The sequence below is a fragment of the Hevea brasiliensis genome, chromosome 2 (genome assembly GCF_030052815.1).
Source record: "Hevea brasiliensis isolate MT/VB/25A 57/8 chromosome 2, ASM3005281v1, whole genome shotgun sequence".
NCBI lineage: Eukaryota > Viridiplantae > Streptophyta > Magnoliopsida > Malpighiales > Euphorbiaceae > Hevea > Hevea brasiliensis.
The window spans coordinates 17,630,174-17,702,262 of record NC_079494.1 but is presented as its reverse complement, the minus strand read 5'-3'; the positions used below and the strand labels follow the sequence as shown (position 1 = coordinate 17,702,262).

At 31.5% G+C, this 72,089-nt stretch overlaps 3 protein-coding genes, 2 long non-coding RNA genes, 1 other non-coding gene and 2 pseudogenes across 6 annotated transcripts; 5 read left to right on the top strand and 3 right to left on the bottom strand.

Moving 5' to 3' along the window:
* Positions 1–12,360: 12,360 nt before the first annotated feature.
* LOC131170520 (uncharacterized) lies at positions 12,361–13,463 on the top strand. The gene is made up of 4 exons (XR_009141276.1): positions 12,361–12,478; positions 12,886–12,996; positions 13,093–13,203; positions 13,328–13,463. It is a non-coding gene; the product is annotated as an uncharacterized LOC131170520 (long non-coding RNA).
* Positions 13,464–31,819: 18,356 nt separating this feature from the next.
* On the top strand, positions 31,820–32,946 carry LOC110654163 (pentatricopeptide repeat-containing protein At3g24000, mitochondrial-like; annotated as a pseudogene).
* Positions 32,947–33,345: 399 nt separating this feature from the next.
* On the bottom strand, positions 33,346–38,708 carry LOC110654181 (CBL-interacting serine/threonine-protein kinase 8). The gene is made up of 14 exons (XM_021810086.2): positions 38,040–38,708; positions 37,711–37,773; positions 37,532–37,603; positions 37,324–37,431; positions 37,166–37,240; positions 37,000–37,053; positions 36,788–36,913; positions 35,994–36,083; positions 35,447–35,569; positions 34,598–34,717; positions 34,205–34,321; positions 33,924–33,980; positions 33,756–33,830; positions 33,346–33,608 (listed from the first exon to the last, which is right to left on the bottom strand). The coding sequence occupies exons 1-14, from the start codon at positions 38,196–38,198 to the stop codon at positions 33,507–33,509; spliced, it is 1,341 nt and encodes a 446-aa protein (XP_021665778.2). The 5' UTR covers positions 38,199–38,708; the 3' UTR covers positions 33,346–33,506.
* A 1,526-nt stretch (positions 38,709–40,234) lies between these two features.
* On the bottom strand, positions 40,235–40,307 carry TRNAA-AGC (transfer RNA alanine (anticodon AGC)). Its single transcript has one exon. It is a non-coding gene; the product is annotated as a tRNA-Ala (tRNA).
* Positions 40,308–41,426: 1,119 nt separating this feature from the next.
* On the top strand, positions 41,427–43,739 carry LOC110654162 (glycine-rich domain-containing protein 1-like; annotated as a pseudogene).
* Positions 43,740–43,975: 236 nt separating this feature from the next.
* Positions 43,976–44,995, top strand: LOC131168941 (glycine-rich domain-containing protein 2-like). Its single transcript, XM_058143070.1, has 3 exons — positions 43,976–44,167; positions 44,315–44,488; positions 44,570–44,995. The coding sequence occupies exons 1-3, from the start codon at positions 43,976–43,978 to the stop codon at positions 44,993–44,995; spliced, it is 792 nt and encodes a 263-aa protein (XP_057999053.1).
* Positions 44,996–45,475: 480 nt separating this feature from the next.
* On the bottom strand, positions 45,476–47,249 carry LOC110654180 (uncharacterized). The gene has a single exon (XM_021810083.2). It carries the CDS (start codon positions 47,089–47,091, stop codon positions 45,715–45,717), a length of 1,377 nt encoding a protein of 458 aa, XP_021665775.2. The 5' UTR covers positions 47,092–47,249; the 3' UTR covers positions 45,476–45,714.
* A 2,551-nt stretch (positions 47,250–49,800) lies between these two features.
* Positions 49,801–50,847, top strand: LOC131170519 (uncharacterized). The gene is made up of 2 exons (XR_009141275.1): positions 49,801–50,056; positions 50,637–50,847. It is a non-coding gene; the product is annotated as an uncharacterized LOC131170519 (long non-coding RNA).
* Positions 50,848–72,089: the final 21,242 nt, after the last annotated feature.

Here is a 72,089-nt window from a genome sequence, read left to right as displayed (position 1 = left end):
CTTTGGCGAAACCCTTTCGCTACTAGCCTTGCTTTATAGGTCTCTACCTTTCCATCAAAATCAATTTTCTTCTTGAAAACCCATTTGTTCCCTATAAATACAATATCTTCAGGTGGTTCAACAAGATCCCAAACTTGATTCTTATACATGGAATCAATCTTGGATTTCATAGCATCAATCCATTTTGAAGAGTCTATATCTGATATAGCTTCTTCATAGGTAACTGGATCATCTCTATGATCTACTTCTTCATGAGTAGACAACTCTTGTTCTTCTTCATGAAGGAAACCATATCTCACTGGTGGGTGAGATACCCTAATTGTTCTACAAAGAACAATTGCAGATGTTTCAGTAATAGGTGTAGGTTGCCTAGATGGATCTCTATCCATCTGATCGGTTGGTTGGTCAGAATTCTCCAATTCCAACTCTATTTGCCTTTCTTTGCCTCCTTCTTGAACAAACTATTGTTCAAGAAATGTGGCATCTCTACTCACCACAACCTTTTGTGATGTAGGAAAATAAAAATAATATCTAAAACTATCTTTTAGATATCCAACAAATCGACCCTTTTCTGATCTGGTCTCCAATTTATCAGTGTTCAGCTTTTTGATATAAGCTGGACAACCCCAAATCTTAACATGCTTAAGACTTGGTTTTCTTCCATGTCATATCTCATAAGGTGTGGAAGATACTAATTTTGATGGAATCCTATTCAGAATATACAAAGCTGATTCTAATGCAAATCCCCAAAAGGAGATTGGCATATCAGTATAGCTCATCATACTACGTACCGTATCCAATAGGGTACGATTTCTCCTTTCAGATACACCATTCAGCTGTGGTGTTCCTGGAGGAGTCAACTGAGAAATAATGTCATGCTCTCTCAAGTATTCATCAAATTCAGTACTCAAGTATTCATCTCCACGATCTGATCTAAGAGATTTAATACTCTTTCCTGTTTGATTTTCTACTTCAAATTTAAATTCTTTGAACTTTTTAAAGGATTCATGTTTGTATTTCATCAAATACAAATACCCAAACCTTGATTTATTATCAGTAAAGGTAATAAAGTAATGAACATCACCTCTAGCCATTTCTCTAAATGGACCACATACATCACTATGTATTAACTCCAAAATATTTTCAGCTCTTAGTCCTGGTCCAACAAGGGTGATCTAGTCATTTTTCCCTAAAGGCAAGACCACAAGTTAGAGTAGGCTCAGAGCCCAATAAGGATAAAATCCCCATTTTCTCTAATTTTGCAATCCTATTTTCTCCAACATGACCTAATCTTAAGTGTCAAATATATTTTGAACTTGAGTTGATTTTCATCATGGCATTGCATTCTTTTATATTGCTATACTCTGAGCAGTGCAAACACTTTCCTGCTGGCAGTGGAAACACTTTCTTTTGCCTTTATCAGCTTTGATCTTTGTTTTTGTGTTTGGCTATCTTCTTGGAAGATCCTGGAACTTGAGATTTCTTTTTCTAATTGCCCTTTTTCTTATTGGACTTTCCAGTAGAAAAAGATGTAATCAAAGCTACCTCTTTTCCTTTATTGCCCGTCATATTCTTTTGGGCAATAACCAGCATGTTGAGTAGACTAGCTAAGATGCATTCCTGTTTAGTCATTTGGAAATTTGTCACAAAATTCCCAAAAGACTCAGGAAGGGACTGAAGGATCAAATCCATTTGCAGTTGGAAATCCATGTTAAAGTCAAGATGTTCCAGCTGCTCAATCAGCTGAATCATCTTGTGGACATGATCCCCAACATTCTGTCCCTCAGACATCCTCATGTGGAACAGCTGTCTAGATATCTCATTCTTAGCATTCCTACTGTGCTCACCATACAACTCTTGCAGGTGAAGGAGGATCTCACTCGCATTCTGCATGTTCTCATGCTGCTTCTGTAACTCATTACTCATGAAAGCAAGCATGTAACATTTTAGCTCTCATATCATGCTCCTTCCACTTGTCCAAAGTTTTATGTTCCTCTTGAGTGGCCTCTGGAGGTAAGGGACCAGGAACATTTGAGTCTAGAACATATCCTATATGTTCAAGGTTCAAGACAAGTTTCAAATTTCTTAGCCAATCAGATAAATTAGGTCCTGTCAACCTATTGCGATCAAGTATGCTTGCAAGGATAATGGATGGTGGTGGTTGTTCTGTGCTCATTATTATCAAAAAATTAACTACATAAAATAATCAGATTAATTAGTAGATGTATTATGTAATTAACCAAAATGATTATGGTCTTTTAATCAAATTGGTCCTCCCACTAACTTAGCGAATCCTACACTTCCAAAGTAGAAAACGGAAATCCTAGTTGGATGGATTTCTAGTGGGTGATTGAATTCTTATAATCCTATTGATCATCCTCAGGCACATCCATTATTAGAATAACAATAAATTATAACTGAGCAACTCCTTGCCCATCACATCTCATGTGAGGTTCAATCCTTTACCTAGCTCCTAATGCTCAAAATCTTAGGCACATCCATTATTGACTTATCTTGCATTAGTTAAGTTGATCCCATTGAGCTAGTAAATATGCAAATAATTTTAATGTCCTCAGGCACATCCATTATTGGCCACAAAACCATTTACATATTTACAATATCTCATGCTTAACAATTATTCTTAAGAAAATCTCTTAAATTAATTGTATCATGTGCAACTATTTAAAATTTCTTAAAATAATTGCCCCAATAGAGGGCCCATGTTATAATTACTTTAATTATAGCATATCCAACTTAATCATTTATTTGGAAGATTTTATGGTCATCCTAATTACTTTTAAGGTCTCACTTTGCACATTATCCAATTAGCATGCATATATCATATACTTGCATACATTCCCATACATTTCATGCATTCATGGATAATAAATAAATATGGTATGATCATGGACTTTTCTAAGGGATTTAATTCTGAGCCACCAAGAATTGAATCAGGGCATTCCTAGGTGCATTTCATTCATTCATATTACAAGAGTTGCTGAAGGAGTACATAATCAACACTTGATCTTGAATTCCTCCCACTGGTCCCACCAATGCTCTTGACCTCTTTGACCTTATTGCAATCCAATTACATAGTAATCCTTGGCATACCAAGACGAATTTACAAGAACTAAATAAAGGAAATTACAATCCAAAATATTACAACCTTTATAATACATGCCCAAAATAAATTAAAATAAATTAATTAATTTACAACCCAAAGAAAACATAAAAGAAATAAATCCAATCACATTGGTCTTTTATAGTTCATGATCATCCATCATGCATATCACTATTTAACAATTAAATAAAACATACATGCTTAAATTAAATTGAATATCTCATATTCAACTTAAAAATTTAGATTTGAATATGATTCAAACAAATTTAAAAATTCATATTTGAATCACATTCAAACAAATTTAAAAATTCATATTTGAATCACATTCAAACAACTTTAAAAATTCATGAATGCATGTTTGGAACAAAGCCCACAAACATACCCAAACAACCATGCACATGGTTGAATGAATCAAACCATGCGCATGGTGGTGTAGTTCATCAAACCGCCACCTTTGTTGGTCCAACCAGCAATGGATCTATCATCTCATGATCAAACCACACAATTAAATCATATAAACAACAATCTAAATGGCAAATATAGTGGCTCTGATACCAATTGAAAGAGCGAAAGCATGAAAAACACAAGTTTAGATCATTGAAATTCAAAATTTTTTCATCTAGGGTCACATGCATCATGCAAGATTTATTTTTATCTATTTGATTTCAATGATAAACAGCATATTACAACTCTTTTAATATATTTTGGATCTACATTTGCCATTTAAGATTTTAAAATTAATAAATTAATTCATTAGAACCCTAAATTAGATCAAGAATAAGTGCATTAACCTTTTGATGCACTGCAGTGTGTTTGGCACCTTTGGGATGCATCTTTAGGACACCAGATGTTGTCCCTCTAGCTTGTCCACACTAAGATCACCTATGGCAGCCCTTGAACAGCTTCTAAAGCTTTTTCTATGAATTAGAAAATCAAGTTTTTCCTTTTGAGAGATTACAGATGTAAATAAGACACTAGAAACAATTTCTAGTATTTTTAATTCAAGAGATTGTTTGCTAATCTCTTAGAATTCATGAGAGATGAAGAAGAAGAGAAGGGAGAGCATCCAAGGGTGGTGGCACAAAGAGATGAATGGCAACTTATTATGTTTTCTTTTCATAACAACAGTTATATAGCTAGGTCACCACTTAAAACCCTTGCCACATGTCACCTTTTGATTAGCTCTAGGTTTAATTGACCCAATCACATTGTGCCAAGTGTCAAACCTATATTTAATCTTGACTTTGATCATCTTACATGATTAAAAGACATATGGCAAGCTTATATGTAGTGTAATGTGTCACCATCTCATGGTGACACATGTCACCATGTGAAATGACCAAAATACCCATGTGTTTTAATTTTGAGTTCTCAACCCAAAATAATTACTTCTCTTCTTCTAATCAATTTATATCAAATATAAATTAATTAATTAATCTCTATTAATTAATTTCTCATTAATTAAATTCATATTTAAACACTTTAAATATAAATTTAACTTATACTATACATCCAATAACCTAGATTTGGTTTCAAGTCATGCTATGGACTTTGCAATCTAATTGTAAACCAAACCTATTTAATTAATCAATTAAACTCTTTAATTAATTAATTAAATTATATTTAATTTGGTGATTACTTGTGTATGTGTGTGACTTACTAGGCTCGTCACTAATTGGCAATGAGACATGATATCAACTCTTAATATCATCAAAACTCTTTCCTACCATAATGATTTCTCTAAATCATTTTATGCACCTCATAGACCGTGGTTAATAACTAGCATAGCATGCCATGGCCACCCAATTAGTAATAAGGTTTACCTTAAATGAACCTATAATCATATGTTACCATGCACTAGAATCTCTCTATTACAAAAGTCTAATTCAAGCTGGAGTCATGGTTTATGTCAAACTCCATTTGCTATGAATATTATGTTCTCTTTTAATTCCAGTTCTTGATTAAAAGATTTTCTCATCAGAAACTCTTTTCTGATTAAATCTATCTGTCCTAGCCAGGAACTTGAAACATCAAGAACAATTAAATGAACATAGGATTTTATCCCTATTTACTTAGAGGAACAGATTCCATCTTGATCAACACCTACCTCCATATATAACTAGTAGGAGCCAACACATGCCCATATACCTATACACAGTACAAGTATGAAAGCAGTATCAAACTCAAACCACCTATATATAAGATAACTATGCTATCTCAGGTCTAAAGATTATATGCACTGATATGATTTATGACAATACATTGATAAGAGTAAACTCCATGTGCTTGTCATAAGTGTCACTGGTTTGACCTACTTATCATATATAAGTGTCTATCATATTTGTTATATGGCATGAGACTCACAATTCCATCTTATTTACATCTCATATAAATAACTTGGGAACAAATATGATTACAATCTTTCTGGATAAGTCATGTTCTTATTGTGAAGTATCCTCGATTGTGAACCTATTTATGATACTTTGTGCTAGAAATACTGTCACCCATATTCTTAACAACTTAAGAATAGAATAAAATATCAATGGACCTTTTCTATTACATATAAATATGTTATGTAAACGAAAAAATGAAAATGCCTTTTATTAATAAAATATATACAAGATACATACTAAATAATATGCTCTAGGGCGTACTACTAACATCTTGAACTTTGATCTAGTTTTATAGTTGCAGGTTCTAAGTCTAGAAACTATATCTCCTTTGAATCATCCCCCTATGGCTCCTCTTCCTAAATGACCTCAACACCTTCTATCTCCATAGTTTCTTTTGCTTTTATCTTGTTAAGGAGTTGCTGCATCTGAATTCTAATTATATCAACTACAACTACTACCATTTCCCTTTGCTTATATTTATCACTCATCATGGAGCTCCTCTATCACAAGCTCCACCCTCGGCCATTTGTAAGGCATGATTGCAAGTGCAATGTTAGTTTCTTTTGTTGGATCTCCCATTTCCACCTACTATGTCCCTTCTCTAGGAACAGCGAGCCTAGTTGTCATGGCAGACTTTGCACAAAAGACATGATTTCCATCAAGGGAGTCACAGGTTAATGCCACCCTAATCCTTCTGGTGAGGTTTTTTCTTAAAAAACCAGATCAGGCTTATGTCAGCATCATAGTATTACTGCATCGAAGTGGGTCGTAAATGGCTTGGTATTTGCTCATATGATTTCCACATCATTCTCTTTTCAAAACAACAAAAACTAGTGAAATGATGATAGAACACACTAATTTGCGTATATCTAGTTTCTCCCAAAAGGTGCTTAATAATTTGCAGTAGAATGAACCATAAAGAAAGTAGTAGTGGAAGACTTACTACCCACAGTTACCTCTACTAGAAGGACTCTGGGAGTTTTGGATACCTCTCCAGTAAATGTAGACATAGAGACATCAGTGGCAATGAGGTCCTCCTCTGACTTCCCCAACGTCAACAACATTCTAAGCGACATTGTGTTTACTGCTGACCCATTGTCAATGAGTACCGTAAAGGTGGGTTGGCCATTGAGATGGGTCATGATATACAGGGGCCACAAATGTTTGGTCATTCACTCCTATGGTTTGTCAATCATAGTTTTCTTTGACTCCCCTAAATTAGTGAATTGGATAATGACCCCACTACATACCTCATCATCAAAGAGATATGTTATTCCCTACATTTCTTTAAGTACTTTTACCACTACCTTCTAAAAAGCAACAGGCACAATTAAGCAAGCAACATCACAATTAGCAAGTAAAGCTTTACCTTTTTTTCTTTTGAGCGGGTATTTCTTCTAAACTCTCCACTGATTTTAAGTCTTCTATCACTTTCTTATTGATTGAACTTGCTTTTTTCTAGGGGTTGAACCTTTTGTTCTTCTTTTTGTCTTCTTTCTAGAGCCCTTTGTCCCTAGAGCCCTTCTCTTCTGTGTCCGGGTCAACAGTTGTGGAAATTTAGGATGGCACACCAGTCGCTATTATTTGCTCAGCTTAACCAAAGGTGGTGCCATAAACTTGTGTTAGCTTTTCTAAAACTTCACTACAAGTTCCATAGGTGCGATAGGTTTAACTTTCCTTAAGAAATGGCCTGGATAATGGTCAGTTCCCTTGTTGGGATTTTTATAGGATCCTTTGTATGCCACCCTAGGACTCCTTTCAAGTGGTGTGGCATATGGACTCCTTTCAAGTGGTGTGGCATATCATGCTTGCCTCCTAGGTGGCTTTTTAGGAACTTTAGGGAAGGCTCTATAAATTGAAAACCCCTAAGGTAAGCATCTGGATTTTCTAATCACTTTAGTTTGGACCTGTAAATTTCTTGATTCATTGATGACTCCTTAAAGGTCCACCATGGCCATGCTGATAGATGCCATCGGAGGAAAGGAATCCTCATCAATCAGTATAGAGTCCTTCTTCTCAGGGAATTCTAGGACCCCCTTATTGATGCAATCCTAGATGACTCCCCTGAAGGCCCAACAGTTATTCATGTTATTATTCTAGGAATCGTGATACTTACAATAGTCTCTCCCTCCCATTTCCTCCTTAGTTAGAAGCTTATGATTAGGAGGGAGGTTAATGAACCTTTCTTTCAATAAGAAATCAAATATCTCCTCAGTCTTACTAGTGTCAAAGGCATACTAAGGAGGTGCAGTTAAAGTCATCTAAGCCTTCCTCTAGTGAACCACCTTAGCTGATGTGCCTAGAGTAAGACATACACAAGCACCGGTAGTAACCAAATCAGCCACAATAAGTTCGTAATTACTTACCTCCGGGTAATATGTACCGATAGCCATCCTCTTTTGATTCGATTCTTCCATTAGCAACTCTTTGTATTCAGCAACCTTAGCAATCAGCTCATAAAAGCCCCTAAACTCCATGCTCTGAAACTTCTTCTGAAACTTGATGTCTAGCCCCTTTAGGCCATTTTGACATATTTAGTTTTAGGCAAGAACACCTTGCACCTATTCCTCATCTTCTTAAACCATGCAAAGAAAGCATTTGCTGACTCACCACACCTCTAGGTCATTCTAAAATGCTCAGCTAAGCATACTTTGGGTTCAGCTCGAAAGAATTGAGTATGGAACAACCTCTCCATTTCTTCCTAAGAAAAAATAGTTTCTCAGGAGAGTTGAATACCAGCTCAAGGCACTTCCAATAAGTGAATTTGGGAACAATCTTAGTTTGAAACTAGTGAAGTTTTCATAATTCTCAATTCTTCACATTGTATGTGAACCTTGCTACATGCTCCAAAGTTAACTGCCCACCTTCCCCTTAAAAGACACTGAATTCAAGAATACGATACCCTCTTGGATATGGATTTTCTCTATCAATGGTATCAAGATATGGCTTGTGGAATTTTAATTGGCAAATTTGCCTAAGGCTCGACCCATATAGCTCCTAAATGGCATCCTTGATTGTGTCAATGTTCACCTGAGGTGCGACTGGGACTGCTAAAACCTAAACCATGGATGTGGGCACTTGAGGCCCTAGAGCAGTTGGTTGTGGCACCTGCACCATGGGGATGTTAGTTCCTCTATGATTGTTACCCCCTGAGCCAATGGTTACCTATGGTGTAAGCACCTGCTGAGGCAATAGAGCGGTCTAAGGAGTTATAATTGTCTCTACATCATAACTGCTAGGATAATTCACAGGGTTAGTATTTCCAACAATTTATATAGAAGCATCTGCTTTGCCACTAGGGTGCTTGACTTGCACTGGTGTTCTGGGTTGTCCCGTCACCTGTTCATCTCTCCTATGGGGTGGCTAGTACCTTTCTTCAATTTAAATTCAGCTTCCCTCAACATTAGCTTAGGGAGCTCATGGCAAGGACTACCCTCCAATATCCCCGAGGCTCATGGGTGCCAAATCGAACTCCTCTGACCTAGGAACCTGGCCAAAATTAGAATGTTTTATTTTGCAGAAATAAATTATGCATCTAATTGATGAGATTTCTCCACCCATGAATTGATGCCTTTTATCAAAGCATTCATGATGGTAGACGTCAGTTTTTCAAAATCAAAAACATTACAAACTATCAACAGGCAAGGTAACTATTGCATCTGGAATTTGGACTTTTTCTCCTTACAATGTTCACCTTTCGAAGTGTTCCACCATGAGCAGAACCTACACATTTGGACCAATTGTAATAGGACTTCCCTCTACATGCTGACACCCAATGATTTCTTTTTTGGAAGCGTCGTGTTGCCTACAAAAATGGTGCTATAGAATGGTGAAATGAGACTTAGGTCTCACTAGGCATACCAAAAATTGTTTGCTAGTTTTTAGTGAAGAATATTTTGCCTGGCTAACAGCTTAGGAATGCAGGCGTGCTAGATACTGAGTGTATTAACTATGCACTCTTCTAACTTCTCTCAAACGGTTGTAGGAACCTAAGTAGACTAAATGCAGCTTCATCAAAATCTCACTTTAAATGAACAATTAAAGTAACAAAAAATTATGTTGATTACTAAAATTTTAACTACAAGACTTAAAAAATAAATGCAAGGCTGGAAAAAAAAAAAGACAGATAAAATTAAAGATAAATAGACTGCTGGAGTCTATTGTTGTTGATTGATTGATTAAGTGGGGTCTTTAACGTTGCATAGCAGAGCATATGTCTAGCAGCACTTGACTAATCCTATGAAGATTTTGAAACTAGCAGTTGCTTTACATTGCATGTCCAATATGTTCCTAAACTCCCCAGCACCAGTTTCTTAACCGCTGATAACTTACTTATGATCTGATAACTTCCTGTAACTTCATGTAGTTTGATTAGCTCCTTATAACTTCCTTTTGATAACTACCAAAATAATATCTAATTATTTAATTCAGGCCTCATAACTAAATTAATACAACAAGATTGATTAAATTAATTTCACAAAAAATTAATTTAATTAATCATGGGCCTAAAATAATTAATGAGCTGATTAAATTATTATTGGTACAAACACTTAGTTACTGTTTATGCTAGGAGTTCAAAAATATTTGGGCCTTATAGGGGTTGAGAATATGGTGTATATGTTATTTATGTTTTAAGTATTTACAGTGAAATACTAAGACTTGAAAGTTCTAAAGGACTAATCAGGTTTCTAGTCATGGTGAAAATTTTGTTTCATTCTTTAAATTCTTCTCACATAGTTTTTGGATAATTAGTTTTTCCTATGTTCGTTCCACATTGTAATTCTTGTTATACATGCTTGTGATTTAATTTTTCATATGCAATTTTCTATTAACTTTTTATATTTGATATAACGTTATATTTAATTATTTAAATTAAAATATTAATTTTAATATCAGTTCAATTAATTATATATATAAATATATTTATGAATTTAAATTATTATATTTTTATTAGATCATATTTTTATGAAAGTTATGTGCTACATATAATAATAACGTAACTATAAACTTAAATGTAATATACTAGAAAAATAAATAATAATAAGTTTTAAAAATATAAATGGGTGAAGATGTGTTAAAATTAAAATAAATTAAAAAAAAATGTAAGTTAGCGCATTGGAATTAAATTTACTCAAACTTTGTTATTTTAAATTTAAAAAAAAAAGTTTGATTGGCCTATATTATATTTTTTTATTATTTAAAATAATATTAATTTGCATAATGAAATTGCATAGCAAGATCAATGTGAAAAAAAAAATTATAAAATTAGAAAATAGGATAAGTACATTATCATTATAAAATTTTTATTTTCATTATGTTGATATCTTGCAATTTTATGCCATATTGCTCAATACAAATAATTTTAAAACCTATTTAATATATTATTTAATATATTTAAGAATTATTTTTATTTTTAAAATTATAGATGATATTATATATGTTATAAATACATTGTAGATTAAAGTATAAATATAAATTTAATCGTATATTTTTAATTAATTCATATTAATTATATAATTAATACTCTAAAGTAATCATTTTTTTTTCTTTTATTCCTTTTCATATCTTCCTCTCATTTTTATTATTTTAAAAATCCAAAACATAATAACTTAAATTAATATTGAGATAAACATATCTTTTCACATAAATATATGCAAAAATATAATTAGACTTTTTTATAATTTTATGGTTAATGTTAACAACTTAAATAAGATTGACTAATAAATTAAAAATAGAAAATATGTTCACGAACATGAGGATATTAACAAATTTAAATTAATTTACATTTAAACTAGATAAACCTATGAAAATTAAGATCTCACATAATTACATGTAAAATATATTTTTATATGTAAAAGTAATATTAATCATCCCAAATATTATAAGATGTATCAATATTAAATATATATAAAAAAAAAATAATCTATCTTGGTCTATATAAAGATAGTTGAATTTACAAGGATATTGGTTTCATTTGATATTAGCAATAACAACAAAATTCTAGTGATCACATTCACATGCAACTACTCTCATAAAAATGATACTTATGACATAAAAAAGCACAAAAAATTTAAAGACTTATAAATAAATTTTACCTATTGGAGAATAGTAAAAAAATCACATTATAAGTCAAAATTAATTAAACTTGAGTCTTATTGCATAAAAATAAAATATATAAATGTAAAAGCAATTCATTACTAATTTTTAAACAAAAAAATAGCCACAAATTTGTAACAATTAAAATGATTGGCATTGAACATATTAGAACTTTGTATCTATTGATATAAATACAAATATGTTATTTAATTAAATAGTTGATTTTTCATAATAGTTTTATAATTATGTTAAATAGTTATTTTTTAATAGTAATTTTATAATTTAATAAGTTTGTAAATATTTAGAATAATTACAAAAATAAATTAGTATAAGTGAAATTAAGTATTTAATATCTTTTATTTGTAATAAATTAATAATTTTAATCTATCAATATTCTTTATATGATTAAGAATATAGAATTATAATGGTATTTTAATTATAAGTGCAATTACTATTAAAATTTTAATTTATATTAATTATAATAATATTAAAAATTGATATTATTTATAAATTTAACGACGAATAAGTTATTATAAAAAATTATTAGTGACAAATTTATATAAAATAATTTTTCCCTTATAAAAGTATTAGTGACAAATAAGTTAGTAATCACCTAAAATAAGGTAAGCACCTTAGTGCTTCTATATTCAGTAACTTATAAGTCCGTAACTTTGTGTTGACTTGTTCTAGAGCAATATGCACTTTTTTCTCAAGCAAGTGGATGTTGCATCTTGTTAACTTATTAAGTGATTTAACAGAAGTAGAGATACTCTAAGTTCATTTGGTGTAGTTCTTACTAGAGAAACGCTATGAACTGGTATCTGGTGGAACAGAAAACCATTTAGTCCTGGTCAATTTGAGAAACAAGGTATAGGGCAATAAGTTTTCTCCAGTTTATCTGATTTAGCTTGCGAGCCTTTTAGACTGAATTTGTCTTAGAACTGTGCTCGCATGTTCTCACTTTTGATAATATCCCAAAGAATGAGTTTCTATATATAGCTTGGATATTTCCACTAAGGTTGTTAGTGATTGGGATTTGGGAATATTATGAAAAATGTTATCGCGGGAGCTTATTACTTTGATACATAAATTTTCTTATGCGAGTTGTTCAACAAGGACTCAAGTAAATCAAGAAATTTCAACTCTGTTGCTCACTCGAATCTTGTTGTGTCAGATTTAATTGAGAACTCCAAAGCTAATTTATGGCTGAAAATTTTCGTAAAATTTAGGATGTACTGGGGGTCAATATTTTCTTTTGGAAATTTTGTTCAACAGGGAATTGATAGATCAAGAGTTGAGAAGGTTTTGGAATCAATTCATATTGCAGCTAATAAAAACACTGTTCGTGGTGATGTATCTGCCATTTGCCTGGTGGGATTCACATGGGTAAGGTCTTCCTTCTTTGTTCATCTCTCACCTGCTTATTGTTGTTTAGGTATTTCAACTTTCTCATAACTCCTCATTTTTTTTCTTGTTCTTTAGGAACACCGACTCTCACATCTAGGGGTTTTGTAGAGCAAGATTTTGTGAAAGTAGCTTAGTTCTTTGATGCAGCTGTGAAGTTGGCATTGAAGATCAAGGCAGATACTAAAGGTCCTTTTCTATCCACTCTCAATTTTTATTTCAGGATTTTACATGTTCTAGTAATAGCATGTTGTCCACAACGTAGTTGCCAATAATTGTACTAAAAACTAACATTCTGTTACTATGTATTTAGGAACAAAGTTGAAGGATTTTGTAGCAACTATAAAGTCTAATGCTAACATTCAATCTGAGATCGAGAAGCAATGCCACGAGGTTGAGGAATGTGCAAAGCAATTTCCAACAAAGGCTAAAGATTTAACATTGCAAGGTATTTCTTTTGCTGTGACCACTTAGACTGCATTTCTCCGGATAGTCATTTGTTTGTTGGATGAAGGCAATTTATATCACTGAATTGGTCTGTCTTTGGAATTGACTGAAGCTACCATGAGCTTCAAAAGACCAATCCTTATCGCCACGTAAGCCTATAAAATAAAAAAGTGTGAGGTCAGTGGCCTTTAGGCCAATAGCTCCAACACTCAAGTCAGAAGATTATAGATTGAAAATGAGAAATAAGAGAATAATTCAGTAATGATTTAAATAGTATTCACGTACCTGATTCCTGGTTACTCTTAATATTTATAGGCTTTAAGGAAAAATTTTTGTTGCCTCAATCTTGGAAATTAGATTGACATCCTATGATTGTCTCCTAAAAATCTAGCTTGATTTATGATTGACGTTACTATTGCTCATAATAAGTTTTACTCGGCTTTTTTGCTGAGTGATAACATTGCTCCCTTATCCAACTTGTTGCTACCCAGTCTAGGCTTAGACCAAACTATCTTTGGTTTGGCTTGGGACTGCTTAGTTTAGTAGGTTGAGCAGCCTCTCATTTGGTTTTGACTCTATGAACAAGCATTGACACTTTGACAGCCACGTTAGATATTTTGTTCCAAGCACTAACTATTTTACTCAGTCTTGGGCGAGTAGTATCAATTGACATACATCATGTATTGACATGTCTAAAGACATCAAACATATTTATATTCTAGAAAGAGTAGAAATTCATGAGAGAGAGAGAGAGAGAGAGAGAGAGAGAGAGAGAGAGAGAGAGGGAGAGATAACTCAGCAATTATACAAGTAAGTGGAGAGGGAAATAATCTGTTATTGATTTTTAAAAAATATTTATACATGGATATTACTAAAGTTTGTTAACCAAACTTCCCATAAATTAAGGAAGTTTATCATCCAAATTAAAGCCGCAAAATAAGCTTCACCGTTACTTTATAACCACTCCACCTAATACAAGATTTGGTGAATAACAAAAATGCAGCAAAATATCTAAACATCCTCTAGCAATATAATTTCAAGAAGCAACATCATTTTCATTAGTAAAACTAGTCAAAAAGAAGTCCAACAATAATACTTGCATCAACTTCAATAAAATAGAGAGAGCAGCAGCTTCAGCACTCCTCCTTAATACAAGTGTTGGAGCACATACCATGCCAAAACCTAAGGAATTCAAACCTTAACTTTTGCAATGCTTTGGTGAAAATATGAACTGTTTGATCTTCAAAATTTTAGTGGACAATCAAAACTTAATTTTCTTTCTCTGCCTCTCAAATTGTAGGATATTTGATCTTTATATGTTTGGTTTTGCAATGGAAGATTGGATTCTTTACCATAGCAACTACTGATTTGCTATCACGAAGTATCTCAATTGGACCATTTTGATGAAAATTCAGATCAGCTAAAATCTTCCTCGACCAAATCACTTGTTTAATAGTAGCAAATGTTGCAACATACTCTGCCTTAGTAGTTGATTGAGCAACCAAAGCTTACTTTCTCATTCCCCAGCAAATGACAATAGAACCAATTAAAAAACAAAGACCAGTTGTACTCTTCATATCTTTTAGTGAACCACCCCAATCACTGTTAGAGAAATGAAACAACTTCACATTGGTGGACCTCCTATAAAACAAACCAAAGCCAACAGTCCCTTGCACATAGCTCATAACTCATTTGGCAGCTACAAGATGGTTCTCAGTTGGTGAATTCATGAACCTCAACAATAAACTGGTAGCAAACATAATATTTGGCCTGGTGAGCAAAGAACCAATCATGCTTATGTACATCGAAGCATCAACAAGTTGAGTACCATCTTCCTTATGCAACTTAACTCCATGAACTGCAGGTGTGCTCATATATTTGCATCTACTGAGATCAAATTTTTTTAAAAGCTCCCAAGCATATTTCTTTTGTGAAATAAAAATGCCTTGCACATCTTGAATAATTTCTATCCCGAGAAAATAACACATTAAACCAAGATCATTCATTTCAAAAACTTGTTGTAACTTCAATCTAAAATATCAAATTAATTGCAAATTATTGCCTATGATAAGCAGATCATCAACAGACATGGAAATAATAAGTATATCACTTCCATTACGTTTTGCATATAGGGTTGCTTCATTTAAACTGTGTTTGAACCTCAAATTCAATAGATAACCATCGATCTTGGCATACTAGGCTTTTGGTGCCTTTTTTAAACCATAAAGTGCCTTCTTCAATAGACACACACAATCACTTCTATTAGTGAAGCCTTTAGGCTACTAAATATACACTTCCTCCATTAAAGAACCATTCAAGAAAGCTGATTTTACATCTAATTGAAAGACTTCTCAACCTTCACTTGTTGCTAAAGCAATAATCAATCTGATAGTGTCAAAACGTGCAACTGGTGTGAAAGTTTTATTGAAATTGATCCTTTGCTACTGAGCATAGCCTTTGGCAACATATCTTGCTTTGTGCTTGTTGATGGAGTTATCAGAATTCAATTTTAGTATGAAAACCCACTTAATTCCTATTAATGTTTGCTTGCTGGTCTAGGAACTAAAATCCAAGTGTCATTTTTCATAATCATCCTTAACTCCCTCTCTATGGCAACTTTTCATTAAGGGATTTTCAAGGCTTCATCCACCTGAGTTGGTTCAAGTGAGATAACATTACATCTATTGTAAATTTCCTCTAGTGATTTGGTTCCTCTAACTGCATGATCATCTTCATCAGATTCATCATCATCTGTAACTAAAAGATCATACTCTTGTTGAAATTAGTCTTGATTAAGGACTAGTTGAGAATTTCCTGGCTCTATTTTATTCCAATCCCACTTACCATTCTCATCAAATTTGATACTCCTGCTAACATACACTTGCTTGGTGACAAGATTCAAAATTATATAAGCTTTGGATTCATAGCTATAACCAGTTAAAATTCCTTTCTCAGCTCGTTGATCCAACTTGCCCCTTTTTACTTAAGGAATGAAGGAATAACATATGTTGCCAAAAACCTTGAGGTGGGCAACTGAAGGTTTGACTCCAAACCAAGCTTTGAAAGGAGTTTTCTCATCAATAACTTTGGTTGGAAGCTAATTTTATAGATATGCAGCAGTATTCACCACTTTTGCCCAAAGGATTTTTGGTAAATTTTTCTCAAATAAAAGATATCTTGCCATATTCATCATTGATCGATTCTTCCTTTCACTCACACCATTTTGTTGAGATGTGTAAGCTATTCTCAACTAATGGTGAATGCCAGCTTCTTGTAGATATTGTTTAAATTGATTGGAAGTAAATTCGGTCCTAGTATCAGACCTTAGAGTCTTGATCAGGGAACCACATTGGTTCTCTACCATTGACTTAAATTTCAAAAACATATTAAACACTTCATATTTAAATTGGAGGAAATAAACCCAGCAAAGTCTAGTGTAATCATTGATGAACAACAGAAAATACTTATTACCATTGTAAGAGGAGACATTCATAGGACCACACACATCAGTGTGGATTAATTCAAGTTTTGTAGAAAATCTCCATGCTTGATCAACAGGTAATGGTGTCTGGCTGAGTTTGACTAATTGATAGGCTTCACAAATGCTTGTATTTTCAATTATAGATGGCAAACCAGTAACCAAGCTCTTAGATTAGCATAATCTCAGTAATTTGAGATTGGTGTGGCCAAATCTCTTATGCTATAAATCAGATTCCTCTCTAAGACTCAAGCAAGATTCTACTTCAGTATTCTTAAAGTTTAGTGGAAAGCTTTTTTAATGCATTTCAAGAATGAACAACTTTATACCAAAAAGATCAATAGTTTTACAAGTTTGATCCTTAAATACAACATATAATTCTTATCTAACAATTGACCAATAGAAAACAGGTTTTGATTTAATTCAAGAACATAAAGGACTTTAGAAATAACATTTGTACCTGCAGGAGTTTGCATAGTCACATCTCCCTTGCTTTTAACATCAACATGCCTTCCATCCCAAAGTCTGACTTTTAAGAAGTAATTTTAATCTAAACTAAACTTTTCAAGTTTGCTGTCATATGGTGTGTGCAACCACTATCAACAAGCCAAAATTCCTCTCCTTCAATTGAAGTATTGCATTCTTTAATCTCTATAGTAGCAAACATCTTCTTTCTTGAATTTGAGGATTTTCAATAGCTTGTGCAAAGTGAGCTTGCGTTTGTGATTCTAGTTTGTTGAAAAAAACTTCTCAATGTGACCAAATTGCCTATGATATTACACTAAGCTTCAGGTCTTAACTAGCAATAATTCTCAATATGGTTGATCTTTTTACAATGTGGACAAAGTGGAAATCTATCCTTCCTCCCCTTTTTCTTGAAATTTTTCTTATTCATCCCCTTTCTGTTGGTTTGTCGACTTTTTGAACCTCCTTCTTGCCTTTTTATTTTCTAAGTTGCTACAAGAGCTTTCTCTCCAGCACTTTTTTCTTCTCTAAATGCTCTTCTCTGCTCAATAGCTTGTAGAGCATATGAAAGCTCAATTAAAGAGATCTGAGACATGTCCCAACTATCTTCAAGAGAAGAAAGTTTTACTTTATATTTTTTAGGGATAGTCAGTGTTACCTTCTCCACAATCCTCTTCTCTTCTAACTGTTCTCCTAACAACCTAATTTTGGTTTATTATCTTCATAATTTTGTCAACATAATCCTTCACCTTCTCAATGTCCTTCATCCTCAATAGCTAAAACTCTTTTCTTAAATTAAACACTTGCATCTGCCTTATTTTGTTAAATCCTTGAAACTTTATCTTCAACTTCTCCCAAGCTTCATGTGCTGTCTCACATGCCATGATCCTGGTGAAGATAGGATCTATAACAGCAACATTAACATAAGATAGGGCATTTGGAGCTTTACCAACTTCTTCTTCATGTTGCCTTATCTGATTCAAAGTTGGATTCTGTCATAGTGGAGGAAGTGCTCTATTGTCCTCTACATACTGCCATAGTCCAAGACCTTTCAAGTAGGCTCTCATTTTCACGGCCCATACATGGTAATTTTCACCATTGAAGTGAGGTGGACATAGAGAAGTACTATAGGAACTCATTGACAATGAAGCACTCAAATAAGAACTATGTGTTTTGTGGTTAGTTTAGTGGTTTTCTCATTGGTTTTATTTTAAGCACTTAGACAATCCCTTAAGATCAAGAGTTCTCTGATACCATTTGCTAGAGAAAGACCAGAAATTCATAAGGAGAGGGAGAGATAACTCAGTAATTATATATGGAAGTGGAGAGGGAAATCACCTGTTACTAATTTTTGAAAAATATATAATAAAGTTTATTGACCAAACTCCCATAAATTAAGGAAGTTTATCATCCAAACTAAAGCCCCAAAATAAGTTTCACCATTACTTTACAACCACTCCACCTAATACAAGATTTGGTGAATAAAAAAATGCAATAAAATATCTAGACATCCTCTAGCAATATAATTTCAAACAGTAACATCATTTTCATCAGTAAAACTAGTCAAAAAGAAATTCAGCAACAACACTTGCATTAACTTTAATAAAATAGAGACAACAGCAGCTTCAACAAACATTCACCATATATGCATTGAAATGTATCTTAATCAACATTTCCTTGAATTCTTTATGTAAATGTCACACCCTACCCCTCTGTAAGGCATAACATGATCCCGTAGTATACCTAATGAATTACCAACTTCGTCTACTGATAGCCCATTAAATACACTACAAGGGATTTTAAAACTTTTCTTACTTCTTTTCCACAGTGGTGAGCACTATTTATAGGTGTTAAAAAAAAAACTTTCTTTTGAACTGAAGTGAAACAGCTAACACATTTGAATTATTAGTAATTTCTATAAAAATTTTGGCGAAGTGCTATCTGTATTTTGAAAAAAACAGTTCTTCAAAAACCTGTAAAAAGCACTTCAAATATATTTCCCAATCTCAACTCCAACATTTAAACAACACAAGTCCACAATAATTTTTCAGTATTTTCAAAGGCTGAGATAAAAGAAATATAACACAATATTTACAAACTAAAATAATTTACAATTTATTTTACAACTTCAATGTACAATTTTAATTTACAACTGCTCAAAACCAAGAACGCTATATACATATAGTGAACATACATTACAATATAAAATGCAAAATAGGGTATACTCAATATACCCGATGATCTCTCAGTGTAGTACTAGCAGCCTAGTCTACTGCTCTGTCAGTCTGTCTACCTGCGACAGTAATAAAAAGCTATCACTGAGTAAAATTTACTCAGTGGTGCACAATAATAATTTGAAATGCAATACATAAATCTTTTATTGACAATTCACAAATCAAATAGTTCACAATTCCATTTCACAATTTACAAAGTTCATATAACATAAATTTGATCAAATAACTGAATAATACAGTTTTGCCCATCAATAATACCATTTGATCAAATAACTGAATAATACAGTTTTGCTAATCAATAACACAATTTGATCAAATAACTAAATAATGCCATTTTGCAAATCAATAACACAATTTAAATGCTGCACAATTACATTTCACAAATTATCAAAGCTCATTATAGAAAAATTTTGGGTCAAATAATTTAATAAATACAGTGTTGCCAATCCTTACACAACTTAAGCCATGACACAAAATTTTCGATCAATGCCGTGTTGTACACCACGACAAAGCAATCTACAACACTACTAATCGAAATCAATGAGGGAGGTGGCTAGCTAGCTAATGAGTACTCATCCGATCTACAACCTCAACTGGTAAACCAGAGAGGGAAGAAAATAATCACACTCACCCCTGACTGATAAGTCAAAGAGGGAGGAATATAATCACACTCACCCCATAAATGGAGGAGAAACATAGTAACAGTGTCATGCCAAGTGTGAATCAAAACAATTCCAAATCACAATATTTAAATATTTCATACAAACCACAAATCATATTTATCTCAAAATTTCCATTTGCAAAGTAGGCAACACAATAATTTCCAAATAAAATTCTCAAAGCCAAAATAATTAAAAATTATTCATAACTCATTTCTCCAAATAAATTTTCTAGTAAAAGCAGTGAATATAAAAAGTATTGTGCACAGACACAATTTAAAACTATAATGTTTAAATAAATTTTTAAGTATAAAATAAGAAATCAAAATTATTGTGCACAAACACAATTTAAAACAATAACATACAAATAATCATAGTTTATTTCAATTGAAAAATTCAAAAAAAATAACTATTGTGCACAAACACAATTTAAAACAATAACATACAAATAATCATAATTTATTTCAATTGAAAAATTTAAAAGAAATAACTATTGTGCACAAACCTCTGATAACTGTCTCTTGGCTCTGACTCAGTGTTTACTTCCCTTTCCCTGAGTCTTTGCTAACTGAGAAACACAATTTGAAGTGTTTCAGTACTTGTTTAAATTGTCTCTAACGATAATGCTTAATAATTAATTTATTGAGTTCTATTATTTTCTTAGTCAACCTAAGATGTCGACCCTCGATGCATTCTAGGTGAATTAGGTTTTAATGTTACCAATATGTCATATTTGTAGCCTTTTAAGGTTGGTACATGTTACCCAATTTATTTCCATGTATATTGCGTTTTATTGCAATTTGCCGGATCCCGGTATACTAATTTGACCTAGCCGGATGATCTAGTTTTCTCGGTTTTCGGGTTTCGGTCAAAACTACAAACTTGTAGATCTATATCTTATTGCACGCGGGGCAAAATTTCAGGTCATTCTGAGTTTACTAGACCAAATTATGGTCATTTTACTATTGCTAGTCAGAATGTACCAAAATTGGTCACTTTAAGTCATTTTAGGTCAATTTTAGTTCGGCCAGTTTTTGGACCCGAACTTGTGCAAGCTATTTGACTTACTTATGGTTATTTCTGGACTTCGGTGTCTTCATAAGACTTTTAGATATAGGTCTTAACTATTCATGGTAAAAATTTTAGGTCAATTGGACCTGTTTTGAGTGAGTTATGGCCAAAAAAACTAACTGCTGCCCAAATGGTCAATTTTCAGGCCTTAATTGCACTAATCTGGATTTGGTCATTTTTCAAGTTACCTTACAAGCAGAATTTTGGTAAGCTTCCTTAATGAAAGTTGGCACATTTTGTGCCTAGTTTTACCTCCAATTGGTTTCATGCTAATTGGAGCCACACACTTAAAGTTCTAGGCCAAAATGCACACTGCCCTATAGCAACACTCTTCATTACATACCAATACACTTTTAACACTTGCCATGTTGCACATTCATGCCATTTCTGTTTTGTACCATAGCACAAACACATTTCACAACACATTGTTGATCATTTTGGCAGCTTATAATCACACTCAATATGCACCACATAGTACAGAATTTTTCAAGCTCAAATTACAACAATTCAATCACCTAACCTAGCTCATTTACATGTCCAATCTCACACCATCATACATATACACAAGCTACCATAACAAGTACCACAATTCAACACTAATATTCCATAAACCAAACATGAAATAATATTTTTATGGTTCACCATTCAAGCTGCCGATTCATACACCTCTCTCCACTAATTTCCAAGCTTCCAAATTCAAGTACACATTTATATATACTTAGTATACATCACCCAAATTAATTTCTACACACATAAACACATAATCAACCCTTTAATATATCATTTACAAGCAAGGATAAACTGCCCTTAAGGAGTTTCCATGGCTGCTAAAAATACATATCTCCCTTTAAACATCAAACTCCAAAATTCTTTCCACAATTCAAGTACCAATAACATCCACACAAACTTTAATAAAGCAATAATCAAAAACACATACTTACCACTTTTGAAAACTCTTTAAAACCTCACCAAAACTTGATCTTCTTGTTGCCTATCTACTGCGGAAGGTGTATGGACAACTTTTAATGAAGGGAAGTGCAAGGAAAGAAGCTTGGATCACACTTGCATGGAGCATTCAAGGTGGACGGCAATGGTGGACTCCTCTTCACCATTTTCAGCTGAGTTTTGAGAGCTTGAAGAAAATGTGTTTCTGCTATCCAAGATGAAGATTAATGGTCTACTTTAGGTGTTAGTGGACCACTAAGTGGAGATTTAAGTATTGAATATTCTAAAGATTTCAAATTCCACATTAAACCCCTTACTTTTGCTATTTAATTAATGTACCACCAATTTAATTTTTCATGACATTTTTCAAGTGTAATATCATGTATTTTTAATAGACATTTAAGTCAAAAGACAACTTGGGATATCAAATGACCATAATGCCCCTGTTCGGGTTGCATTCTCGATTTTTCGGTAACACCGAGTTTTGTCCGTTTTTCAATTTCTTACTTTTTCTTTGTACTAATTAGTTTATTTTCCTTTGATATTTCTAATGATATTTATACTTCAATAGACATTTATTTAAGTCTTAAAAATATTTTCCAGGGTTCCCTGAAGTCCAAGACTAGTCAACGGTCCACGCCGCGACTTCCCGGTGCGGTCACCCATCGCTAGGGTTCTCGGCTCATTTAACTTGGTTACATTTCATTGCTATTATTTTTCCTTTGTTTTTCTTGTCTTTCCTTTTATTGTATTTCATTATTCTATGTCTCCTCACTAATATTTAAATATAGTTCTAGGCATTCTAACTATTCGGACAGACACTGGTCACCGGAACAGTAGAACGCACTACCGAACATAGGGGTGTTACAGTAAATATATTTATTGGAGTATTTACCACAATTACATTTAATATTAGTGCGTGAAGATGAGAATGCTTTAAGATTAAGCATTCGAATGTAAGGCGCATCTCAAGTTTATCCATATAAATTCTAGGTGAAATTGTTAGCTTTTCACTAATGGTTGAGAAACACTAACAAAATAATAGAAACGAGAGTTGTAAATTTACAAGTTGTGTACTAATTTGCAAGTTATGTACTAAGGGCAAGTGTGAACCATTTCCAATATCCCAACATGTTTTATAATAATCATGGGAGAAGTTTATTGGTTTTCTAGGAAGTTTTATTGTTTGTCTGTCGCATAGAGTTTTCAATGATAGCAAGCTGAGCCCCTACCTTTTGAAAGATAACTCAAGCATACTAATGGTTTATTGTCTTGTTTAGTCCACTGATGGATTGAAATAAGCATGCAAGAAGTTTAAATATTCTTACCCTTCTCTTTAAAGATATGATTGAATTGGACTAAAATTGCGTTGTTCAAAAAATTCCAAGAGATTCATACAAATTCTCCATAAAATAGTTGCAGATGCCCCATATCTATTAATTTTTCTAGGGATGGTAATTGATCTCAAACTTAATCCAACCTACCTCGCACTCAATTAATTTTTAACATTGCCCATGCTCTTGTTACTATGCGGGGCAAGGACGAGGAAAAACCTATATTTCTAACCTATAATTTTTTTAATAAATAAATTTATATTAAATCATGATAACGAATAAAAAAGAAAAATCCCTTGCAAGGAAATTTGCACCCGCCCCCCTCTCCCTGGTGGGAAAGTCCTTATCCTAACCCCGATCTTCTATGGGGCGAGGATGAAGGGAGCAATCTCCACCCTTGACTCGTCTTGTTGCAATTTGTTTAACATGTCCATTATACATGTACCCTTGTTTAAAAACTAAAATTTTATAAGAATTTAATTCAATTAATTTTTTTTTTTGTCAATTCTTATATTTAGAATTAAAGTAATTTTTTAACTTTAAAGAAAAAAAACCATTTTAAATTTATTTTTAAAAAAATAAAAATCAAATATGATTATGAGAGAATTTAATTGAAATCTTTTATTATAAATGATTTATTCCAAAAAAAAGCGGTAAAGTTTTTATTAAGTTATTTGATGTAGCGAATACATTAAATTGTTCATAGTATTTCTCATTTTTCCTTTATTTTTTGGAAGATATTTAAATGACTCCCCATTTACAACATCCATAACAAATTTAGTCATTATCAATTATAGTATATAAGAAAGAGATAAATATAAGATAGATACATAAATTAACACATGAATTTTACTTAAAGGTCTATTTGGCATTGTTGTTGAAGCTATTATTTCAAAAAAAAAAAGTACTTTCTTAAATATATTAGTCAAAGAATCTTAAAACTGATTTAAAATTAAATTTAATTTTATGAATTCAAAATAACAAAATAACTTTTCTTTCAAATTGCTTTTTCTAGCAACATTTAAAATGATGCTATTTATGAAAGGTACTTTTTGGCCCTAAATCACAATGCCAAATAGGCATGAAGAGTCACTCTCAATTTTATTATCTTATTTAACCTTTATAATCTTATTTTTTTAAATTGATAGATTCTTTGATTGAACAAATTATCACAGCATTTATCATAAGTGTGTTGACAAAGCAAAATACTGATATTAATTTTATTTTTTTTATTTTTCAATCATTTTGTGTCTTTTTTCTCCATTATTTTTTTTCCCTCTTTCAAATTATAATTCTTACCCATAATAAAATACCACATCAATATTATCATAATTTTATTTGTTCTTGTACATGTGTTTTTAGAAAAATAATATTAATTTTATGCATGCGTATACTATTCACACAATCCATTTATTAAATAAATTTATATTTGATAAATAAAAAAAAAAATAAAAGTTAAGGTTAAAATAAAAATTTAGAATGCCACTAAACTTTTTAATTAGAATATAGAGGGCAATATATATATATTTGGTGGATAAATATACCTGTAATGTCAAAATATTTTAAAATTTTATAATTTTTTTAATCAATATAAGTATTTGAAAAGGTTAATTCATTTCAGTTTTATTAAGAAAATTATGAAAAACTCGACTAGAATGTAATTTTAATTTACTCATGATACACATTATTAATCTATGTTAGGACAAAAAGAAATAGTTATAGTTATCTTGTGGCTTTATGCTTTTATTAAAAGTTTTTTTTTTTTAAATTGAGAACTTGTAGTTTAGTACCATTAGCACTTAGATATTAAAAGTGACTAACAGTCACCAAAATGTTAATGGCGTCTAAAATTGCTAACTAGACACTAATGTAACAAAAAAAACAATTGTCATGGCATTAAGGACTATTTGACATCAGTACCACATCAATGACACATCAACAATTTTGATGTCAGTGATTTGTTTTGTCACCTAAATACAAAAGATTGAAAGCATAGGTCGTAAATTAAAAAAAATAATAATAAAAAAAAAGTTCTGATCCTGAATGCTAAAAGTTTGAAATTACAAGTTACTTAAGTGTGCTTTCCCCTCAAAAAGTTAATTAACCTTGTATCTATTCTAAATTGTGATGATCCTTTTATCTTTTGAACATTTTCCCCTTCCTCACTAATCCACACAACCCCATCTTTTGCCAAATTAATGATCCTCAGTTTCAGAACCATACAGAAACATTCTTTTTTTCTCATATTTTGCAATTTATTTTAAATTTGTAAATTTTGTAATTTGTTTTGGATTTTGGAAATTGCTTTAAGAAATATACAGAGAAATAGATAGTGGAGAGGCAAAGATGAGAAAAAAGAAAAGGGAGACAAGGAGAGAGAGAGGGGCCAAGAAATTATAAATAATTATAACATTTAATGACATATTTGTTAAAACATAAAAATTCATTTGTAAATAAAATGATTACACTTGAGTATCATGTACTTTCATGCTTTTAGTATTGACTGTTTGAACTTTTTTTTTGTCTTTTTGCTATTCAAAACTTGTATTTTCAACCTTTTGCACTTAGATGACAAAATAAATAATCAAATTAAAATTGTTAATATGGCACTAACATCATATATCCATCATATTAACACCACATCAGTGCCTAGTAAGTAATTTTAGACGTCGTTAGTCCTTTTATTACCTAAGTGCTAACGGCATTAAACCATAAGCCTTTAATTTCTCAAAAAAAAACAAAAAACTCGGACCATTTTAGTAAAAGCATTAAACCACATGTTACCAAAGTATAATTTTCCCTAAGTTATGATTTTATCTTGTGTAATAAGACAATTTTAATAATTTAATTTCTGTATTTTAAAATTTGAATTAGCTAGTTTTTAAAAAAATTGAATTTGTTATGAATTAGTTTCTTCATTAAAAGGTAAAATTTTTTTAGTTAAATACATAGAAAAAAATTTTATTATTTTTAGTTAAATTATTATTTAGTACCTAAAATTTAACAAAAATATAAAATTCAAATCATTAATTTTATTAAATTTTTAGGACTAAATAATAATTTATTCATTATAACAATGCGTAAGAGACTGTTGCAGTCTAGCGATGGGTATACTATAATAATAACAACTGCATATATGTTAGATGGTGTGAGACCTTGGAGTCTTGAACACTACTCCCTCCCTCTATATATGTGAAAAATAAAAAAATAAAAATAAAAATAAAAATAAAAAATTTAATGATTGTTGTAGTGTTGCGTTTTATTACCATTGGGCCATTAGGCTCTTGGGCAAACACCTAAAGAGTTAAAACTTGGATGCTAGAAGAAATAACAGAAAGATTGATTGTCTCTCCACCCTCCATGATTACCAGTGCTAGCTTATAGATATAGGATACCTTTGAACTGTTTTTATTTGATGATATATGACATGATAGGAAAAAATGGAGCTATGAAAGCTATTGTTTTAGTGTTTTGGAAAAGAATTTTGGAAATGCTAACCAAATTACAGTCGAAAAAGAGAGAGAGCTTTAATCATTACTTTTGCTTTCTTACACTAAGCTACATATGGTATTTCAGAGTTGAAGCTTTTCATATCTGGGAAGTCTAGTAAGCACCCAGTTAGATGGAAGCTTAAAACCTAATAAGCCTTTGAAGTTCCAAGAAACTCTTTCTTTGACGAAAGAGGAAACAAAGATTGAGCCCTCTTATTATGTTCCCCTGTTACAAAGATGCATAGACAAGAATTCAATCTCAGAAACCCAGATTATTCATGCCCACATGATAAAGACAAGAACCCCTGGAGAGCATTTTGCGAATATGCATGGAAATTGTTAACAAGAGCTTTATTGCATGAATATGCATGGGAATTGTTTATTATGCATAGATATGGGTTGTATTAATGTAGAAGAATTAAGCTTATTTGGGCTCAAGAAGATTAAACCTATACGGAACAAACTAATGACCAAGTTACGAGCTGCATATGTGGGCCTAAGAGGGGAAAGGACAAGTCCGTGTTGGGAGGATTTGTTAGGCATGTATGGGGCTGCCTAGAATGGTTTAGTGTAGAAAAGTCAAAGCCCAAGTTCTATGGGAAGCATACTTGGCATATAGACCTAATTGGCGTGGGAATTAAAGACCAAGCAAGACTTGGACTTGGACCAAGTCAAGGTTGTAACTCCCCTTACCCATCTACAGTGTAACCGAGTAAAGCACGTCATATTCGGTGTCGGAGCTCCTTAACTTATCTTATTACATTTCCTAGTAATCACATTTAATTTTATTAACTTTAGGTTCAATTAATAAATCAGAGAAACGAACAGAGTTTTCCCAAATTTATTCACAATTTGACGATTTCCCATCTGTTTAAAATCTCAATAATAGTCCCAATAATATAAATTTTTCACAATTTCAATGCTTCATCTCAATATCTCAAACTCACAAATTCAATCATTCCATACATGAATAAAATCATACTCAAATTTATAAATGAAATACTCAAATTTCATTAATTTATATAATTTACAAATGATTACATGAGTTCATAATTTACATGATAAAATTTATGTCTAACTACAAAATACAAAATTACTAACAAAGCCTAGCGGGTCCTACTAAAATGCACTGGAGAGGATGGTGACACTGGACTCACGTGCAGATCTAGACTCTCAACAATAATCCCAGTCTATGGTCTACTGGGCTCTATCTCCTAGTCTTGAGTACCTACGCGTGGCAAAAAGCGACGCGCTAAGCATAATGCTTAGTGGTGCAAATATAATATAAAGATAAACAAAATAATTAAAAGTAAAGAAATTATACTATTATTCCACATAGACTGCATTTTTTAATAACTATTTGTAATATATTTAATTTAATGGTTTTTATATTTATTATTTAGTTGTAAAATTTTAGGACTTGTTTTAATTGCCCAAGCAACCTATACAATTGGCTAGACTGGATAAACGGTTAAACTAGCACTAGGTACCAAGTACCTTGGCCCGTTACACCATCGATCATAACGTGTCTGCCAGGTGTGCAATAGAATGGCTAAAAAGTCATAATATGAATAGGGCATAAAGCCGTGTATGTCAAAGAATAACAAAATGGCCAGAAGCCATGAATCACGAAATGGAACAGAGCCATAAGCAATACTGCAGTCAAAATCCTATTGGCATGCCAACCTATCCAAACCAATCATAACTAGGTATACATGGGCATTCAAGTATTTTAGATATTGGCTCTTTGCAATTTGTATCATTGTGGTTACTATTCACAATACTATTCATACTAAATTTTTAATTATTCCATAAATAAAAGGTATATAAGTTCTAAATACATGATCATACCACATTTTGGGTTATACAATTCAAGTCTTCCTAGAAACATTTCAAAATTTTCCATTTTTGCAACTCAAGTTTATTGTTCTATTGGACTAATCTACAGTAGGATTTTGGCTAATCTTTCTTCATCAAAGTTGTTCCTTAATATCTCTACTTTAATTCTCTTTTTAAATCACTCTAGTTTGAGTTTTGTAGCTCAAGTTATGGTATTTTTACCATAACTGGTCGGATTGGTCAATGTCCAGAATTTTCTGAGCAGTTTTTTTTCTAGCAATTTTGATGAGCTAATTTTGGTTAGTAATTTGATTAGGTTATGGTCAGAATTTTGGTTTATGTTCTTCATGAAAGATGTTCTACTATGTCTAAGCTTTTCATGAGTTCAAGAATCAGGTGATTTGGACCTCTCTACACAAAGTTATGCCTATTAGAACAATTACTATTCATATGGTCATTTTTCCAGGTCCAGATTTTGGTTACCCAGATTCAACCTAATTTTAGGTCACTTTGTATTGGTTTTCTGGGCAGGGTCTCTTCATTAAAAATATGGTACTGTCCCTAGTTTTACCTCCTATTAGCCTTACACCAATTGAAGCTACATAACTCTACTTATGGCTGCCTAAACCTATTGGACTCAAAGGGCAACTCATCCATTTCACAATTCAATTCAACATTTCACCTTAATTCATAACCAAATCTCATCAAATGGTCAATTTATGACCTTAAACACTTCAAATTTGTATCATATCACAAAATCCCCAATTTTTCCCAAACCCTAATTCTTTATTTCTCCCAACTCATGTAATTCATTCAAACTTTCATTCTAATTCATAACTATGCATTCATCAACATCCATAAACATATTTAAACTCATCAAATTCATAAATCCATTATTAAATCAAAGTGGACAGAAAATTCAAAGGTTCTTTTTATACATCATTTCTTCGATTTTTAACCAAATTCCAACTTCATTAAAACTAATTTCAAGAGTTAAAGAAAAGGAAAGTGGTAAAAGTTGCACTAACCTTGATTAGGAGATTTCCAAATTCCCTATTCTTCACTTTCTTCTCTTCTACTTGCCACTAATCTTCTTCTCAAAGTTAAATAAATAATTTTTGTGTTTGGATAGTGAGAAAATATGGTAGAAAATGGTGGGAATTGGAAGCTTGACGAAGCTTTAATGGAGGGTGGCTTAGGTGAGGGTTCGGCCAACTAGTGGAATGAGGAAGAAGATGACTTATTTTTGTTTCTTTTTAATCCCTTTTATATCTTTTAATTTAGGTTTGTCAAATTTTAATTGGTTGGGAAATTTTAATTACATCATCATTGCATCATGCTCATGTAATAATTATAATTTAATTTCATTTTGTTTTTGTTTTTCTTTCTTCTTTCTTTTACTCATTTTCTATTAAATTTTTATCAATATTTATTCATATTTTATGACATAAATCTCACTTAGTTAAATGGACATATTGGTCAAAAATCATCTCTGAGGGTGAAATGACCAAAATGCCCTTTGTTGTGTTTACTGAGTTATAATTATCTGTATCGATTGACATAAATTTTCTTGGCATTTTATTGTCATTTAAACCTCAATAACTCTTCACTTAAGTCCCAAATAATTATTTTACAGGTTTCCCCATGAGTCTAGGGTTAGCAACTGTCTTCAGAGTCGCTTTCCGTTATGATTACTCATCGCTGGAGCTTCGGCTCATTTAAGCTCTTTGCATTTCATTTCTTTAATTTCTTCTTAATTTTTCTTAGTCATTATTTAGGCTATTTATGACTCCTCACTTTAGTTTAAATATTGTTTCAAATATTCTGATTATCCGGACAGACATTGGTCACTGGAACAATAGAATGTACGGACTACCTAAAGTAAGGGCGTTACAAATGTGGCATCCCAAAGGGTTCCTTGAGCTTGAAGTAGTTTGACAAGCCAACATTCTTTACTTTAAGGGAGAATCTTACTTTTTCAATGAAGGAAGATTAGTTTTTAATAAAAGGGAGTTCAGAGATTTTCTTCCGATTAAAGAAGCATTAAAAGGGAAGTTGACTTTTCAAAATGAACTCTTTTATCTCTCAAATTTGTCCAAGATGTGGCAGCCTACTTTTGGAGACTTCTTTCTTATGTGGGACATGATTTCAAGGCCATTCTTCAAGGGATTTCTGCCAGTACTATCTGGAAGCTTCAAGAATGTTTCTTCTCTAGTTTTTCTTTACTTATTGTAATAAGATTTCATAAGTTCCTAATTAGTGTGTTTTCTTTACGTTTGGCTTATATAATTTGTCTATAAATAGGCCATACACACATTATGTAAACAGGTTTTGAGTTTTGAGAATCAATATAATTCTGAGCTTTATGCTTGTTTAAATCCTACACTTATCTCTTCATAAGAGTACCGTGTACTTTGCGTCTTATTACCGTTATGGTGTGACGACTTGATTTGGAAATTCATCCAAGATTGATTCAAGATTGTTCAAGAAGCATGTAGGATCCTTGTTCTTGAATTAATTTCAAGTCGGCGTGTACTTTGCATATTCAAATCTGATGTGATTCAATCATACAAGATTGAATTGATCAAGTTGTATCAAGACAACTCCATTGGCATGCAACCAGCATTGGCTTGCCATTCTTCCAACTTCTTTAATTTCCTTTTTCTGAGTTGTTTTCATTGTGTTGAGTTGTTTGGGTTGCTAGAATGTTTGGTGCATGTTAAAATTCTTTGCAGAGTGTTTAATTTGTTACAATTGTGTGAACATTTGGCTTGTTTCAATAGTTGATCAAATTGCATTATTGTTATTATTCTGATTTCTACTTTTTTGTTGATTGTAACTTTTAAGGCACACCAGAACTGCACTCGTTAATATGTATGGTAAGTGTGGAAGCATTCGAAGAACCAGTAAGGCCTTTGTGGAGATGTCCACAAGAACTATGATATCATGGACTACACTGATTACTCGATTTGCACAGCATGGTCAGTGACCGCCAGCACCGCAACTTTTGAGGATATGAGGCTAACAGGGTTTAGACAAACCAGATTACTTTTGTTGGTGTTTTGGCTGCTTGCAGCCATGCTGGAATTGTTGACGAAGCACTTGGATACTTCGAGATGATGCAAAAAGAATACAGAATTAAGCCTGTGATGGACCATTATGAACGCCTGAACTCTAGGTTTGTGACGTTGGGTCGGCTGGAAGAACCTTTAGATATTATGAAGAAAATGGATTTCAACCCCAGCGAGTTTATATGGTCACTCTTGGTTGATGGATGCAGATATCATAGGAAGCAAGGGCTTGGATTTTATGATGTAGAAGAGTTGCTCAAAGTCAAGCCAAAAGATACTAAGACTTGTGTCATGTTCTTGAATATGTACATCTCTGCAGAAAGATGGCATGATGTTTCCAGGGTGAGAAAATTGGGGGAGGAGAAACTAGGAAAATTCAAGGACTGGAGCTGGATTAGCATAAAGGACAAAGTTCATCTGCTTAAAACCAATGGCCGGTCGCATCCTCACAATGCAGAGATATTCAAATTGTTGGATGAATTGCTTGATAAAGCAAAAGATCTCAGACATCAGCCACTGCAACACATGGAGGTTAGTGATGATGATGATGAGGACGAAAATATGATCTCATCTACTGCATACCACAGTGAGAGGTTGGCCATCGCTTATGGGTTGTTGAATACTCAAAAGGATACACCAATAAGGGTTTGCATGAATGTTTCCATGTGCAAGAATTGCTATGATTTTATTACGGTAATCTCATTGCCGCGCAGTAGGGAAAGGAAATCATCGTTCGAGATAGCAGGCGGTTTCATAGATTTGTTGAAGGACATTGTTCTTCTGCAGATATTAGTGATCTTCTTTGATACCTTAGCATGGTTGAGTTAGATTAATCATGATTATCATTTTCTTCACTTAATTCACAATTATTCATTTTATTTTCTTCCCTTCCCGTAAATGTTGTCGATTTACAATTATTCTTAATCTTGTCCACAAAAGATAGGTGGCTGACTTGTCCAGGAAGTGGGAAAATTAGCTAGACCATCCTGAAGACAACAATATAGAATTTTAGTCTAAGGGGCGAGATTAAGCTCAAGAATTTCATTATACAGATCTGTAAAACCTACAATCTTTAGATCAACTGTAAGCTACGAAGTTACACAAATTTATAATCATTGAAAAATGTCAATTCGCATGCTTATCACTATCACCAATGCTAAAAGATTAAAAAAACTTTATCAATAAAGATTTACAAACATTACTCAATACAAATATTAGCTAATTACTTTCCCCCATTCCCCTTACCCTTTCCCCCTTCTCCCCCTGAGATAGGGGAAGAAAGTCTGAAGATGTTAAGCAAGACTAAAGTTGTACAATGTAAGCTGTAACAATCACCATGAAACAAAACCTGAAAATAGTACTTGTGCATAGATGAAATTCGCAAACCTGCTTTAAAATACATGTGCTGCTAGCAGAATGATGATGTTATAGGAGAAAAAATAATAATAATAATAATATTCAGCGTTTTCTGCTCTCTGACTTGTTGATCCTAGATTTGCTTGATTCGGTATGTGGTTTCCAGATGATACCATCAAGATTGCTACAAAAGCTCTTGTAAAACTGCAAGAATGATAAGTACATCGCCTTCTAATTAGCATCAAAACATATGGGCATGTACACAAACAAACAGAATCTAATATGTCAATCACTAGGCGAACCCAAAAAAATACATGATATGCTAATGAAAGAGGATTTTACACAACTGACCTTGAGGTATTCGGAAGCATCTCCAGCTGCTTTCTGAATATCCACCATAAAAAATGTGGGAGCAACTTCAAACACCTTCAGCCAAAAAAAAAGAAAAATTTTAAAGTACAGTAGACTAAAAGCAAAGAGCAGAAGGAAATCTAGTGCAAATTAGGGCTGAAAACCTACTTCTAGAATAATTGAGAAATGCGCAGTCTTATTAGCCGAAAGGCCTTCCACTCTCATCTACAAAATGAAGAAACAATCACTTAGATTGAATGTAATATACTATTAGGTAAGTTTGCTCGGTCTAAATTTGTACTATGCAAGTGCTAAGTACATAATAATAGAATAGAATAGAATAGTACAGTAACAAAGGTACAATCGTACAAACCAACTATAATTAAGAAAGAAACATTGCAGAAGCACTGAAAAAGTAAATGTATTATGGTAAATTCCAAGTTCTCTACCTTATAATTACGAATATGTGTCTTAAAACCCATTGATTGTGCAACAACTTCCATGCTTGATAACACGACCCTTGCTGGCTTCTGTGAAACAAAGCGTGTGTGATGCTTCAAAGAGTCCTGTTAGAGCAAGAAATTCAGACATCTCAAATTGAATATTGAAGCAAAATATATTAAGCAGTTATATGAGAACAAGTATTTGAGGGATGAAATCAAAAATTTTGACCAGTGATTTTTGATAAGATGAATAGAAGGTCAAATTTAAAACATGTCTGTGAAGCCTTATAGTGCTTTTAGACAAGTATATCCCATCATATTAAGGTCGTGATGTGAATCAGAAACTCTTCAAGAGAGAAAAATGAAGAGAATAATATAACCATACTTGATGAATCATACCTTTCCACGATCAAATAGTGTCGCGAGGTTCAAGCCTTGAGATTGAATTATCAAATCAAATGCATTAAGAATCAATGGTCCTGTATCCTCATTCCCACACAATTCATCAGTCTTTCGTTCCTACAGTAAGCAATCTTATCAACAATGGTACTAAAAGATAGTAGGATATTATACACAAAGCATTTTGCTAAGGCATGTGATTGGGACACCATCAATTTCAATTAGATATTTCACTCATTCAAGCATAAAGCCAAAGAAATAATTAGTGTGGATACCAAACAATAGGAGTATCTAGGACTTCCATTAGCCTAAAAGATGTCAATTAAGGATTGTCCAATAAATCCATCCAGATAATTACAACATGAGTGTACAGTGAAAGCTCCAGTGAACACAAAAATAGTTATGAAAATGTCTACATTAAAAAAAAAAAAAATGAGTGTCCAAATGCTAAAATAGTTTATTATAATTTGCAATTGTAGTACATTATCTCAAGGACCAAATGATTCTTTCAAAATAAAGCAAACGACAAATGTTAGCAGTCAATTTAGCCCGATCTCCTAAGCAGTCATACGGTGACTGAAGCATTTTCCTAACACACAACTGTTCAGGATATATGATGTTCAGTAAAAGGATCAAGGAGGATTGGCCCTTATCCTGCCAATTTGTGGATGAAAAGCAGGAGCAATACCCAGAACAGGAGGGTTTAGTTACTGCTAGCAAAAAAATATTCTTGTTAAAATATAACTAATAAAACACTCAAATCGGCAATAAACACCAAAAGCATGATTAAAAAAGTTCTTTTAAGTTTCAAAAAACATGTTATAGGAACACATGCAGCAGTGAACCAACCTCTGGATCATTAAAAGCTGCATCTACATCATCCAGGTTCACATCTTCATACTCAATAAGTCTTGCAGGAACATAGTCTTTGTTGAACCACTCATCATTCCTTACCTGTTCGATGGTTATACGCTGCATGGAGAGATAGAGCTTCTCAACCATATTAATAGTTTAAAGCCATTATATTTACCACAACAATTTTGATGGGATTCCAAGAACCAGAAAAAGGCAAAATTGCCAGATAGAAGTACTAGATCATGACATCAAGTACACACCATATAAAGATCACATTAGATTCCTGCATATGAAATGATGCAAGAATTATCTTGATCAGATTTGTCAACTACATAAAATTGAATTCAAATTTCACAGAGAGAGAGAAAGAGAGAATAAATCCAGTTTGGTTGGGCATAAAAAGAAATATCCTAAGCAATTTTCTCTTTCCCTATATATCAATGTCAAGATAGCTTAAGTCATATTGTTTGAGTTTCAAAATTTCTGTCATTTCAATAGTCCTCTGATAAGACCAATGTCTTGTACCACATTCAATACTTACAGTTTCAGGTTTTGGATCCAAAATTCTATGAATCAAAGATTTTGCTCCTACTGGAAACCATGAAGGACATGAAAACTCTGCCTTCTCGATCTGCAGAAGACAATTTTTTAAAAATAGTCAACAAACTTAAATTTTACATGGATGCATATTGATAATCAAAGCAGCAGTTTGCATAAACTAGGAAGCGAAATGAATGTCGTTGAAGGGACAGCTCAATCAGGTCTAAAGTTTGAACCATTGAGATGGGCAAATTGAACAGAGAGACAGAAAAAAAATGATGAGTAATATAAGTATCCACTTGGAAATGTACCTATTAGGGTTTAGATCCTTAACAGAGCAGAAAAGAAAGAAAGAAGGGATAGAAAGAGAGATTTCAGAGAAAGAAAGGGGAGAATTTCAGAGAGAAAGAAAAGAAAGAGTAGGAAGACTATTGTTTCAGATATTTTCCGGAATAATTCTTTACAAGAGAGTCTGCTGCCTATTATACAATTGCTAATTCTTTGGTAACTACATCTCTAACTACTTCTTTGATTGTTACAATACTTACAACAGAATAACTACTTCTATTCCCTCCAAAAATACCCAGATCCTCTATGTACACATGTGAATATATCTATTTCACATGTCTAATTCTCTACTAGTATTTGCTGCATCAATAGCTACACTTGCAATAGTTATATCTCTCTTCTTCCTATTATTCCTCCTTGAGTACGTAACAACACCTAATGAAGGACAGTAATAAATATGGTAGAACAATGTAAATATCATACGCTACATATGATATACGTTCATGCCTTACTGTATAACATGGTGAGATCTAGTTCATCAAATGGAAGATATCCTGCCATCAAAACATAAAGGATGACCCCACAGGACCAGATATCTGCCACAGCACCATTATAACCCTTGTGACCAAGTACCTAGAGCAGATGATGAAAATTGAGTTGAACGGAAATGAAAATAAGGTAGCATTGAACACACAAGCCAAAACACCCTCAAAAGTTACCTCAGGTGCCACATAGTTAGGAGTTCCACATGTTGTCCGCAGCAAGCTAACTCCCTATACACAAGCATCATTAAGTAATAACCCATGCATTGTTATTTTCTTGACTACAATGAACTACAATGATTTCAAATAGGGATACAACAAGAGCTCTTGCCTAGGACCTTACTTGTTCAGGCAATGCACTAAGACCAAAATCTGAAATCTTTATATTTCCTTGTGAATCAAGTAGAAGATTTTCAGGCTGTACATTAAATGAAAAGGACTTTAAGATTTCAATGTAAAAGAAACCAAACAATAGCTTTGCAGATATTGTCCAGAGAAAACCTTTAAGTCTCTGTGGTAGACTCCTTTACTGTGGCAATAATCCACTCCATCAATAAGCTGTTGAAAGTATCTCCTTGCTTCAGCCTCGCTAAGACGTCCATGATGCACCTTCAATAACATAGCAAAAACAAAACCTTCATCAAAATTATCTGAGAACTACAAACAGCTAGTCCATCTTTGAAGTGTGGGTCTGAATTAAACTACTCACTATTTTATCAAACAATTCACCACCTGTAATGAACTCCAAGATTATATAAATCTTAGTGCGGCTTGCTAAAACCTAAAGAAAACCAGTACAGGTCAGGATTAAGAAGAACCGCTAATGTCTCATATAATATACTGCAAAACTTGGTATCATCGAATAAATTTGAAAATTTTATCCCATGCCTCATGCAATCGCACTACATAAGGATGTCTGACAAGCTTCATTATAGATATCTCCCTCTTGATCTGCAATGAAAAAAAGAGACGATGTAAGGAAGGGATGATAACTAAAATTCGAATCACAGCAGATGAAATTAATTTCTTTAGTTAAGAAGTCCTGAATTTGATCAAATTATGGAAGAGGGAGCAACATAAAGTTAGTATATAGCATTATTGAGTCGATCAAAGGCATATACTACAATTATAAAGCTTTCCAATCTAAAATCTTGCATTTGAATAATTAAAAAAAATAATAATATGGTTGAAAGAAACAAAAATTAAGGAAAAATTACCTGGTCGATCATCTTGTGCTTGATGATGGTGCTGCGATCGAGAACTTTCATGGCAACACTCTCACCGGTCTCAGTGTTCTGCGCGAACTTTACTTTGGCGAAGGTTCCTTCGCCGATAGTTCTCCCTATCTCGTACTTGCCTACTTTCCTCACCACCATCTTTTGCTCTCTTCTTCTTCTTCTTGCAGAACAACCGATTAAAATCTTGTTTGCTTGCTTCTCAATCAAATCTCACCAATGCATTCTCTTTCTCACTTTAAAATAGGGAAGAGAAGATTTTCAACAAAGCAAAGGCAAAGAACAAGGAGCTTTTCACTTTTTGGAATTTAAAAACCCACACAAGTGGAATTTTGGAATATAAATAGAATCATACAACAAATTAGAGCTTGAAAGCACTAAGGCTTGGATTGTGAAATATTAGCTCATAAACACACGGAATTTTCTTGTGCAACTGAAGATCAGTTTAAAAAAAAGGGTTGTGGTCCAAAGGAATCTGATAATATAGTTTCTCTACGGCGGGTGGGGACACTGTAAATTGCGGACAATTACAATGGTTAGAATCGGAAAATCAGTGTTTGGTGAGAGAACTTGGAATTTGAGATGGGTTTTGTTGACAAATGGATCTGCCAGCTAGCTTTGTTTGTTGGGCGATGACTTCATAGTAAAAAGGTTTTGCAGTTTACCTGGATCGCTGACATATTTTTCTGAAAAAGGACCCTGTGTTTTTGGGCCGAAGATGGTTTAAAATTGGGTACCCCAAAAAAGCTACTCTCAGTTAATGGGCTCTAGTTTTTTTATCCAATACCAATGTAATGGGGTTGTTGGGCTTATCATTAGCTATTCAAATAGGGGTGGCCATGGTCCGGTTTCGAATCAGAATCGAACCGGAATCGGTTCAATCAAAATCGGACCAAAACCGGTCAAAATCGGAACCGGCTTTAAAACGGACCTAAATCGTCCTTCTACGGTTTAGCTCAGGTTCATAATTTTTAGAAACCGTGAACCGGCGATTCCGAACCGAATTGAACCGGCAGTTTCGAACCGGACCAAATCGGCGATTTAAATACAAAAAAATTCAATTAATACTTTACTCTACTCCTAATTCATTTATATATATATATATATATATATATATATATATATATATATATATATATATATATATCATTAATTCTCTATAAAATTATTCTTTACATTCTCTTTAATTCTTAATACTCTTTTAATTTCTCTCAAATTTTCTAAATAATTATTTTCTACATTTCTTTTAATTCTCAGTACTTTCACAATTCCCTTACTTTATTATTTTTATGCTCACTGAAATTTTTAATACTATCTCAATTACTCTGTTATTATTTTATATATTCAATAAAATTTTCAATACCCTCTATTTTGATTTTTTTTTCTTTTATGTTTTTTTAATTATCAATTATCATATAATTTTTTAAAAAATGGCAAGTAATACTCAATTTAACTCAATTCAACTAAGCTTTTATCCTAAAAATTTATTGGGATCGGATATATGGATTCTCTTTCTTCACTCTCAAAATCCTCGAAAATGTGTAATGCTTCTAGATCATGTTGTATTATTCTCCTCCAAATCAGTTTATGTCTACCTATTATTTTCTTTCTATCCTCAACCCAATATGTTCTACTTGTCTAATTGGAGTTTTCTTATGTCTATACTTTACATGACCAAACCACTCCAATCTCCTTTTTCTCAACTTATAACTGAAAATTTTGATTCTTCTAAATCCTAAAGGGATACATAGACAAAATTAAGTTCATGTACATTTTTTTATTTTTTTTTTAAATTAATTTTATCTCTAATTTTTTAATAAGTTCAAGTCTTTGCTTATTAAATTTTTCTTAAAAATAAGTTATTTTATTTTGATTGAAAGATTTTTAAAAAAAATTAAAATATTTTTACAAATATAACTTAAATTCTAAATCAATAAAATTTTTCTCTAATTTTTTCCTTTAAGTTGCTCTTAAACCGCTTTCAAACCGTTCTTTAAACCGTTTTAAATCGGGACTCGAACCGAAACCGGCGGTTCAAAAATTATCTTTCAAACCGTCCCATGACGATTTGATTTAGGTTCATGATTTTATTAAATTTGAACCGACAGTTCAAGAACCGTAACCGGCGATTCCTAAACCGTGGCCACCTCTATACCAAATGACTGTTTATACAAAAATGGAGATGCGGGGTATCGATCCCCGTGCCTCTCGCATGCTAAGCGAGCGCTCTACCATCTGAGCTACATCCCCAGATATCTAAACTTTTATTATAAATTTTATCATTACAAGAACAGTCGAAAGTATTTGTCTGCAATTCATAGAAGACAATGCCAGTGAAACTATAACCGTCCGAGGAAGTAGAACTCCTGACCCTCGTAACCTGCGTGCCCCATGTTTCCGCGAACTACGTCCACTTTCAGAGAAATAATTAAGACGTCACCATAAAGTGTGCAACTCTAATTCGATTTAGTATTTATTTAGAAATTAAAATTGAGTTAAAATTTTAGTATAATTTTAATGTACTTTTTGATTTTTTTTTATTTTGATTTGATTTTGGTTTAATTTTTTATTTTTAAATAATTTTATATAATTATTTTTTTTAAAAATTATATTTAAATTAATATTTAAATTTTGAATTGAGCTATTAATATATAATATATGATATAATATATCTTTTAACTATTTTTAAATTATATAATCTTTAATTGAAATAAAATATATTATATAATATAATAATATAAATATATCATATAATATATACTTTAACTATTTATTAATTGTGTGATACTTAACTATAGTTATGAATATATATATATATATATATATATATATATATATATATATAAAATTAGAAGATAATTTAATATTTTTATAATTAAAATTATTAAAAAATATAAAGAAATACATATATTTTAAAAGTATATTAAAAAAATATAAATATATATATATATATATATATATATTTTTTTTTTTTTTTTGATCTGATTTAGTTTTAATATGATTTTAATTTGATTTTTAGTGAAAAATCAAAACTAAATTAAAATATTAAAATAACTTCCGATCCATACAATTTTTTTACCCAAGAACCTTGCACAGCAGCACTACCATAAAGCACTCATGAGGACCAGGAACAGAGCAGAACAATACCAGTTTCGTTTATTCTTCTATAATTCCCATTTCATTCCGGGAAATTATCATTGCAGGAATTTCACATGACATCGCATATCCATGATGCATTGTAATTTTGAGTGCAGAATATGAACTTCGAGCTTATAAATACCAACCAATACCCACGGACAAGAACAGGGTGAAAAGATTTAAATCTTGAAGTTGCTTTTTGTTTGCTCTGAATTAACACAGGAGTGAAGAATGGAGAAGGAGCAGGAACTGGAGTGGGTTGAAGCACAGAAGATTGCAATAAGTGAAGACTTGGTAGCTGCAGCTAAACAGCAGCTACAATTCCTTGCAGAAGTCCATAGGCATCGCCAACTCTATGAAGACACTGCTTTAGACCGGGCTATTTATAGGTCACACGCACTACACCAAGTTCTGCAATTTGTTTATGTTTGAAGAAAGAATACAAATAATGAAGAAAACGATTGTGTATTTATCTGTATCTTATTTACAGAGATATTACATCTATTTATATATGAAAATATAAGTTAATTTAGATAAGAATAATAATTGCTGTAATTATGCTATACAAATTTTCAATAATCATGCTAATTATTGTAATTGTGCTAATTGCTGTAATTATGCTAACAGTTTCTGTAATGGATTTCTTTTAACATGTTCAACAATATTTGTTTGCAAATTTTCTAACAATTCCAATTTCAGGTACAAATACTGTTGGCTTCCTTTGCTTGCCAAACATGCTAAGTCTCAATTATCAGAAGGCCCTTTAGTCGTGCCACTTGATTGTGAATGGATTTGGCATTGCCATAGGCTCAATCCGGTAGGTCTCTGGATCATATCCTGCAAAGAAAGATGCAGGTTTTAGGGAACATGTTAATAGTTTCTGAAATAAACATTCTGGGATTATTGGTTAGGTGCGCTACAAAAATGACTGTAAGGAACTCTATGGGAGAATCCTTGGCAACCAGAATGTTGTATCCTCCATTCAAGCAACCTGCAAAAAGAAAACTGAAGAAATTTGGAGCAGGATGTATCCCAGTGAACCGTATGAATTGGATATGAGCACCCAGATATCAAAGGATAGCGGCAACAATGTTTTGGGAGCTCAGAAGAGTACCACGTATGATCTGGTTTCGGCTGTCAAAAGGCAGAGTTCTTTCTACTATCAGGTAATGAAGAAATTCGACTGGTGCAAAACGTAAATGTTTTATTTCCTATGTACTATTAGATTATAGCTAATAATGTTCTGAAGGATTTGATTGCTTAACACCGTCTTTAACATTATGAGCTTCGAGCAATCCACCTTGGCTTCAATATTTGTGGCAGGTGTGCAGATCCCATATGAAAAATGATGTCTTTCTTGAAGAAGCTGCAGCTAGATACAAGGGATTTCTGCATTTGATAAAGAGAAACCAGGAGAGATCCATCAGGCAATTCTGTGTTCCAACTTATGACATTGACCTCATCTGGCACTCTCACCAACTGTGTCCTGTTTCTTACTGCAACGATATGGTGGCAATACTGGGGAGGGTATTAGAGCATGATGATACAGATTCGGATAGAACCAAAGACAAAAAACTGGATATTGGGTCTTCACTAACCGCCAAACAGTGGGAAGAGACATTCGGTTCCAGGTACTGGAGGGCAGGAGTTATGTATAGAGGCAGTGCTCCATCACCTCTCGCAATCAATTTGAGCCAACTGGATACTTTGAGCAAGAAAGTGGTTGATTCCAATAAGTATCGAAGTATGCTTCAAATTACCAAGAAAATGTTTTCGGAGGTAGTCTGAAATGTCCTTTTCTACCTTATTTTCTTGAGCTTTGTTTATAACAATCTGCTATTGTCCATAACAAACAGAAACCAAACCCAGTTGCTTATGCGAGACGATCTTTCCACCATGAGCAGTTGGATTGGGCTAATATAGTTCCTGATTTTATTTTTTAGGTTATGCTGGAATTTGTGGAGGTCACTAACTTACCTGCCAGGCGTGAAGGAAACCTCTTTGTAACATTCAGTAAGAAACAACCAAATTTGTTTTTCTATGGCAACGGAAGCATAAGCATATTTTCACAGGCAGGGGAGAAACAAGTAGCTGTTTTCCAGAGTGAGCGTATAGGCGAAGTTGTCTGTCAACTTGTGACATATTCATCTCCTTTTCTGCATCTTGCAAGGCCTGGCACAGTGTTGGGTACAGCATCAATCTCTTTACAGGACCTTATGAAACCAGAGTCTCCACTCTCACTTGAAAAGTGGATTGAGTTGATGCCAAATTCTGGAACTTTGGGTTCTCAGCCTATCAAACTACGCACTGCTCTGTCTTTTCACTTCTCCAGTCCAAGCACCATTCATGCTGCACCTGGTCAAGACACATCAGCAGGGCAAAGTTTGGACTCGCATAGTCGATGAGGCTAACAATGAGATCATGCGCCTTCAAATGAGGTGCGTACATATAATTCAAACAGCAATTTTGATTCAAAGTGAACATTTTGCCTTTCTCCTAACTTCTTGGCAATTCTGTATTGACAGTGATACACAATACTGTTGATGAACAGCCTAGCTTGTCTCAATGTTGAGATTGGTCCCTAGTGACCCATTTCCATAATAGAAGTACTAGTGACTAGTTGTTGGTCTTACTGCCACTAAGCTCGCTACATTCTTGTTTTAGTCTGTCATTTTGTTAATTATCTCTCTATACTTCTCATTACTGCATGGAATTCTGCATATGATGAGACATTTTGATGGACTGGATTCACCAATATTTGGTTTATTATCAGGGATTCAATGAAAGTGGAGGCAAAAGATGGCTACTGTTTCGAAAAGGAAGTTGTTGGCATGACAACTTCCGGTGAAACTCACGTACTTGCAGAGTTTTCTGGAACAGGATGGTCTCTGCTAAACTCCAGCTGGCGGTTTCAGCTTCAGGATGAACTCAACAATGTTGGTCGCATCTATGAGCTTACAGGTTTCCGGAAGGTGAGGATATATTTCAAGCCACCTTAACAACAGATGCTTGGATGAAATGCTGACCAGTTCAGACCTGGAATCTTCCTGGAAAAACACATGGGAATAATGCAATTCCATCTTAAAATCTCTGTTCTGAGTGCAGCTTGATGATTTTAGTTTGTTTTCCTCCTCCAGGTGGTTATTTTACCCGGTAGAAAACTGAAGTATGAAAATGGAAGCTGTGAGAAACATAAAAGTGCAGAGAGCTTGATGACAGCTGTTGAATTCTCTGCAGAATATCCTTATGGAAAAGCTGTGGCATTATTCAATTTGAAGTCTGGCGTTCGGCAGGTATGGTATTTGTCAAGAACACAGTTTTACAAGGTTATAGGCTCATCTGTTGGCACTTGATTCTAATACTTTGCTGAACAGATCAATGAAGAATGGCTAGTAGTTCCCGGGATACTGTTGGCCTTTTTACTTTCTAATACTTTGAGGAAGGATTGTGATTGTGATCTCATTGCCAACATGGACAGTCCTATTGAAGTGGATGATGCCTCAAAGCAAGTAGTGATCTCAAAAATGGAGTGTGAAATTGGTTGGGAGTCTATTGAAGAGGGCATTGAAGTTACCGAGGATAGCACGTCCAACAGAGAATGTGGCAATGGGTCTGAAGCAACGACGATAAGCTGCACAAAGTGTTCCCGCCAAGTTGTCTCATGTAATACCAATTGCCATGCAGGAGTTGCAGTGAAGGGCAGCGGTTGCGGTTCTTGCGGAGGCTGCAGTAGTTGTGGGGGAGGGGGCTGTAAAGGTGGTGGTTGTGGTGGGTGTCATGGTGGCTGTAACACAAAATAGGATCGTTCTGCATGACATCATATATTTCATTAAGCTCTAACTTTAAGCTAGCCTACACGAATAAGATTAGCTGGAGTAGTTAAAGTCTTAAGTTATGTGTTGTTTATCACCTTTTAATAAACATAAAACTACCCTATTACGTTTTGTTTTTTAAGTTGAGTTTTGAATCTTCTGTATACTCAAAGTGGGGGGAAATTTTAAATAGGTGTCATTAGCGTGATATTAATATTAAATAAGCAGCAAAGTGTAAGGGGAGCGTTTACCACGCTGGCCGCTGCTAGCTATTTGTGCTCTACCACATGGTTCTTGTCCCTATGCAACTGGGATTTAAAACAACTGATGGACCATAAAAGCTCAAAATTAACGGATCCCCCTAAACCCTGAACATGGTGAAAGTAAGTATTATGGATTCATTTTTCACAAATAATATAGTTTTTTTATTATTAATTGGGAAACAACAAAATTGAGAGCTTTACCTGATTTAGCAACTAGAAGAAAGTCCTGTCAAGTGCAATAATCTAATCGGAAATAAATCATCATCAGAATTTACATTAACAGTGTTCCCCCATCCCCATGTACATATTAAACGATCTCAAACCAACACCTCAAAGTTAGTTTTCCATAGCATAGCAATATCCACCACACGAAAGCTTTGCAGAATCATTTCCTTATTCTTGTAATAAACTCTTCGGTCTAATCAATAATTTATAAACCAAAAATCACATAGATGAAACTTGCGGACCCTTTGCATTGGCACCAACAACCTGAACCTTACCATCTTGATTCAATGCGCTATTATCTGCTGCAACTGCCTGATATGGGGTAGTAGTATAATAAACCTGCCTCCCTGCACTGTCGTAACCAACCTGCACATATCCCTGCTCGGCTACTCCAACTTTAGCCTGTCCAATTCCAATCCCTTCGGTGTAAACCCCTACCATTGGCGATTGTTGTTGTGGTGGGAGTGAAGGTACTGTTGTTGTTGGCGGTACCGCATTGTACAGTGGCTGCTCTCTGTAAACTTCCTGTACAACCCTCTGCAGTCCATAATATCCCTGACCCACTTGTCCGGTCACCGGTCTTAATGCTGGTGCTTGGTACATAGCAGCCGCCATAGGAATTTGATAAACTGTATGCTCAGTTCCAGGGACAGTAATAGTATAACCACTAGCGTTCATGTGCCTTTCCGGCAAGTAGGTGGCGGGAACAGGAATGAGTACCGGCATCGCAACCTGTGACGGTTGGGGAGGAATTTTTTCATTAACTTGTTGAGCGCAGTACTCGACAGCATAACCCCTAGAGTTTGCCTCCTCAATTTTTCTAGACTGCTCCTGAGCAGCAGATATTTGCAATTTTTGCAAATCTGGGTTCAGTTGATTAATTACCGTATCACCAATTACGTGCCGATCCTCCGATCCACACTCGGATCCAGCGGAAACATCGTTCCCAACGGGCACCGTCGGCGGTGGCGGCGCTGTATCCATGAATTTCGCGACGGGAACAGCCCCCTTTTCCAACCCGAAGAGAAAGTCTGGATTCCCAGCCGTCACTGTTGCCGCCACCGCTGCCGCAGGAGGCGAAGAAACTTCTTGATTCTGCACTGGCACAAAATTCAAAGCGTCCACAAACCAAAGCCGCTCCGACTTCACTTCATCAGATCCAAAACTCGAAGGATTCAAATGAAACAGAAATAACCTCAACCTCGCGGGCTTAGCCGACGCGCGATACAACCTATCATACTCGAGCATCATGTGCTCGAGATCCTCATCGTTGGTGACAGAAATCAAAGCATCAAGATCCTCACCAGGTAGCTGATACTTGAAGCATATATCAGCATCGCCACAGAGAGAAGTAAGCCTGTTCATAATCACCGAGAACTTGACATTGCGTTCGACGGAGAGAATCTTCGTATCACCACCCATATAAGCGAGTTGGTTATCGTGGTGTCTCGGCTGGATTTTACCTCCATAACTACATATTAATTTGATTTTGTAATTGGACGGAAGCTCGTCCCACGACTGGCTCTCGTCGATATCGCGAGAGCGAGGAGACGAGTCGCCGGAATCAGGATAAGAAGAGTAAGAGACGTTTTCCATTTGCAGAATTTTTCTCGTTTGGGAAGGAAGGATTGATTGTAGGGTTAGGGTTTGGAGAAATTGAATGAAAATGAAAATCACATCCAAGAGTTGTCAGCAATTTGGAGAGAAACGTGGAAAACGGTGGAGATGAGTTGCGTTGTTTTTATGATGTGGTTGCGGCTGCGTGGGGTCTAATAGACTAATAGTTGTGTGAGTTGGTGGGGCCCGGGAAGCGTTGCCCACATGGTTGTTGATTGATTAAGAAGGCAAAATGATAAGGCAGCCGAAGGGATTGTGATTTCCATGTGGACCAAAGAATGAGAATTTGATGATTAATGTTACAAATGTAATAATATAATAACAATCAACTCTCCATCAAGTTGTGAAATTGTTTCTCAATTTAAAAAAATTATATAAAAATTTCTAATATCAGAATCTTATCATAATTTTTTATCAATTTGATATATAATAATATCATATTATAAAATAAAAAAATTTAATAAAATTAAAGTGGCACATAAAATTTATATTAATCTCTCTCTTCCAACCTTAATCTTATATTTATTAGTCGGAGATATCAAGTTTATGTGGTATTGTTATATATCAAATTAGTTCGAGATTTGATGAAATTCTAAGACTTTTGTATAATATTTCTTAAGCTGAAAAATTTTTATGTAATATTTTTTAAATTGAGAGATTTTATTATAATAAAGTAAGAGTAAAATACGAAAATGTAACAAACTTTAGAGGAAACAATTTCATGGATGCTTAATTTAACTTATTTTCAATTCATTTTCATATCTCATTGCTTATTTTTAATTTTAGTTTTAAATTTAATAATAATGAACTAAAACATTCAATTCTACTTATTTTTTTCTAAAAAAATTAAATTAATTTAAATAGAAAATTTTTTAAAAAAAAAATTATTATCTAATCTCTTATTTTAATAAAATTAATTATTTATTCTCATATTTTTAAAAATATATTTTGAAAAATGATCGGATAGATTAAAAGCAAATGAAATAAAAAAAATATAGAAATTAATTAATGTATTTTTTAAATTAAAAAAACTAAATAATTAGTTCTATTAAGAAAAAAATATTAAATAGTAATTTCTTAAAAAATAAAAAAAAATAAAGTAAATCAATTTATTAAAAAAATTAAATCAAAATTTTCAATTAAATCATTTTTTTTTTAATCCAAGCCCAGTACTACCGGAACAAAACAGCAAGAACAAATGTGTGGTGAAGTCCAATTCTTGAAACAAGCATCTTGCTTTTCTGACTCATCTTTTGATTTTAGTTCCATTATATATATGGCTTTACAGTAAGATGATAAATTGCACCAACTGTCCCAATTTCAGTAATTATTTTATTTCAATCACTTAATTTTAATTTATTAAATAAAATTTATTAATTTAAATTTTATTTCCAAAAAAAGTTATTTTAACTTATAATATCAAGTTTTCAAGTTCATTTTCTTTTATTTTTAACTAACATTAAATTAATATTTAATTAAAATAAATCTATAAATTATTATTTATTATTTTATTATTTTTTATTTATTATATAAAAATTAGAATATTTATAAAATATTATATATTAATATTTTAAAATTTAAAATTTCTTATTATTATTATATTATTTTTTATTTTTCAGGTTGTTACAAATTAAATTTATATTAATAATAAATAACATACATAATTAATAATTTTATTAATAAATTTAATTAAAATAAAATAATTTTATTGATACTAATTATTAATTAATTTAATTATAGAGGTAAGAAAGAGAAAAAAAAATGAAAAGAGGGTAAAAATATTTTTTTTTTTTTGTAAAAAGATTTTTTTTTTTAACTTGAAAACTTACCATTGCAAGTTAAGAGATTTTTCTAAAACAAAACTTTATTTTAATAAATTGAAGTTGAATTACTGAATTAAAATATGGTTGATGCAATTTAGTCCACAAAGAATGATTCAATGGTATCAATAGAACCATGAAACAAACTTGAAACCCACTTCATCAAATGATTAGTATAAGAATGTAACCTCTTCTATTAGGGGCAGAACTAAAAATTTACGTTTGGGGGCCAAATAATTATTACAAAGAAGTTAAATCAAATCTTTGACAAAATTATAGAGGTTAAAATAAAAATATAAAATATTAAGATATTAAAATTAAACAATATAAAAATTATGAACAAAATTTATATAAAAGTATAAAGGTTGAAAAAAAATGAAAATATTAGAAGAATAAACAGTATTTTAAAAAATACATTAAAATTTATAAATAAAATTTTAATTTAAAAATTTTTAAGGGTGGATAATAATTTTTTTAAAAAAATATAAAAATTTATAATTAAAAATTTATAATTAAAAATTTAATTAAAAAAAATTTGGGAACAGCCCTCCTGGCTTCCTAAGTAGTTACGCCCATCTTTTGTACTAGTTTAGGGTAAGGCTGTGTAAAAACCTAACCTAATCGAAAAATCAAACTGAACCAAGCCAATTTAGTTTAATCAGTTTGATTTTTTAGTTGATTCGGTTAGGTTCGATTTTGAGTTTTTAATATTTTAGTTTTTCGATTCGGTTCGATTTTTATAGAGAAAAAAATGAACCAAACCAATTTCTTTCTCTAAAGTGTAAATTGAACCGTTTTCCCTCTCTAAATCGAATCGTTTTAATCCGCCTATATATATAACATGTTATCCCTAAACTTTAACCATTTACCCATTCTCAGCTGCCCCTACCAACCTAGCCCTCTCTTCTCTTTTTCCTCGCAAACACCATGACTCTCTTTTTCCTCTTTCTCTTCTTCTACGCATCACTATCAACCCATCTTCACGCTTCTTCTTCTTCTTCGTAGCACGCCAACACCATCACCACCGTCAAGTCATCACTCATGCATCATCTTCTGCATCTTCGATCATCACACTCAAATCCCAAATGGGTAAAGTCAAGATGCTATTTGAATTTAAGATCTAGGTATCGTTTTGCCTAGAAACTCTTTAAATAGTGCTTTTCGCTTCACCATTTTGGGCTTTGAAGAACATCAAATCTATACTATTAACTAAATTTGATGAAAAATTTGGTTTGTTTCTTTGATTTGTTGAATATGTTGTAATGATCTGGCATCTAATCTGGGTATTTATATTGTGTTTGCTTCTTGATTTGTAGTTTTCATATTAGTGTAATGAATCTATATCTTATTAAGTTGTTAATTTTTTTGATTTGTTGAATATGTTTGCTTTTTCTGTGTTAATTTGTTATTGATGGTTTGTGTAATTGTATTTGGGGAAGAAATTAGGGATTTGTGATTTGGGGAAGAAATTAGACATTCGAATTTGAAGGCAAACTGATGGTTTTGAATATAATCAAATCAAATCAAAATGGTTCGATTTGATTCAATTCCTCTCTTAAATTAGTTCGATTCAGTTGCATTTTTTATAAAAAATTTAATTTTCAATTTAAGTGATTTGATTCGATTTGATTTAAATTAAATGCTCATTTCAATTTTTGAGTCTCATAAACTAATAACACGAGTTTTGGGATTTTTTTTTTGTAGGCAGGTGGTCTATTCCAAGTCCAACAAACAATTATGATAGTGGCATCATTAGTGCCAGCATTGCAATCAGCGTTGTGGCATGACTTGGTCATCTACCAAATGGAGGCGTTGTGGTTTACATTAACAATAATAGTATAGAATAAAAATATTGTTACTTCATTATTATAAGGAAAATATGTTTGACTAATTTATTAAACATTTTCTTAGCACATCCATGCACCTTGCAGTGGCTTCTAGACAGACATTACTCTTAGTTTCTTTTCTTTTTTTTTCTTTTTCCTCACTTTTAAGCACAAAATATAGTCAAGAGAATATATAGGATAACTTATTATTTAATTTCTTTATTTTGATCAATATTATGATTTAATTTTTATATTTTTTAAATTAAATAATTTAGTCTTAATTTATGTTTTCACTAAAATCACAAATCTTTTCATTTAATATTACCATTAGTTTAAATAAAAAGATAAATACACCTTAATTCAATTAAGAAAAATTTATTATTTGATCCTTGAATTTGATTGATTTTATAATTTGACCCCTATATTTTGAAAATTGAACTATTTGATCCCTATATTTGATAATTGCTAAAATTATTAAATTTTTTTTCTTATTAAAATTTTTCTTGAATTCTTTTTATAGAACAAAAAGAATTAATTTATTTAATAATAATTAATTTTAATTGAAGGGGAACATAAGTGAAGGACTAAATAGTTCAATTTTCAAAATATATGGATCAAATCATAATATTGATCAAACTTCAAGAGTCAAATAGTAAATTTTCCTTAATTAAAAAAAAATATATATATATTTGTCTTTTCACTTAAACTAATAGCAATATTAAATGGAATGACCTTTAATTTTAATGAAAATATAAGTGAGAGATTAAATCATTTAATTTTCAAAATACAAAGACGAAGTTATAATATCAGTAAAAATCCAAGGACTAAATAGTAAAATTTTCAAAAATATACTAGTCCTGAGCAAGGTTGGGTTTGGGTTTGGAACTGGACAAGAATTATACAAAAATTTTTTTCTAATTATACTAATTTTTGTTATTGTGCAATAATACTAAGTTTACATAATTTTTAAATGCATTTCTTTTATCCACTTTTATCTGTTACTTTTAAGAAATTGTTTTGTCTAAAACTATATGTCATTTTAAGAAGATTAAATAGTATTAATTTTTTTTTTCAATTTTTATTCCTTAACTCTACTAAATATAATAACTATTTTTATAACTTTTTAAACCAATTTTATCACCTCACTCTTAAATGAAATAAAAGATAATTTAATCATATTAAGAAGTACTTTGTTATAATTTAAGTAATTTAATTACTATTATACATCATGTAAAAACTTTAAACAATATATAAAAATGGACGGATAGAGTAATTATTATAAGTTCGATTTTATATGAGAATAAGTTTAACGATCGTTAAATTAAATATTTATATTTAAATTTATGCATTCATTATATATAATTTAATTAATTTTATATAAATTTCTATGCAAAATATTTAATTTAGTAATTATTAAGTTCATTTTCATTTAAGTTCAAGTTTATATTAAAGCGATATAATAATTCTATGTATTTTAATAAAAGATAAGTCTACTTTCACAATTACAATGACTAATGCCACAACTTATTAAATATTATTTTTGTTATTAAACTAAATTGTACCTTATTAAATGCAAAAATACTATTTATCATCCTTATAAATAATTATTTTCTTTAGTATTTCATTTATTTTTTTATTTCTCTAATATTAAAAAAGATCTCATTATTGGTTTTATTTTTCTTTTACATTAAAAAAAAATCTCTTTCTTTTTAATTTCTAATGTTTATGGTTACTTCTTTCAATTAATTTGTAATATATTATCTTTGTTCCTTTTTTTTTTATCTCATTCCTAATATATTTTTTTTCCTAAAATTTTTAAATTATGATTTTACAAGATGACATTGTTCTTTGAAATTGGCTGGGGCAAATTTTTACTATAAGATAATAATTGTGTTGTAATTACAAACTCTATCAAAATCTTGAGTTTTGACAATTAATTATTAAACAAAATTATCATTTAAATCATAAAAATTAAGGAAGTAAATGTATAATAATGATGCTTAAAAGAAAAATAAAAAGAAAATCATAAAAATTAAGAAAGTAATGATAATAATAATGGTGCCTAAAAATAAAAAAAAATTAAATTAATATTAAAAAATAATAATTAATTACTAATAATTATAGACAAGACAAACTATTTATACAAAGTTCCATGTGGCAATACTATAGGAAACAATGTAATGTGTTAATGCCTTGAAAAAATATGCCAACTTTATATATAGATAGATAAATTTACAAAGCATAAAGTGTTAAAAAAAGAAAATAAATAAAAAAAATCCAACTAAAATTGTGAGATTTCTTTATGTGAATTTAAAATAAATTATATAAAAATACTCATGGAGATAATGAAGCTTACTTGACTATAATGAAGCTTACTTGATTACTTGTGAAATACAATGATGGAAAGGATACTAGTTTTTTGCTCTTATTATAGTAGATAATTATAATAATTTTTATGGATCACATTTAGAAGGATAGTTAAGCCAATCAACTAAAATTATATTTAAAATGTTGTGTTATTAATTATTTTATTTGTGAGAATACAGCTTAACTTTCATAAACTTCTTATAATATAAACATTGTAAACAGTTTTAATCTAAATGTTTCTATAATTTGATATTGTTTGTGACATCCCTTACCCGTCTACAGTATAGCCGAGCAAAGCATGTCACACTTAGTACCGGAGCATCTTATCTTATAATATTTCCTAGTAATCACATTTTAATTTTTTTTATTTAAGTTCCATTAGTTAATCGAAGAAACTGATGAAGTTTTCTCTAATTTATTAACAATTTGACGATTTCCCACCTGTTTAAAATCTCAATAATAATTTCAAACATATAAATCCTTCAAAATCTTAAACTTCATTTCATCATCTCAAACTCAATATTTCATTCATTTCATACATAAATACAATCATGCTCACTTTAATAAGCAAAATACTCAAATTTCATTAATTTATGTGATTTACAAATAATTACATGAGTATCTAGTTTACATGAAAATTTTAATGTCTAAATACAAAATATAAAATATTCGATGAAGTCTAGCAGGTCCTACCAAAATGCACTGCATAGGAAGTGACACCGGACACAAGTGTAGATCTGGACTCTCATAGTAATCCCAGTCTATGGTCTACTAGGCTCTCGCTCCTGGTCTCCAGTACCTACGGGTGACAAAAAGCGATGCACTAAGCATAAAGCTTAGTGGTGCCAATATAATATAAAAATAAACTATATAATTAAATACAAGAAATTATACTGATAATTCACACAGACTGAATTTTGGGGTAACTATTTGTAATATCCTTAATTTAATGGTTTTTATGTTCATTATCTAGTTGTAGAATTTTTAAGACTTATTTTAATTGCCCAAGTAACCTATACCAGTTGACCGAACTGGATAAACGGATAAACTAGCATGGGTACTAAGTACCTCAGGCCGTCACACCATCGGTCACATAGTGTCTGCCAGATGTACAATAAAATGGCTAAAAAGCCATAAAATCAGTAGGGCATAAAGCCGTATATGTCAAAGAATAGCAAAATGGCCAAAGACCATAATATCATAAAATGGCAATAAAAGCCATAAGTCACGAAATGACATGAAGCCATAAGTAGTACTGCAGTTAAAACCCTATTGGCATGCCAACTTATCCAAATCAATCATATTAGGCATATATGGGCATTTTAGCAAATTAGGTTTTTGGTTCTTTACATTTGATGTTATTGTGGTTACTATTCATGTAAATTTTTTACTATTTCATAAATAGTAGGTATACAAATTCTAAATACGTAATCATACCATATTTTGGGTTACAAATTTATTGGCATTGGTTGCCAATTGCAATTCAAAGCTTCCTAGAAGAAATTTCAAAATTTCAAATTTTGTTATCTATATTTACTGTTCTATTTGACCAATCTACAGTAGAAATTTGACTAAACTTTCTTCATCAAAGTTGTTTCTTAATGTCTCTACTTTAATTCTCTTTTTGAATCACTTTATTTGGAGTTTTGTAACTCAAGTTATGATATTTTTACCATAACTGGCCGGATAGTCAATGTCTAAAATTTCTGGGCAAATTTTGGTTCTGACAGTTTTGATGAGCTAACTTTGGTTAGCATTTTGATTAGGTTGTCGTCAAAATTTGAATTTCTATTCTCCATGAAAGTTGTTATACTATGTTTAAACTTTCCATGGGTTCAAGAATCAGATCATTTAGACCTCTCTACACAAAGTTATGGCCATTTGAACAATCAGTATTTATATGGTCATTTTTCTAGGTCCAGATTTAAGTTACCCAGATTCAAGTCAATTTTAGGTCACTTTGTGTTGGTTTTCTGGGCAGAGTCTCTTTATGAGAAATGTGGCATTATGTCCCTAATTTCACTTCCTATTGACCTTACACCAATTAAAGCTACACAATTCAACTTATGGCTGCCCAAACCCACTGGACGCAAGGTCTAAGATTTCCAGCAAAAGGGCAGCACCTCTAATTCATAATTCAATGCCACAATCACTTCCATTTTAAGGTCAAACTATGTCAAATGGTCACTAATTCGTCATTAATTTATTAAAACCCTAATTTTTAGCTCAAACCCTAATTCTCAATACCTCAATCTCATACCACACATAGAAATCAAGGTTCTAGTACATATATTCTCATCAAAGGCCATCACTACGCCACTTTAATTCAAATAAAAATCATCAACACCATCCTTTACTCATGGCTGCCGAATTTTATGGGTGCCCTAACTTGCATATTTTGTTTCAATTTCAACAAATCTTAACTCAAATAAGGTTCCTAACAATGAATTAAGAAAGAGAGGAGTAAGAATTGGCACTAACCTCTTGTAGCAAGATCCCAAGGTTTTCAAATCTTGACTTTCTCTTCAATTCTTGGCAACCACACACCTTAGCAAGGTTAGATGACAAGTTTTAATGAAGAAAGTTATGGGTTTTATAGTAGAAAGTCAAGGATTTGCAAGGTTTATGAAGGAATAACAATGGAGGAAATGGGAGTGAGGGTTCGGCCAAGGTGCTAGGAGAAGAAGAAGATGACTTAATTAAATTTTATTTCTTTCCTTTTTGCTTTTATAGTTGAGCCTGTCTAATTTTGATTGGTTGAGAAATTTTTAATTGCATCATCATTGCATCATGCTTAGGTAATAATTCTAATTTAATTTCATTTTGTTTTATCTTTCTTTCTTCTCTCTTTTATTCATTTTTAATTAAATTTTCATCATTATTTTTTTCATATTTTATGGCATGAATCTCACCTACTTAAATGGACATGTTGGTCAAAAATTATCTCTGAGGTTGAAATGACCAAAATGCCATTTGTTTTATTTACTGAGCTTAAGTTGTCTGTACCAATTTACATAATTTTTCTTATATTTTCTTGGCATTTCATTGTGATCTAAACCTTAATAATCCTTCACTTAAGTCCTAATAATTATTTCACAGGGTTTCCCATGATTCTAGGATTGCTAACTGTCTTCATAGTCGCTTCCCGTTAGGGTTACCCATCGCTGTAGCTTCGACTCATTTAACCTCTTTACATTTTATCTCTTAAATTTTCCTTAATTTTTCTTGTCATTATTTAAATTATTTATGACTTCTCACTCTAGTTTAAATATAGTTCCAGATATTCTGACTGTCTGGACGGACAATAATCATCGGAACAGTAAAATGTACGGACTACTTAAAGTAAGAGCGTTACATTATTAAGAATCTATTTAAGCAGCCAAATGATGGTAACAATTCAAATTAATGCAAGTACATGTCCAAATAAAAATAGTGAAGTTACTAATTTAGGATCTGTTTGGTTTAACTATTGGACACAACTAATAGTTGTTAAGTGATAATTATTACTATTAGCTGATAGCTGATAGTTGGTAACTGATAATAGTTAATTTATATTTAGTGTTTGATAAAACTATGTTTAATTATTACTGTTGATATGTAAAATGACTAGTAAAGATATATGTTATATAATTGATTTTATTATTAAAATAAATATAAAATTATAAATTTATTATATTATATTATATTATTTTATTTTATTATTAAAATAAATATATAATTATTAATTTAATATATTATATCATTTATTACATTATTAAAATAAAAATATAATTATTCATTTATTATATTATATTATTTATTTTATTATTGAAATCAGAAAATAATTTAATAATTTTAAAAATGTAGTTATAAAATAATAAAATAATTATTATTCCTGATAAAGAAAAAATCTTATAATTTTAAGTTTTTAGGAAAAAAATGTATTTTTTATAATAAACAAATATTTTATACTTTATGTTATTAATAGAAAATATTTTAACAAAATTGTAATACATTAATTAAGGTATTAAGATTGTAAATGAAATAAAATAGAAGCAAACAACATTAAGAATATTGATTTTCGAGTTTTACGAAAAAAGATAACATAGTCTAAATAAAAAATCAAATCAAATTAGTTATCAACTAATAAGAAACAGCTCTGAAAAGGAGCTGAAACAATTGCAGCTGACAAGTATTATATCAATTATGTATAAGCTATCAGTTTTATTGTTTTGAAGGTTACTAAGTATCTTAGTTCACCTATTTGGGTGTCTATCACAGGTATACCAAAAAGGTGAACCAAACACTCTTTAGTAAAATAGTGGAGTTGAAGGAAAAATAAAGCATTCCATGCGTAAAATGTTAATGCAAAACTGTTATATTTATATAGGTCTATTTACCCAAAAAGAAAAATTCAAATTTCATCGCATTTTGGTCCCTTTAATCATACATAAATATACTGAGTACTTAGAGTAAGAATATAAATTTCATACATAAATTTTACATTACATAACTTACAACAATTTATAGCCAAAGCACAGTACTAAGTTGTTATTTTACATGTCTAACAAAAACTTCATAGCATACATCAATAATGCTAATCCACTATAAGGCTATCCTCTCTGATGATACTTTTATTCCTACTGCTTTGCACTTGGAGTTAAGGGAAGGGGATAAGCTTTGGAAAGCTTAGTGAGTAAACTAATAGATATTCATATTTCATTTTATTCCAATCATACATATGCAATGCATCAAAGCACATGATTTTATATAACACAAATAATTTACATAAGATAGACCTGTCACTAGTAATTTCCCATAACCAATGTACTCGGCTTATAAAGATACTCCTCAGGACTTACCTTAATACATAACATAACCAATGTGTCTAGTTTATAAAGAAGCTCGTCGGGTCTTCCTCTATCATAATAGTGAGCCAGAGACTTATTAGGCGTCATTTGGTCTTATCACTTCATATCATGTATGATTATAACATATCCATAGTATAGGAGAAATCTGTGAGTTATCCAAAGTCTATCGAGTATCAACAATTAATTATGCAGTAATGCAACATATTTGTATTCTATATACATACAACCTAATAATATCATAAATTGATTCATGTGAATGTTCATGAGTCTCATTATAGTTAATTAAAAAGATTAGCATTCATTTGGTTAGTGTTACTCACCTCTTATAGCCTATCAAACCAAACACAAACGGTTGCTATTCCTTTCAACCTTGGCTTTCTGGGTCCCTTAAGTGTGATCTTATAAAAGAAGGACCCTAATGAGTTATCTAGATTTTTAAAATTTTATACACACATCTTAGCCTCAATTCTAGGTTATTTCTATACATAAAATTAGGTTTTAGAGCCTTAGAATGAAAAGGGAAAATGGGCAGGTAGAAGCAACTTCGACTGCTGAAGTAGAGAACTTTAGCTGTCGAAGTCCTGAATCTTAAATATCCTCTACTGATAGTAGCTACTTTGGCTGTTAAAATAGGAAACTTTGGCTATTGAAGTCCTAAACTCCAAAAGCTCTCGAGAAGCAATAGTTACTCTGGTTGCTAGAATAATGGTTTTCAGCAGTCGAACCTAGAAATTTTCAGAATTCCCAATTCAATTCTGCAATAACTTCTCAACCCCAAAACACAACAAAACATCTCTAAAGCTTCCAAAAGTTGATCCAACTATATAATTATTCACTCATCAAGCCAAAAGACTCAAAACAACTTGGAATCACAATATGCAATTCATTATTCCCTTACAAAATAAAAAGCGCGAAAATCAAATTTGCTTCATCCAAAAACTCAAAATCATAATTTCAAACATGCAACAAGAATTGGGATAGTCTATACCCCTTTCTAAGACACCAGAACTTAAGAAAGAAAAGAAGAAACAACATACATTGCTCAAATAGCAAAAATCCCCTTTTTCCTCAATCTCTTTAAAGAGTTGAAAACTTGCATTTTACTTTGCTAAAACACATCATGCAAAGCTGTTAAGAAAATATTTGCTTTCAAACTACACATGCAAAAAGATAAAGAAAGAAGAGGCAAGAAAATACTTACCCTTTGAAGCCTCACTCCTAACCCTCACTAGCAAGAACTTTCCCTTGAGAACAATTAATCCCTTATAAACTCTAGCACATAAAAAAACATATAAACTTGTCAAAATCTACTCAAGAAGAGAAATCACATGAGGTAAATGAAGCTTGGAGTGTCACTGTACCTAGGTGGAGAAAATTGGAAAAATTTACCAAATTTTCTATATATACTTCTGACACTCGAAGCACTTTCGGCAGTCAGAAGAGAGGCTTTCAGCAGCATAAAGTGCTTTCTTCTTTTTCATTCATTTTTAACTCCAAAGCCTCAATTCTCAACTCAGCCAGCTAAAACAAACACTCATAAAATACTTAGACTCTTCACATTTCACCCACCATCCGTGAAACTCTAGGTTTCACTAGAAAATCCCATCAACAATAGAAATTCTAGTATTGGAAAATGGTGGATGTTGCAAGTGTAGTAATGTTAGATTTTCAGTGGCTACACAAGTCAAAAAATGGAGTTCAAAATTTGATTAACAAAAATTAGATAAAATTTAGCAACTTTTAGAAATTTAGCTGATTCTTTCAATATTAAAAGGATTTAATAAAATTGTCAAAATGCGATAAGGTTTTACTTTTTTTTTTTTTTTATCAATAGGCCATTTATATATTGTTAATTTTGAACTTCTGATTTGCAAATATTTGATAAAAAAATTTATTAAACATTTTAAGTTAACAATTAAAATCTAAAAATTAAAAGTTGAACAAATCAATTAAATGGACATTAATGCTTCTTTTATTTTGTGAAAAATATTTTTTTATAAAATATTTTTTATATTTTCTAGGATTTAGGTATTCAGAAAATTAATTAAGGGAGAATATTTTCATAATCAAAAGAAAATTAAATCATTTTTTAAAAAAATGTCTTTCTCTTTTTAAAAAGAGAAAGTTATTTTTAAATTTCTAATAATTTTATTAAAATATAAAAATACTTATATATGTTTGATATAAATATATACCGTTAGTTTAATATTATAATTCAATAATAAAATTTCTTAAAAATAATTTTATATATAAATTGTTTTTTCGAAACAAATGATGGTTAATAATATTAAAATTTTCTGTAAAACTATATGATTACAATTTCCCCATAAAAAATAAAATAAAAAAGTTGGGTGGAGCAGAAGTTGATTATAATGGAAGCATGGCTATTGTATTGTTTAAAGTTTAAAAAAATTCGGAAACTAAAAGCAAGCAGCAAGTTGCTACCGTAGTGCCGCAACTTGAGCATCCGGCGATTCTCTCGCAATTAATGAAACAGTTGAATAATGCAGACAGAAATTTGAAGGGAACATTGACTCCCATTCTACTGCTTCTTTTAATCATTTAAAATATGGCCCTCATCCACCAAGATTTAATTATATTATATTATTAACTAAAAAAAAAACTATATTATCTGAGTCCATTCATAAATCCCATTGTAAATATCCAGCAATCAGTAAATTTTCCTTAACTCTCAAATTCAGACATCCCTTTTCTTAAATTTATTTTTTCTACCAAAAAATAAAAAAATAAAAAATAAATGAAAATTGTACTATGTATTATTGTTCAAAATTGATTCATATGTGATAGCAAACACATCCATTTTTAATTAGATATAACTTGACATTTTATTAATAATATGAATATATTTAAAATTGAGTTTTATATTATGACCCAGTTACTATTCTTTCGCAATTTGCAGCAGTTGAATAATGCAATCAGAAATTTGAAGGCAACGTTGACTTTCAATTCTTTGGCTTCATTTAATCATTTAAAATATGGTCCTTATTTACCAAGATTTAATTATATTATTCCATTAGATGAGTTTGAGAAACAATATAGCCCCAGACCAAAACACACTCGTAGTAAACGATCCAAAATACCGAAAGGAAAAGGTCACAAGGCCCTAAAAATACCGCCTAATAAGGCAAGGGCCCAAAGCCCACCATCATCAAACCCTACCCAGCCACAAGCCTAACAAAGATGCTGCCAAGGACCAAGAAAACCTTACAGGCAACAAAGAAATCCATCTCTCAATTTTAGGTATTATTTCATTTCAATCCCAATTTCAATAAAACCCTTCAATTTTATTTTAATGACAGAAGAAGTCCTTTTGGCCTCTTATAACAAGTTTTCCGGTTACCCCTCTCTGCTCTTCCTCTTTATGCCTTTCTTCCTTGACTATTTCTAGACTAATATTCAAGTCCAACCGAGAAGACTTTTCCAGGATTTATTCTAATCTCATAAACCACAACACAAACAAGCTAAAAAAAAAAAAAAAACCTTTACATATTTTATACTTAATTAACTTGATATTTAACAAAATCAAATAACTTCAAAGTCCAATTAATATAAAGAATACATTGTTCTGTTTCATCTACAATGAAGAATGGATTGACAATAAAAATGCATTAACCTGTTATCAATTTCTCATTAATATGCACTAATAAATTTTAATAAAGAAAACAATTTCTTGCAATTAAGTAAGCTCAAATTAACCTCTTGATTAAAAATTACTTGACAATATTAGAAACCCATTAACAATCCAAATCCAATCAAACCATAAATAAGACAAATCAAATCCAAATCCAAATCCAAATAAAAAATAGATGAAAAAATTACACATAAGAAAATAAAAAAAAGTAATAAAAAATCACCAAATCTCCAACACACAGTGGAGAATTTTAAAACCCATGTGAACTTTGCTTGTTTTGAGGGGATATGCAAAGTGATGATTGCAAAAGATAAGAATCTAGATGGGAACCGATTTACCTGTGCGATATTTCACCTTGGACAAGTAGATGGCAAGGAAAACAACCACAAAATTGCAAAGAGGAGTAGAAATTGAGTTTTGGAGATGGATTCTCATGTAGCACTTGCATGGAACTGGTGGGTGTTGCTCAATTGGGACATCTATAATTGATGTTGACAATTGCTCAGATTTATTGTTTACACAAGGAAGAGAAAGAGGGAAAGGAAAAGGAATATGGAAGAGGAAGAAGAGATGGTGTGAACAATTGAGCAGTGAAGGAGCAAAGGAAATTGATAGTTTATAGGAGATGAAAGGAACAGAGAAAATGAGAGAGAGAGAGAGAGAGAAAAAAAAAAAAGAATGGGGTGGGTTGTAACCGGATAACCTATTATAGGAGGTGAGAGTGATTGCTTTTGCAATTGAAATGAAGTTAAGGGATTTTATTTTAACAAATTAAAATTGAGTGACTGAAATGAAATAACACTTAGAGTTGAGGGACTGTTAGTGCAATTAACTCAAGAACGCTTAGAGCTCACTAGCAATCTCAATCTCCTATAGCCGTATGGGTTGTCCACCATTAGATCTGGTTGATGGAATGACCTAAAGTTACTATTTAAAACGCTTAAACTAGATGCTCCTTCTTGCAACGCTAAACCTAGAGACTAAGTAGAACCCATAACTCATCTGTGAGTTACGTGAAACGGAAACTAAAAGATTCAAGCATTGTCCCTCACTATTCAAAACTGGATTTACATGCAAAAATTCATCCAGAAGTATCTACAAACCCATCCAGATGTGGGGAGGGAGAGGCCCACTCTTCGAGTAAGGGAGAGAATGCCATCCCTTGCCTAGAAGGGGCAGAGAATGGCTGCTGACCGGCAAGAGAAAAAAAAAAAAAAAAAACATAGCCGCAGAGAAAAGAAAAGTGAAAGAGATTAGAGAGCTAAAAAGGGTGTCTATTTTATTGATGAGAGATACATAATAAGAATGGCAATTGGTTAGGTAGGACTGTACATAATTCGGTTTGGGCAGATTCACTATATTTTGTCTAATTAAAGTCGTTTTTGACAATATTTAAATCAAAACCAATAAATTAAATTATAAAACCATATATGTTTGGTTTTCACATTAAGCGGGTTGGGTTTAGTTTTCAAGATTTTTATTTTTTTTAACACTTTTTAGATTTTTACAATTAAACTCTATTGAACTTTTTGCATATACATATTATCATATACTAATTGAAATATAAATATTAATTCAAAATGTATTATTCAGTAAAAATAAATGAGAATAAAAACTAAAATAAGGTTATCATTCAGTTTATAATTACTTTCAAATTATAATCAATATTTAAATATATAAAATCACTAATTTTAGTTTGGTCTCATTCAGGTTAATTAGGTTTGTCGATTTAGCAATTTCATTGTACGCTCCTAAGGTCAAGTATTTTTGAATATCTAACTTGACTGAACTTTATTAGGATGGATTTGTATATTATATAATTAGTTTTGGGACGAGTTTAGATTTGCGAAGCAGGTTCAGATCGAGTTCGAATTTTATATATTGAGTACCTACTACTCTAGTCTGCTTATACAAATAATTAATTAATTATAAAATATATATTTTTATAATAATATTTATAAATATTTTTATATATCATAATTTAAATAAACAATATTTAAATATTTGTAGAATTATTAAATTTTTAAAATATACATTATTATTGAAAACATCTATTTATTTATATTTTAATTAAATGAGTTTTTGAGTTTGGAATAAGTTTAGGTAATTTAAAATAATTTTTAATTAAATTTGTGATGAGTTCGAGTAATGAAATAATAATTGAGTTCAAATTTAGATAGAGTAACTTTTGTACATTCCTTATCTGTTAACATTCCTATACCTAAGCTTTACTGTAAATTTTTAGTGATTTATAAGTTCTCCCTAACTTTGAAATGGAGATATCCATTTAATTTCTAATTTTTTTTACATAAAGATAGAGTGATTTTTTTTTTAATCAGAAGAGATTAGAAGTGTTGACGCGACATTGTTATCATGTGTTAGCAGAGCAATTAACATTGGGTCCAATTGAACTGAGTCTAAAGTTCAGTGTAGAATTGTTAAAAAATGACCAAAGGCCCAAATTACTATTTGATGTATACTAAAACAGTCAATTGAGTTATTAATTAAAGTTTGGACTCAATTGGACCCTCAAAGTTTTTAAATGAAACATTTAGACATAAAGTTAACAAAGATTATACTTTCGTCCATCAACACCGCTTAACGCCCCTCCATAAAATAGAATTTCGTTTTTGCATTCCATCAAATAGCTTTGTGCAAACTCAACCCCATCATATAAGCAATCATGTTCAACTCGTCCATAACTATTTTTTTACGTCACCATCTCATTCTAAGTCCAACTGCACCTCTAGGCTTTGAGATCATGTTTTGATCTCAAATGGTATCTTGGAGAAGAGACAAGATTCATTTCTACAAGATCATCGCATTAATTGCTCCTCCTCCTTGATTCATTACCATCTATAATGGTTCTTCTTGTCAAACCCTGCTCCTCATTGAACTTGTGGAGACCCACGAAAACCACCTTTCACCGAGAATCATTTTCAGTCTTCCCATCTCAATGTCATACTACTTGTACACAGATCCATTTCTTGGCGCCGCAACATGTATATTACATTGCTAAACCTCAAGAAATTCATTTGTTTGAATGTGTATATTGTTACTGTTGCTATTAAGGGAATAGATTTTTGTAATTTTGATAATATTGTATGAAGGAATTGTGTTTGATGTTGCGGCTAGGTATATATTCATGATTCTGCGTTTTGGCTGAGTTATTGCAAATCAAATTAGACTTAATGGTTGTATTCTTAATACCATAAATAAGCTCAATTCATTGGCTTTCATAGGTGCAAAAGAGGAGGCTTGGATCTGGATATAGAAGAAAAAGCAGTAAAAATAGATGGATATATGTCTTTAACATCTATTAATCATATGCTAACACATGATGAAAATTGGGTTCAATGGGACTAAAAGTAAAATATAAGACATTTGATTGATTTTAATTAAAAGTTGAAGGACACAATCAACATACTTTTAAGGGTTAAAAAAAAAAAATTCGGGCCTTTAACATTAAAAATAATAGTTTGAGATATAATTATTAAAAAAAAGTTTAAGATTTTTGATATTTCTTCTATTTAAAATTTAGTTTTATATTATTATCCAGTTGATTGAATATTACATGTCCTTAGTTTTATTTTATTTTTTTTTTAAATGTCTTCATTCCACATTGCATTTCAACAATAAATTTAGAAATTTAAATTAATTTTAGCTTATTGTCACCTAATACTCTTTAAAGGATTTAGAGCATAACATTTCAGTTTGAATTTCCCTTTAATCGTTTTTAAGTATTAAGGATAATATTTTATACTGGTGAGATTTAAATTTTAACCCTTACTCTTATTTTACCACTAATTAAATTACGGGCTAATTTTTATCAACTGTCCCTTAACTTTAAAGTTTGTTACACTTCCGTCACTCATTTTCATTTTATTAACATAAAGTCCCTCAATTTAAAAAATGTTACATAAAGTCCCTCAACTTAAAAATTGTTATATAAAAGTCCCTAATATCAGAATCCTATCATATCTCAAGCTAATTTGATATGTGGTAGTGTCATACTGTAAAATGAAAAGATCGGGTCTATTTGGCATTGTTGTTAGAATTGTTATTGAGAAAACACTTTCTTAAATATATTAGTTATATAGTATAAAAATCTAATTTAGAAGTAAATTTGACATGTTTCAGTATAAGAATATAAAAATAATAAAATAATTTTTTTCTAAACTAATTTTTTCAATAATATCTGAAATGGGTTTTTTCCCCCTCTCTTTTTGGCCTCTAAAACTCAATGCCAAATAGGTTTGAAGTCTTTTTTTGGGTGCAAAAAATATGGGGTAAGTATGTTAAATGGATTTTCTAATTTTAAAGCTGGATTTTTTTTTGGTGGAACAATTTATTATACTAAATATACCTTATTTATGTGTTTGGGCATGAAATTGTAAAGTTCTAATTGTTGTGGGTATTTCGAGTAGTATAATGACCCAATCCCTAATCGAGTAAAAAATATACTTTTTGGACTTTTGAGTAGGGTTAATGATATGAGATAGTGGTTGCAATAGAGAGACTAATATGAATTTCATTTGTGGCACTTTAGTTTCTTTAAAATCTTTTTATTTTACAACGTGACACTATCACATATCAGATTGGTTAGAGATATGATGAGATTCTGGCATGAGGGACTTTTATGTAACATTTGTCTTTTTTTTTTTTTTTTTTTTTTATAGTTCGGAGACTTTTATATAACGTTTTTTTTAGGTTGAGAGACTTATGGTAACAAAATGAATATGAGAGATGGACGTGTAACAAACTCTAAAATTAAGGGGCGACTGAGAAAAATTAACCTTAAATTATGTCACTAATTGAAATTTTCATTAATTAATAATATAGTAAAATTTTTTATTTTGAAGGGAAGTTATGAAAAAAAGAAGATTGCCAATGTTGATAGCTTGTATTATCATGACCTAATTCAATGGGACTGATATAAGATTTGGATCGATTTAAAGCTACGATGCCCCTTGTAATGATATTGTAATTTTGCAGGTTATCCTATTAATTTGGTAAGCACCCAATAAAAATTACTTATCTATTTATGTCACACCTTATCCCTCCATAAGATATGACATAATTCCGCAGTATACCTAATAAATTATCGAACTTCGCCTACCGATAATCTATTAAATATACTACAAGGGATTTTAGCAAAACAATTTCATTTTAGAGTTTGGCGTGGTGATAAATATTTAATTTAAGTGGTTTCAATTCAAGTATGTGCCATAAAACTCATTTAGAAATAAATAGGTATTTTTAAATTTTACGTAAAATCTACGTGGTTACGGCTAAAAATGTAACAAAACAGTTCTTCAGACCTATTGAGAAGTAATTTACAAAAATATATCATACCCAATTTAAACTCAATCAACTCAAATTCTTTCATCATGAAGAAAATAATTCATCATTCACAAGACTTAAGAAGAATTTAAATGTTTACATTCATTGAAATAATAACATCAATATTACAAAACTTTTCAAACGATCAACTCAGAAAAATAATATTACAATAATTTAAATGCAAATAAATCTCAAAATAATATACAATTGTTTACATTTGATTAAAGTTCCAAAATAATATTATAAATATTTTTGTACAACTGCTTGAATGTAAATACAGACATATAGTTACATGATTACATCAAAACCTAATATACAAGTGTATACTTATGATATACCTGAAGATAATTCCGACACAACTTCAAGTCACAGCTTCAAGAAATCTCACTGAGCTGCTCTATCATTTCTTTCATATGCGATAGCATACAAAGCTATCGATGAGCGGTGAATTCAGTGGTGCATAATTAATAATTTAAAATTCAATACAAAATATACTCTGACAAATCCTAACAAAGAGCTTGGAACATTTCAATTCTTCATAATTCATAAACCAAAGTCAATATTTCTATCATGTAAATCATTTGTTTGATTGACAATTTGGGTCAAGTAACCACAATTTAAAACATTTAAAATACTCATCTCTTTCTTGATCCAAGAAAACAATATAACCCATTCTACCATTTGCAAGCATTTGTTTCAATCACCTTTTCAGCCAAATATGCACAGTTTAAGGGTGTTGAAAACATTCACACAGTTTAGAGCATGACGCTAAAACAATGAAGAGTTGTACACCACGACAAAGCCAATACTCTCAATAACCAAAGGCTAAAGGGGAGCATAAGGGCTAGCTAGCAAATATGAGTACTCATTTAATCCTTCCTCAACTGGCACACACCTCAACACTTCAGCTAGAGAGGGAAAACTCAACCCCAACAAGTGGAGGAGATCACAATCAATATCATCCCGTTAGACAAGCTAATGAGGAACACAATCACATTGCCATGCCAATTGTGGTTTCAAAACATATTCAAAACAATTTCTACTCACAAACACATTTACAAATCAATAAACATATTTAATTATTATAAATTCATGCACAAGGTTGTCAATACATCAAATTTACAATTCACAATTTTCAAAACAATGCAATAAATTCTTAAGTGCACAAAAGTAATTGCATTGAAATCATATAATGCCAATTCAATAATTTAAAGTTCACAATTACTAAGAAAAAGCATAATTCATTCATATAAAATTTATTCAAATCAATTCAAAATTTAAAATATAGGAAAAGAGTAGTTGTGCACAAACCTTCTTTAACTTTTCTTTTCTTGGCTTAATCCTTCTCTTCCTTGAAAGTTTCTTTGTCCACTGAAATCACACAATTACTAAGCATCAATACTCATTACAATTATCTTCATCCCTAAGTAGATTTTGAAATTCCAATGTATTATGGATCCAGGGCAGTTCTGAACCCTAACTTTACAACCCCATTTTAACCTAGTTATAGTCATAATTTGATGGAGTTTTGGATCTCAAGTTATGGCTAAATTACCAAATATTATTCCAAGTGCCATATCTTGAGATTCCTGGTTTCCAGATTTGTATCTTAACTTTGCATTTTATATCCTAGCATCTTAAGCTCATAATTTGGCTCTAGTCCTTAAAACAATGTTTTAGGCTTCCATCTTAGGTTTCCAAATCATTTTGAATAACTCCAATTGGAGTTATGTAGAGGAATTTATGGCCTGATAACCATTCAGAGGTCATAAGGCCAGTTAGCTAAGGTGCAGGAATTCCAGATTTTGGATTCCTGAATTATCCCAATAATTCCCCTATCTTGCCCCATGAACTGGGTTCTAGTCAAAACATAAAGTTTGTAGTCCTATGTCTTATGAACAATTTGGTTTTGGAAACATCTAATTTGCTTTTTTGTAGCCCAAGTTATGATAATTTTGCCAAAACTGGTCAGATGACTTGTTATCCAAAATTTTTAGGTTAGTCCAGAATCAGGGCAGATTTACTAGAGCAATTTTATCTAGTAATTTGATTAATTTAGTGTCATAATTTAGCTCTATGTTCTTCATAAGAGTTGTTCTCTTATGTCTCAAGTTTTCATTGGTTTAAGAATCACCTAATTTGGAGTTTTCTAGTGTGAGTTATGCCTAATTTACTAAATAGTATTTATTTGGTCATTTTTGGTCAAGTCGAGAATTGTAATCCAGATTAAAACCAAATTTAGGGCAACTTATGGTAAGTTTTTAGACAAGGTCTCTTCATAAAAATTTTAGCTCTACGTCTTAAGTGGATTGGACTCAGGCTATCCAGAATTCCAGCATATGGCACACCATCAATCCATTAATTCCATTCCTCAATTCAACATCAATACACATTCATGGCACATCATATGACCTTAATTTACCATTATTACCATCAATTTAGTAATCTACCATAAAAACGCTAATTTCCATAAACCCTAATTCTTCCATCTCCTCAATTTCATGCAACTCATACAAATTCAACACCTCAATTATATATATAACTTCATACAAGTTAACCTTCATGTTTAATTCAACTAAAACACATCAAAACTCTATTTCCCCAAGGCTAGCCGAATTCCATTCTTCCCCATTCAAACATGTTTTTCATGCTTTCTCAAGTTATTTCTACTTATTTGAACTTAAATTCAATAAATATATGAGAAGAAAGCTTAGAAATCAACTTACCTCACTTGATGATTTTCCAATCTTCTCTTTTCTTCAATTTCTTTGATTTATTTTGCTCCCAATCTTCTACTCAAGCTTAATTATCAAGTTTTTATTGAAGTGACTATGGATTTTATGGTGTAAAATTAGGGTTTTAGGAGTTTAAGGTATGTAACAATGGAAGAAAATAATAAGGGAGAGAGAGAAGGTTGGAGCTGGCCAAATGAAAGGTTGAAAAAGGAAACTTTTTGTTTTTGATTTTAATTTTTTTCTTGTCTTTTTATGTACATAAATATCCAATTACAATTTTATAATTATAATTATTTTAATTGTATCATCAATATGTCATTATGATGTCATAATTCATTTAAAATTTTGAAATTTCATTTCTTTTTCTTTCCTTTTCCATACACATCTCTATTTTTAATTCCCTTTTCCAATATTTTAATCTCACACAATTTAATGGACACTTAGGTCAAAAGTCGCCTCTAGGAGTGAATTGACCAAAATGCCCCTCATCGGTTTATATAGTCCATCTTTTAATAATGCCCGATGAGTCCTTAAGTTCTGATGCATTTATTTGAGCTTGTTCTCTTTTCTTGTCTATGGTTTTCTAGTTCCGAATAGTTTCACAACTATCCCTTAACTAAGGATGTCATGGAGTCTCACATGAATTTAGGGTAGCAACTGAGTTCACAGTCGCTTCCCGGGTCGGTCACTCATCGCCGAGACCTTCGACTCATTTAACCAATTTGTGCTTTATTACTCTATTTTTATCCAACTTCTTTTGATCTTTATCAATTTTATTTATGGCTCTTCTATGTAAATTAAATATAGTCCCAGATATTCTAGCGGTCCGAACAGACTCTAGTCACCGAAATAGTATAATGTATGAACTACTTAATCTGAGCGTGTTACAATTTATATCTCTTTTTATAAATCATAAAATGCAGCCTCCCTCTTTTTTTCATTTCTTTCTTTATCTCTTATTTTTTTGGATGGTAATGGATAGAATACTAACAAAAATCACCATACTCGAACTTGAACCTGATTATTATTTTCCTTATCCAAACTCATCCTAAATCTAATTAAAATTTATCCTAAATTATTCGAACTAGAGATGGCAATGAGTAGGGTATCCAAACTAATGATGGTAATGAATAGGATATTTGCAAAAAGCACCCTTCACGAACACGAACCCAATATATTCATATTACCCAAAGCCGTTCTAAACCCAATTAAAAATTATCTTTAACTATCTAAATCTGTCCCAAACTAGATTTATTATCCGAATAATACCTGAATCCATTTAATTTTATATATTTTATTAATAATCAACATAAAAAATATTTTTAATTAATAATTTATTATTTTAAAATTTTAATAACTCCTTAAAATATTAAATTCTATTTATTTAAAATATAATATATGTAAAAATATATAAATATTATTATAAAGAACATATATTTTATGTTTAATTAATTATTTATATAAATATGTTCGGATAATGGGTATCTAACATACAAAACTTAAACCCATCCCAAGCCCGAATATATAATACCTAAATCTGTCTTATTAAGGTTTAATCGGATTGGGTACCCGCAAATACCCAACTCGTTGCTATCCCTAGTTCGAACTCATTCCAAACCCGATTATTAATACCTGAATCTATTTAACTTTGTATATTTTAATTAATAATATACATCAAATACATATTTTTAATAATAATAATAATTTATATTTTAAAATTTTAATAATTATATAAAATATTTAAATTCTATTTATTTAAATATAATATGTAAAAATATTTATAAATATTATTATAAAAAATATATATTTTACGTTTAATTAATTATTTATAAAAATAAGTTTGGGTAATAGGTACCAACATATAAAATACACACCCGACTCGAATCCCATCCAAACCCAACTATATACTATCAAAACTTGTCCCAATATGGTTTGGACGGATCAAGTACTTGAAAATACCCAACTTATTGCCATTTTTACTCATTTTGCATCTCTCTATCTTCTTCTCTCTTTATACCTTTTTTGTGTTTTGTAAAAGAAGTCAAAGCTACTCATTTGATATGTGATAATTGGTACCATCTCTTTCTCCCAAACTCTCAATCACCTTATCCTCTACCTCACCATTTTTACCATTATGTAGCACACAGAATGAAAACAAAAACTAATAGAAAAAATTATCCACAACAAAGAGAGAGTATCAAATGTATTACACCATGGATTAATCTCATGATGCACAAACACAAAAACCTAGAAATCTCCATATAAAATAACTTAAAATAAAAATCCAAAAAATAAAATTCAAAACTTGGTTTTGACAAGGATCAAAACAAGAAAATAAGGTAAACCATTTGGAGAAATCTTTTAATTAGCATTGAAGAGCACAA

Coding starts and splice junctions, on each gene's coding strand:
- LOC110654181 (XM_021810086.2), bottom strand. CDS start 38,198: ATGGTGGTGAGGAAAGTAGGCAAGTACGAGATAGGGAGAACTATCGGC. Junction 37,604..37,710: donor ATGTAGTGCGATTGCATGAG/GCATGGGATAAA, acceptor GGTTTTCTTTAG/GTTTTAGCAAGCCGCACTAA. Junction 34,718..35,446: donor CAGCTTTTAATGATCCAGAG/GTTGGTTCACTG, acceptor TGCTTACTGTAG/GAACGAAAGACTGATGAATT.
- LOC131168941 (XM_058143070.1), top strand. CDS start 43,976: ATGAAAGTGGAGGCAAAAGATGGCTACTGTTTCGAAAAGGAAGTTGTT. Junction 44,168..44,314: donor AGCTTACAGGTTTCCGGAAG/GTGAGGATATAT, acceptor TGATGATTTTAG/TTTGTTTTCCTCCTCCAGGT. Junction 44,489..44,569: donor TGAAGTCTGGCGTTCGGCAG/GTATGGTATTTG, acceptor TTTGCTGAACAG/ATCAATGAAGAATGGCTAGT.
- LOC110654180 (XM_021810083.2), bottom strand. CDS start 47,091: ATGGAAAACGTCTCTTACTCTTCTTATCCTGATTCCGGCGACTCGTCT.